This window comes from Macaca mulatta, chromosome 13, assembly GCF_049350105.2.
Source record: "Macaca mulatta isolate MMU2019108-1 chromosome 13, T2T-MMU8v2.0, whole genome shotgun sequence".
Classification (NCBI taxonomy): domain Eukaryota; kingdom Metazoa; phylum Chordata; class Mammalia; order Primates; family Cercopithecidae; genus Macaca; species Macaca mulatta.
Window position 1 is genome coordinate 119065674 of NC_133418.1, and position 71752 is coordinate 119137425.

General features: G+C 45.4%; 2 protein-coding genes across 2 annotated transcripts; both read right to left on the minus strand.

Moving 5' to 3' along the window:
- Nucleotides 1-22551: 22551 nt before the first annotated feature.
- LOC144333657 (uncharacterized) lies at nt 22552-34243 on the minus strand. The gene is made up of 4 exons (XM_077958779.1): nt 34091-34243; nt 32513-32578; nt 30391-30441; nt 22552-22593 (listed from the first exon to the last, which is right to left on the minus strand). Exons 1-4 carry the CDS (start codon nt 34241-34243, stop codon nt 22552-22554), a joined length of 312 nt encoding a protein of 103 aa, XP_077814905.1.
- Nucleotides 34244-67466: 33223 nt separating this feature from the next.
- On the minus strand, nt 67467-69388 carry SOX11 (SRY-box transcription factor 11). Its single transcript, XM_077960218.1, has one exon. It carries the CDS (start codon nt 69048-69050, stop codon nt 67725-67727), a length of 1326 nt encoding a protein of 441 aa, XP_077816344.1. The 5' UTR covers nt 69051-69388; the 3' UTR covers nt 67467-67724.
- Nucleotides 69389-71752: the final 2364 nt, after the last annotated feature.

A 71752-nucleotide genomic window follows, 5' to 3' on the forward strand; every position in this document is an offset into this window, starting at 1 on the left:
ATTGCACCATAATAGCAATGTCTGCAAAGTGCTGAGACACAGAGAGGATTCCCCCTGGAATGCACCTGTGGTAAGGAAATATTTCTGCTGTTTTTTCAAAGGTTCAGACCTATGACTCAAATATTCAGCGGGCACCTCTTATTTGCCAGGTGCTAAACTTGGAGGTAAATAAAATACAGTCTCTGGCCTCGAAGACTTGACAGTCTAGTTGGGGAGGTGAGAACTGGAAGGTAACGTGGACACTGCACGTCTCCCCAGAAGAGGCTGTGTGCAGCTGTGCCTAGCAGAGAGTTCCAGAAATGCTTCCTAGGGAAACAGCGGCCCCAGCGTCTCCAAAAATATGGAGGAGTGAGCTAGGCCATGTCTACATTTCCTCCAGGAAGAGTGAAAGAGCAAAGGGAACTGTAAGGTTTTCCGAAACTGGGGCACAAAATAAAAGGCAAGGAGCATGAGCAACCAGGCTGGTGAGGCTGGCAGGGGCTGGTAACCAGCACTTCCTGAGGACAACCCGGACGCACGGAGGTTTCAAGTAGATACGTGAGATTTATACCTGATACCCTCACAGAGGTGAATGGATGGACTTGGGGGAATGACAAGACGGCTTTTAAGACACAAAGTTGGGGGGTAAGTTGACATTGAAAAAGTTGAAGCAAGATATGGCAAACCTATGAATCTATCAACAGAGATGGGGGGGAAAAAGGCAGAGATTTTAATTTAAAACATTGGTGGTGATTGGGAGCATATGAAGGAGACAGGATTTGAGAAGCCGTGTTGGATTTCTCATTTGATGGGTTAGAAGGGTGTTGGTGTCATCAATGGAGACGGTGAAAGCAAAAGTTGGTTTGGAGCTAAGATAAAAGGTTTAGTGATTAAATCAAGCTACCGGGCAATCTTTGCAATTTAAGGCAATAAAGAAAAAAGGTTTACAACCTAAATTTCTGTTCATTTACTATAAGTAATTATGATTATCAATAGAGTAAGGTTAATGATTAATTTCAACATCTGTTAAATGATTTACTGAGCATTCTCTATAAATACCCAGTCTCATTGGACAGTGACATTATGCCAGCTCAAGAAGTGTCTTCAAAAAAAATCATTGGCAATACATTGAATGAGAAGAGTCAAAATCCTGAATTTCAAATTCTTCTCAGTGCCACACATTTTAATACTGTAAATTTCAGAATAATCTACATAGTTGTAAACTGACCACACCTGGGTGATATGAGTCTTAGAAGCCCCTTTAAAAGTGTAGCCTCACTCTCAGTTTTCACAACCCGGGTTCTCTGGAACACAGGACCAGGATTTGGGGAAAGCAGGCCCCAACCACTCCCCCAGCCTTCCAGGAATCTCTAGGCTCCAAAGGAAACGTCGTTTTGAATGACTCCTGGGAGTCACCAAGGCTGGTCTCCTACAGGCTCCCAATCCCCCAGCTCTCCCACGGTGCCTGCATCTCCTACTGTGATGATTTGTGCAGATATTCTCTGATATTTTGCAGACAAACCATTCAGCCTGATTTTACCTGTAGCCTCTTATCCCACCTCAGCCAGGAGTCACGAGGGCAGGTAAGCTCAGTGACCAATGCTGACCTGAGCAAAACTGACCCTCTACTTAGATAAAGATTACTCGCTCGGCTTCCTGTTCACATGGAATGAGCTCTTTCCCACATGCACCATCCTTCTGCAACAACAAAACAAGCAAATTCTGAACCTGCTTGGCCCAGGCTGCAACTCCAGCAGATCTTTGCTCAGACACCTCTGCGAGGCATTCACTGACTACCACGGAAGGTTATAACCTCTCTCTCCTCAGCACTGTCTCTCTTTTCTCCTTACTTTATGCCTTTTAATTTCACACAATACCCACTAACATTTCTCTATACATTTAAATTATTTATGCTGGGGGTGGTGGCTCATGGCTGTAATCCCAGCACTTTGGGAAGTTGAGGTGGGCAGATCACCTGAGGTCAGGAGTTCGAGACCAGCTTGGCCAACATGGAAAAACCCCGTCTCTACTAAAAATACAAAATTAGCCAGGTGTGGTGGGTGCCTATAATCCCAGCTATTCAGGCAGCTAAGGCATGAGAAATGCTTGAACTCAAGAGACAGAGGTTGCAGTGAGCCGAGATTGTGCCACCGCGCTCCAGCCTGGGCAACAAGAGCAAAACTCCATCTCAAAAAAAAAAAAAATTATTTATTACTTTACTGTATGTTCCTCCTCTTAGGACTAAGCCCCACGAAGACAGGGATTTGTAAATGTTTTGCTCACTACAGTATCACCAGACCTGAGAAGCGTGCCTGGAACGACAAAAGCTCAATAGACATTTGTGAGGTGAATCTGCTAACTAGCAAAGATGGACTAGTGCCCCGCAGGTGAGCTCACAGCGGCCCTTTGAGTCCATTGTCTCATGGATCTCATAAGAACTCTGTTAGGTACGGAAGCTTAACCCCACCAACTTCATGAGAATGAGAAAGGCTCGTCAACTTAGCCCAGGTTCCACAGTGCTCGATAAGTATTTTGCAAAGCCACATCTTGAATTCAGCGCTTCCGAATCCTGTTCCAGATTCACTTGGTTACAACAATCCTGCCCTAAGTGACTTGGCACATGCATGCAGCTGATTAATGGATGTCACAGCTACGGGGCCTAACTGGGCACACTGGTGTGGGCTCCTCATTCCAGGGCACCCCACAAGAAGATTCAAAGCATCTCAACCCAAAGCCATTGCGGATAAAGGATATTTTCCAGAAAACGCTTTAGCAGGATACTTAGGAAACATGAAATAAAAGGAAGTATTATTTGAAATAAAGCATCGTTTTTGATAGCACCCCCGTTGTACATTTATCACCATCTTTAATAGCATTTATTACTAATACGTAGCACAAAATTTGTGGCTGGGGAAGCTCGTGCCATAGACATTGCTAAGATGCATTTCTGTTTATGTTTTAATTTCTCCCATAAACCATCAGTAACAGGATGCGCCTTCCATGTCTGACTCTGCCTCCTACCTGGGACAGCTTTCCCTGCCAGCTCTGGCCAAATCTCTCACAACCAGAGCCAGATCCAAGGGAATATGTGTGGCAGGTTATTAAAAATAAAATCTTAACATTATGTTAATTTTTACCTTTGCCAACTTCACATAAATTGCCTCTATCCTTTGGAGGAGGAAGGTTAAACCATTTTAGCAAGTAAAAGTAAGAGTCCTTAATATAAATTATTCAGCATTTTCATTTCTAGAGTGATTGATTGGGATGAAAAGGTTTTTATTTTCTGTCTGGGCTTTCTCATCCTAGAACATCTTCAAATACAAGATGTTACATCTCAATCAGATTCTTCTCCTAAAACCCGTTAATACATTTTCTTTAAAAGTCACGGATATAGGCTTTGTATGGTCTTTTTATAGTTTGCTGTAAAAGATTTTAGTTGTCTCTTCAATCTTTTTCCTGGTCTTTCCATTTCTAATTTCAAGGCTTAAAAGTTACTTTTGAGAGCCAAAAGAAAACACAGTTAAGTCGAGGATGAAAGAAAGGAAGAGATATGGTACTGTAAATATAAATGATTGCCAGATTCAGGCTGACAGAGCTGTGTTCTCTTGTATCCACATTTTACGGCCTTGCTGAATGGAGACAGGATCCTGTGGTACATGCTGCTTAAGCTTGTGTTTTTATGGAGCCCTTTCACTGAAGGCACATAAACTTCACATGCTTTCCCAGGAAGCGCCGTCCATGCCTTTCCCACACTGTGCTAATAAGTCGGGTGGAGTCCGCCTTGAAAGAGAGCAGTGATTGATTCTGTGTGTGTGATGAGAACCGTGAGACTGACTTTCATCAAGCTGCTCCAAGCCAATTATGACTCTTTCTGCAAGGTGTACTGATGGCAACCCACAAGGCAAGAAGGAACAAACAGCCATCACTGAGAGCGGCTTCCCATGGCAGCGACACCACCGCCAATGGAGCAGGTGCCCAGAGCAGACCCGGGCCCAAGCCCAGCAGCAAGAGAAGCCCAAACAGGTAATTCAGGGAAGCGGAGACCAGAAGATCCTGCATTTTTCCGAACACATTAAACAGGCTCTGTCTGCACGTGTTGCCAGGCTAGCACTGACGTTCACTCTGGTCCTGTGCACGGAGGCTGCTGCCTCCTTTGTCTTTGATCGCCAGGGCTCCAAGGTGGCAGGCACAAGGTTGATGCTTCAAGCTGCTGTTCAACAAATGCTTCATGGATAAGTGCCCAGCCCAGTGTACAGCTGTGCGGGAGGAGCTACAGTTGTTAAACAACTAATCAAAATAAGACAGAAAAAGAACCCAGTGGTGGCTTCTGAGCAGGGTGGGTCTTTGCCAAAGCTGAGAAGCTATAATTTCTGGTGTCTGTGTATATGGACAACCCTAGAACTTTGACAAGTTCATAGTGAGGTTGAAAACGATATTCTCATTTCCTAGGTAAGGAAATTGAGTCTGAGGTTGAAGGCTCTGAGTTCACACAGCTAGTTAATGGGGAAAAGCAGTAGCTGAGCCCAGACACTGACTCCATCTCAGTTAACCTCCCTACCCTGATTTTGGAAGGCAGTTAGCCCCACCCCCCCACACCCCAACACTGATTTTGGAAAGCATCTGTCTCTCCTGTGTTGTGGTCAATGATGTCTTAGATATCCTCACTCATGCCCCAAGCAATAGCCTGCACAGAGCAGGTACCCAGTAAATGCTTGACACATAAATCCATGGTTGGGTGGATGGATGAATGGGTAGATGAATAAATTATCAATATAAATGTAAATGAAATGGAGTCCTAAAACTTGTAAAATCTTATAATTCACTAAAAATAAATCACTCAACTAAAATAAGACTTTAGCTGAAATATTTTTGTCTCCTCCCTCACAGTTCACCTGAAAAAAACTAGGCAGCCAGAATCATATCTCCTTCGTATGTGGTGCCTAGCCCCAACCCTTCCCACACCAGCCAGTTAAACACACAGTGAAACAGAAACAAGGAGTGAGGAGCCATAAAAGTTAATGGGTGGTTTGATCATGGTGCCTCTGTAGCGGGGGATAGACTCTTAGAAGGCAGCAACCACTTCTGGTTTCTTTCTCTTCTTCTGTAGGGACATACGTGGGGAACAGAACGCTATGCACTCTGCAAGGCCTCCAATTAAAACCCTTCTCAGCCATATTTCAAGTGCACTCAAAAACTCATATAAATGAATGCGATTACTTGACATCAGTACATCTCCCTCTACGGTGTAGTGATTTCTACCTTTGAAAGTTCTCATGAATGTTTTCTCCTCTCCTCTACATCCCTTCTGCCAATGTCAAGCTGACATCTTCTCTGTATCGAATCTGGCAACAACTTGCACTGTGTTTGCTAGTTCTTCCTCTCTCTGCTTTGTCCATCACACACTTGATCCTGTCACTCTCCTACTTAAAATCCTTCTGTAGCTGCCCGTTGCCTACATGAGTACCAGGCACTTTAGAACACGCAGAGTATGAATTGAAAGGAAAGGCCCAGATTTTTCTTTCCTTATTTATTTTTTGAGACTGGAGTTTACAGGTTGAACTCTGAGCCAAACTGCCTGATTTCAAATCTCAGTTCTGCTGCCTAGAAGCTATGTGGCCTTGGAAAAATAATGTGAGCTCTCCTGCAGAGTGGGACAGTAAGAGTACTTCCGTCTTGGGCTGTTGTGAGGATGGAGTGGACCAATATGCACCTCAAGTGCTTAGAAGCATATGCCCAGCACGTATTCAGCCACGTATTAGCACTGTGGGGCAGCCACTGGAGTCAGAGCAGTTCTCACTAAAGAAAAGGTTACCTGCACCATGTCCCCATCTGCCAGGCTAACAGAAATGATCATCTCACTAATTATTGGGGCTTCTGGTCACAACCCAAGATTTTGTGAAGACTCTGGGGTTAAGCACCTCGCAGAGCAGTGGGCCCCAGGATGTGGGCTTTGTGAATGTGCTCCAGCGCCAGTCCTGCTTGCCCCCCTGGAGCCAGGTTGTCCTTTCCATTGCCCGTTTGCCTGGCTGCAGCCCCTGGGCTTGCCTGACACTGGACGACTCACCCTCCACCTCCAGGGTCTCGTTTTCCTCAATTTCTCTTCCTCAGTGTCAGTTCTCTCTGCAGTCCAGCCTCCTCCTTGGGAGGTGTGAGGGGACAAGATTCTGGACACACAGAGGCCCTCCCCTGGAGTTAAAATTCTATTTTGTCCAAAGCCTTTTTGATTCAAACACTTATTTGTCTTTATGAGAAACAGGTGCAAAGTAGGGGGAGAAGAAAAAAGTTGCTCTCATTGTGTTACATGATTCTACGACAACAAAACAGAATGCAAATTGGTACTTCAAGAAATGATCCTGTCCTTTGTAGAGATGTCTGGGTTAGACCCCTGCCACTTCCTCTAACACCCTCCCCCAAAGGCAGGCCTCCTGCCCTCCCTGAGCTCCATGGATCTGTGAGTCTCTCTTCCAGTCTTGTCTCCCTTTCTCTGGCCAGTGAACTCCTGGCCATGCTTCAAAACCTTTAGCAGATGCCCCATCCTCTGGAGAATACGCAAATTTCTTCCTACAGAATAATTTCCTTCCTTTACATAGATGTACCTCCAGGATTCCTGGTAGTTAAAGAAAAATAAAGTTTCATAGGTGGCATGAGACTCGCTGCCTAAACAAAACCAGTGAGGACCCGAGAGCAACATGCCTGCTAGCCCAAACTTCTCCAGCAGCTTTGCACTCAGCACTGACCAGAGTATGAGCCAGGTGTTTACGCCCCTTTGTTCCTCGTTTGTACCTGATGAAACCAAATCCGTGGCATCCTGATGCAACCAAAATTGTTAATAAATCCTCTTTTTTGGGAGAAATGTGAATTAAAACCACAATGAGATAGCGTCTTACACTAGTCAGAATAGCTCTTATTAAAATGTCAAAAAACAACAGATGTTGACAAGAATACAGAGAAAAGAGAACACTTTTGCATTGTTGGTGGGAACGTAAAATTAGTCCAACCTCTATAGAAAATAGTATGAAGGTTTCTCAGACAACTAAACCTAGAACTACCATTCGATCCAGCCATTCTGCTACAAAGTATCTACCCAAAAGAAATAAATCATATGGAAAAGACACCCATACTTGTATATTTAACACAGCACTCTTCACAATGGCAAAAACATGGAACCAACCTAAGTATCCATCAGAGCTGATTAGATGAAGCAAATGTGGTGTACATAGACCATGGAATACTATGCAGGCATAAAAAAGAATAAAATCATCATGTCTTTTGCAGCAACGTGGATGGAACTGGAGGCCACCATCTTAAGTGAAGCAACACAGGAACAGAAAGTCAAGCACCTCTTGTTCTTGCTTATAAGTGGGAGCTGAAGAATGTGTACACCTGGACCTCGAGAGTGAAATAAAAGATGCTGGAGACACAGAACAGGAGGGTGGAGGGGTGAGAAATCAGCGAATGGTACAACACACACTATTCCAGTGATGCTTACAGTGAAAGCCCGAACTTCACCACGATGCAATATATCCATGTACCACAACTGCACCTGTACCCCCGAAATCTATAAAAAGTGTTTTCAAAATGCTCTGTTTCGTTACTGCAAACAGCAATTCCACATATTCCATTTTCACAGGGCTGAAATTTGGAGTGTAAGAAATGTGACTTCTCAGCCGGGCTTTGTTGCTGACTCCCTAACTTCCCTGCCCGCCAAGGCCTCTGCCCTTCCTCTGTGGAGCAGCCAGGGGCTCTCTGTTGGATGCTCCTACGGGGCTTCCTGGAGGCAGCATAGAGGGTTAATGTCCCTTTCCTTCCCTCTAGCCAAACAGCACAGTCAGTCTGTCACCTTCCCCGGTTACTGTGCTGTTGCTGCTGTTCAGGGATAGGGTGGTTTTGTTATTTAACAGCCCTAATAAAGAAGACTCCGTCTGGGTATGATTCACAGGGGAATTTTTGTCCTGCAAGGAGGCCCTCGTGTTCCCTCCCCAAACAGCACATTGTTCTGGCCACACATGAGCTGCCTGGGCTTGAAAGGTACTGGGTAGCTTGGTAGCTTTTCTTCACCCTGGGGCTCTCATTCCAGTTACTGAGCTGCCAGATCACAAGAAAACAATAGCAGGCGACACAGAAGAATCTTCTTTCTTTTAATATTTGTTCCACATCGCGTGGGAAATAAGTTACATTTCCACGAATTGAGTAAGAACAGTGGCCTCCGTGTTTTGGTGCGTCACATGACGATGTAGCTGGTGCTCTGACTTTATTCCCACAGTGACTCCAGGAGTCAGGTAAGGGAAGCGTGTCTGTTCCTGTTTCAGAGAGGAGGAAACTGAGGCTCCAAGGGTCTAGTTCACCTGTTCAAGGAGACACACAGGACAATGAAATAGCTGGTGAGAAAAGTAGATTGTCTAATAGTTATTGGGTTTTACTTCAATTACACCATGCTGAAATAAAAATAACTGCCTTCCCTAAGTAAACGTATTTTATCAATGCTTCGTACAAACCAGGTACATTCTTTACCTTGTTCTATTTCTCAAAACATTCTAGAAATTTATATTAGAATCTGCATTTTATAGAGCAAACGTTAAATCTCAGAGAAGTAAAGCAGCATGTTGGAAGTCACAGAACCAGCAGGGGAGAGCATCTGGGCTTATGAATGAGCCCCCACTGGTTCTGCTGCCCCACGCAGCCCCTGCTGTGTACCGGGGAGGAACTGAGACCCAGACACAAAGGTTTCATGGCCCCTTGGACACCTGCTGGCCACGTGACCCAAGCAAGCTTCTTAACTTTGCTGAGTGTTTTCTCCTCTACTAAGGACAAAATAATGCCTCCCCCAACTGCCTTACAGGATTATTTTAAGGGCGAAATCCATTTATTCAACAAATGTTCCTTCAATAAATATGTATTGAGTGCCTACTGTGTGCCAGCCACCATTCTGAGCTCTAGGAGTACAGTGGTGGGCAAAATTGTCAAACACCCGTGCCCTCCTGGACGTTCTGTTCTAGTAGATCAAACAAAGGAATTACCACAAAAATTGTGTTGAGATGGACATTATTCCATTGCCAAAAGGTGACAGAAATAGCATGAGGGCCCGTGGATGGATTAATGATTTACCAAATGTGGTCTATTCATATTATTCAGCCATGAAAATGAAAGAAATTCTAATTACCTTGAAGACATTATGTTAAGTAGAATAAGTCAGTTACAAAAAGACAAATACTGTATAAATACACATATATGAGGTACCTAGAGTAGTCAAAGTCATAAGGACAGAAAGTAGAATAGTGGTTGCCAGAGTTTCAGTTGGGGATGTTGAAGAGTTCTAGAGACAAATGGTGATGACAGTTCCACAACAATGTATTGTACTTAGTGCTACTAAGTAGTACAATTAAAAATGATTAAGACATGTAAATTACATGTTGAGTATATTTTACTGTAATAAAAAAATGTTGTTGAAACTTTAAAGCAAGTGAACGTACTAAGGTACTAACACTATCTTCACTACTGGAAATCTCTTTCCCTGTCATATCTCCCAAGTTCAGCCCTTCCTCAAGGTCCAGTTGAGATGCTACCACCTTTGTAAACCTTTCCTGATCTTCCCAGCAAATGTAATCCCTTCTTAACTTGAGTTACTGAATGCCGTATTCCTGGACCTGTTACATCCTTCTTGAGGGCAAAACCCAAGTCTGTTATGTGTCCTAACCCTGTAGCACCTAGCATGAGACTTTGCTCATAGAAGTTCCCTGATGTTTGAAGGATGAGTGAACAACTGAACAAACAGAAGTTAATTGCTATGTCTTTGATATTATTGTAGCCTCAAGAGTCCCAACAAGATTGTCAGTCTCAGTGAAGCCTTTCCACAAAACCAAGACCTGAGCTCAAGGTAGCTGCTATTTAAAACCAGACCTAAGAGTCAAAGACAATTATCCATTGAGGAAGTACTTCAAAATGGCACTAGGCAAGTTTTACTTCATTGAAGTATCACAACCACTTTATGAAGTGTGTAATGTTATTTCCATTCTCCACTGGGTAAAGGCTTGAGGATGTCACACAGCTTGCCCAAAGTTCAAGTACAAGCAAATGGAAAAGCCAGGGTTGGAATCCAGTGACCCCACTGTATGCTTACCTACTCTCCCATACTGCCAATAAAATAATGTCTATCCGACCTCGTCCCCAGTGACTTTCTTCAAATGGTAAGTTAATGTTGAGCAGAAGAACCTGTGAGCATGTTCCAGAACATTTGACTCAAAGGTTAGCAGTAGCTCTTGTGAAAGGCATGCTGGCATCTCCGCTGTGTGTGTGGGTGTGGGGAGTAGATGGGGAGAACTGCTTCTCCATTCAATTAATTTTAGGTTCCCATTTCGTCACTTTGTGAAAATGACTGCTATTTTTATCAAATTTTCTGCAATTTAAAAAAAATGATCTTAAAATGTCAAGGAGTTAAAAAAAAAAAAAAAACCTTTCTCAAAATGGCCTTTCCTTGTGGCACAAATTTCTAAATCTTAAGTGTACAGAATGTTGGGTGATAAGCCTGGCAGCCAACACTGGGAGCCTAAGCTAACATTTCATTTATAGAGCAATTTCAAACTCTGTTTGGGGGACAGGGTTGCCCCAGGCAAAAAGTGACAAATGGGTTGGGAAATTAAGAGAGTGAAAGAAGTCCCTGAGCCAGAGATGGGCAGCACTGTCCGACAAGGAGCTGGGGCGAGTGCCAACCGCCGGCTGAAAGCCAAAGGCTCTGCATTATGAATGTGGCAGCTCAGCAGGACTGATGTGCCCTGCCCTGACTCCACCTTCCAAGCGTGGGACTATTCTCAGAAAACGTCCAGGACCTGGGACAGGCCACTGCGGGGGTTTTCATTATAGAAGCCTACGGCTGAACTCAGCAAAGAAGAAAACTTCAGCCTCTCACCCAAACGAGTTACTGTGACTTCTCTTGGAGAGCAGGAAGGAGGCCGTAAGAAGACCTTTCTCCTGCCAGGAGTTCAGCTCTAGCACATTTTCCTTCTCTGAGACCAGACCAATGCTGTGATTCTATTGGAAAACCTTCAGTAAATGTAGTACCTGGACATTGTCAGTGTTTGAGACCTTTGGTCCTAGCCTCTCACCACTGAATGCTTTCAGATTCCTCGGAAATGAATTCACCCAGCAAATATTAACTGAGTAATATTCTGTGTCAGTCTCTGTTCTAGGATCTGGGGTTAGGGAATTCAAGAGAGCACATGGAAATATATACAGACATGAGTTTACAAACTCATGGAGAGAAGAGAATAAGCAAAGAAAAGATATAGTAAATGAGAGTTGGAAAGCACTGCTGAAAAGAAGGCAGGCAAAGGGAGCAAGGGATGGGCTGGCAAGTGTTTTAGCTTCATACGGTGGGTGGGGTCTCCCTCAGCAGGAAATATTTGATCAGACTGGAAGGAAAGGGGTAGGGCAACAGGGCACCTGAGGAATGAGTCCTAAGCAGAAGGGACAGAGAAGTAAAGGCCCTGAGGTATCCTGTGGCCAAAAGGTACAAAGAGCACACAGCAAAAAGGCCAGAGAATCCAGGGCAGATGGAGAAAGGGTGGCATCTTAAGATGTGATGTGAGAGATGCAAGGAGCACAGAGAGACTAGGGACTTCAGGGCATTGCATGGCTCAGATGCAACAGGGCATAGAGAGACTGGGGATTTCAGAGCATTGCATGGCTCAGATGTAACAGAGTACAGGGAGATCGGGGCTGCAGGACATCACATGGCTCAGATGCAAAAAGGTACAGAGAGATCGGGGCTACAGGGCATCACATGGCACAGATGCAACAGGGCACAGAGAAAGCGGGGATGCAGGGCATTATACAGCTCAAGCTTTAGGGAGAGGAAAGGATTGAAAAAGCAGAATGACTTAATCTGACTTGTGTTCTCACAGATCACATCAGCTACCTGATGTGTGGGGATGGGCCTATTCCTGAGGCTTCTGGGATAATTCAGGCAGGAGATCATTGATCATTGTGACTTGGACCAATAATGATGACTTCAACCAGAATGACAGTGATTGAAATTTCAAAATATATATTGGAAGTACAGCCAATAGGACTTGCCCACATATTGTATGAGAAAATGAGGATTCAAAAGTTATTGTTTGGCTTGACTCACTCGATAGATGGAGTTGTCACCAGTGAAATGGGGAAGACCACAGAAGATGAAGGCCCATGGGTGGGACACCAGAGATTTAGCTTTGCTCATGCTAAGTAGATGTTTCTTAGAAATTCAAGGGAGAATATCTACTAGGCCAATGAACATACAAAACTGGATTTGGGGGGTGAGACTGGGGCTGGAGATGGAAATTTGGGTGTTGTCAGCAGATTGAAGGTATTTAAACAAGTGGAGACAGATGAGGTCACCAGGAGAACAAGCCAAGAAGTAGAAGAGAAGATGTTCGAAGTTGAACTTTGGGTCACTCCAGTACTGAATGGTTGAGAAGATGAGAGAAGCCAACACAGGACGCTAAGAAAAGCAACCACTGACTTAGAGGCAAAACCAGAGGAACATGGTGCCCAGAAAGCCAGGTGAAGAGCTTTCCTGGGGGCAGGAGGAGCCGACTGGGCCAGGCAGTGCTGCTGAAGCTCAGGATGTAGCTGGTGAGCCGACTCTTAGACTCAGCAGTGAGAGGCCACTGTGACTTTGGAAGAGCTTCAGGCAGTTGTAGGATGATGCTCTGATGGCAGCAGGTTTAAAAGGAAACTGGAGAGATGAACTAGAGAAGGTAAATCAAGACAACTCTTTTCGTTTTAAAGGTAAAACTAAATGGGATTGTAGTTCAAGGGAAAACACGGTAAATCATGTTATTTCTATGATTTTCTTATTGTTATTGTTGTTTATTTGTTGAAGACAGCAGAAGGAACAGGATGTTTATGGGTTGATGAGAATGCCCCAATGGAGCTGAAAAAGTTTATGATCAGAAAATGAGAGAAGTGTTTGCAGTGATGTCCTGGGATGGGTACCAAGGGATGGGTGGGTCCAGAGGAGGGGTGCATCTGAGACAGGTAAAAGGTGCGCCCTTTTTCATCTGCAAGAACGGGATCCACACCCTGGCAGGGAAGAGAGATGGGCCATGGGAGCTGGTGAATGGTGAAAGGTTTTCATAGCTCTGTCACTTTTCCCGGCCAACTAGGAAATGGAATCGTTTGATGCTGATATGGAGGTTAGAGGGAGATGTTCAAATCTGCGGGAGGGGGATGAAATAGTTGTCTAGCAGAGGAGAGTGAATGGCCCTGGCAAATGCTGAGTCACTATCAGTGCCCATTTGAGGTTAAAGGTAATACATTAAAAGTGGGTCCAATTCCAATGACCATACTGCTTTGCTCCAGCACATTCCACTGCCAGGTGATGGGGTGTCTAAGAAAAGCCTTGAAACCTTTAACGTTAATAATAAAAACCAGGATATACTCAGATGAAGAAGGGTAAGCTTTTCAAAAACATTTATCTGGATGTAGGGCTTAACTGTTGATGTGAACTTGAGTGTGAGTTCATTTTAGAAATAAGTGAGTTGCTGATGCGTGTGGCCATCTCATGATAGCTGGCTCATCAATGACACTGAAAAACATCCGTGGAAAGTATAGCTGCTAGGATGGACAAAATATCAAACCAAGTGTATGGCGACTGTGTTTTTGATTCCACATCTGGCCATCTAGGGCAGTGCTGTCTCCAGCAAATCATCCCACCTCTGATTTTCAGGGCTTTATCTAAAAATGAGAAATTTGAAGGTGACCCTGTCCTGGCATCAGCACCGAGAGTCTCTGGGAAATCCTTCAGCCCAGGACATGCTGAGACAGTCATTCTGTCTTCTCCAAGAGTATTGAAGCAGAGCAGAGAGAGGAACTGGAGATGGAACTGGGGATCCCCAAACCAAGAAGCTGTTCTTAGGGTCTACTGGGCCAAGCCTGGCTGCCCTTCCAAGAATAGCTGAACGAGAAAAGCAGAGGAAAGCACTGTGGTTCCAGGCACTGTCACATATGGTGGAGGTGATATGGGGTTCAATGAAATGCAAGAAACAATCGAGTGAGTTTTTCCCAAAGTGACTGTGGCCCATTTAAATTCCAGTCCTTCAAGATTATAACCTTCTGCTTTTCAGTATTTTATGAAAAGGTGGCAGCTTGTTTCTTAATTCTCTTATTTGGCAAAAGGTGGAGTTGTCAATTTTGTGTCTGTCCTCCAGCTTCTTTGGCACATTTTTTCTGCTCTGAAATCCACAAGGCTGAGAACCTGTGCCTTAGAGCCCACGATAAGCTTTGGAATTCACACAGCTCACCTGTCTGCCTGCCCCAAACACAATTCCCCCTCCCTTCCAATCCCTGAACCACCTGAGGTGCGCTTCCCCGAGGAGTTGCGGCTGCCCAGGCATTCTGACAGCCCCTGCAATCTGTCCTCCTGACACACTTAGCTTTTGAACTTTAAATAGGCTAGGTCAGGTCACTTTCCATAAAAAATACTCATTTCTTTGAACTTCTCTCACAGATGCAACAAGAGCACATTCACTGGCATTCAGAAGATGCCTTCAAAGCTGGCCCTTTGTATTGGGTCTTTTTTTTTTTTAGGTATGTTATAAAAGTTGGTTAAGTTAATCAAAAAAATATGTTAATTTTCTGCATTTAAATAACTTTAAGGCTAGCCTTAGGTGAGGTGGGCTCAGAATTCAATTGAAACCCTTTCTGGAAAACAAAATCCTTTCTCCTGATCAATCTTCAAGGAAAGGGGAGAAGAAAGGAGAAAAGCAAAAGAAAACCCACAAGCCCTGGAGTGTTTACTAGATGGGGAGGAGGGGGACTGAACCTTCCGTTTGATCTGCAGATTGAAAGTGTAAGTGAGGGTATGTTCAGTCTTATTGTACACATGAAGGTCAGGAAGTGCAGGGTACTTGCTCAAAATCACACAGCCAGCAAATGGCTGAGATTTGAAACCAACAAAGCAAAGCCACACACATCCAAAGGGGCTTTCCTATGATCCATTAGACACATTTATCTGACAGCGTCTCCTTCCCCTAGCATGTGGGTTTATTTTGGTTATTTGTTTTCCTCTTGAAGCAAATAGGGTTGCCAAGAACATTGAGGGTGGCAAAGACTTCAAACCATTGAAGGTAGCAAAGGCATTTTTCTCTTTAAATTGTCCTTTGGATTTTGGTGTCTCCAGAATCCCACAAGACGATGTTTCAGGCCCAACCAGTACTTACCGAATGCGCATTCACATCTAGCATTCTGGTGAGAGCATAGTGAGGCTGCCCTGGGAGGAGTTCGAAAGAGCTTTTAGATAAGTTATTTTGCAGGGATTGTCTCTAACTGACTCTAGAACAGCGTTCAAAATGCAGAAACTCTCTCTGATGAAAGGCTCGTGTAGAGGTCATCCAACTCCCCAGCATACAAAGCAAATTAGCCTGAAAATACCATAATGTAAGCACCGAGGTTATGCTTTATTCCTTCCCTTAGCCGTCACTTTACTCCGCCTCTATTACAGACTGGTTTCTGAGCCCATCAAGTCGTCCAGGCAGCTCTCTGGGTCCGAAACAACCCCCTTGCTGACAACAAACAGCCCAGCCAATGTTCTGTAATGGCCTATGATGTGTTAAGGCCCAGCACTCTGCCAAGTCCCTCCCAGCATTTCCTGTTTTAATCCTCACTCTAACCTTAGAGTAGGAACAAATGTGATCTGAATATCATGGATGTGAAAACTTAGGCTTGGAAAGGTCTGTGGAAGTGCCCAGGATAGGAGGATAGCACATGCAGAAGTGGCTTCAGGCCAAGGTGCTCCTGCCCATGAAGCCCACAGCTCTGTAACCCCAGAATCCAGGCTGCTCCTCCACCTTGAAACTATGCAATGCAAACTGCATGGTCCCTCTCAGGCTTCCCTTCCCAGTGCCTCTGATGGCCACAGTCCTCCTTGGTGATTTGGTATCTCGGGTGAATCTCCTTCAGTGGCTCTCCTCACCCTGGGGCCACCATGAGAGACCCCTGGGGTAACTTCTCCCTCCGTGGCTGAGGCTTCTCTTCTCTCCAGCTCAGATTTCCTCACAGGTTTCAGAGGAGCACCTCTGCCTCTCACAAGCCCACACAGTTTCTTTTGCATCTTCCTCTTCAAGCATCATGTTTTCTTCCTCCCTTCCCTTCCCTTCCCTTCCCTTTTCTTTCTCTCCCTTCCTTCCTTCCTTCCTTCCTTCCTTCCTTCCTTCCTTCCTTCCTTCCTTCCTTCCTTCCTTCCTTCCTTCCTTCCTTCCTTCCTTCCTTCCTTCCTTCCTTCCTTCCTTCCTTCCTTCCTTCCTTCCTTTCTTTCTTTCTTTCTTTCTTTCTTTCTTTCTTTCTTTCTTTCTTTCTTTCTTTCTTTCTTTCTTTCTTTCTTTCTTTCTTTCCTTCTTTCCCCAAAACATCCATCTTCTTGGGCTCTGGCAGCAGTGATAATCCTGTCTCAGGAAATCTCCCATGGTGTCTAGGACAGAGGCTGAGAGTGGAGGCCAGAGATTTATGAGAAGAGAGGACTAGGAGTAGAGGGCAATCCTAACCCAGGTCACAAACCAGGACGCGCCTGTCTCACCTGCCTGCACGCTCTACTACTAGGGTGGCAGGGCAGGGACTGGACAGGCACCTGGGCTGCAGGTGAGGCCTAGGCCTCGCCCTGTCTTCACCAAGAAGTCTTGGTACCAGAAATCTGATTTGTAACAGCAGCCAGGTGATGCTGATGCAGGTAGGGGGCACACTGCACTTTCTGGAAGCACTCAGGCCTTGGCCACAAGAATCCTGCAAGCAACAAATCAGAATGCCCCAATGCACTGGCAATACAGTCCTATAGCCTGTTACCTTTCAATCCCCTCCTCTTACAAATCTCTGGCCTCCACCCTCAGCTTCTCTCCTGGAGACTGTGGGAGATTTCCTGAGAAAGCCTGATCGCTTCTGCCTGAGCCAAGATGAAGCTTTGAGAAAAAATATAACCTGACAGTTGAAGAGGATGCAAAAGAGACCAAGAGATCCAGTATATTGAACAGGTACCCAGGGCACGGAGCTGCTTAGGCAGGTCTCATGTGGAAGACATGGTGTGGGATGAGAGAGGATTCTGGGAGGCTGTTTTAGGAGGCTTACACTGGGAGTCAGGTCACGGAGGCCCAATTGTCTCATCTGCATCCTGCACTTAACAACACCCCCATTCCAAGTTGGCCATGAGCACAGAGAAACCCCTTAGCATGAGACCTGGCACATATTATAAAAGGAACTCCATAAACTTCCATCAAATGAAGCAAAAATATCAAGAGCTTCATGAAAGGTACCATGACAAATACAACTTAAAGTTATTTATTATTAGTTTTATTCTGAATAATGTGCCGTTACATTCGAGTATATGTTTATTTCTATTTGACAACTAAAATAGAGAAGTCTGCTAGAGAAACAAGACAACGCTTTCTGTTATACTGACAATGATAGGAGAGTGATAGAGGTGAAACGCAATATTTTGCCAAAATTGATCACATTTGAGAAGGCAGGAAAATTCACATAAATTCACATAAAGAATGGGCTTCTTTGGGTGTGGGCACATACCAAGGGTCTAACCTCCAAGGGAGTTTTGCCCTGTCAGAGAGGAAGGAGAAAAATTCCTCATCTTGTTTTGGCTTGTGCAACCAGGCTGTGTTGGGATCTGGGAAAGAAAGCCTGTATTTATGCTCCACCTTCACTTGATTTCCTGTAACTGACAAGCCAACCTAAAACGAGGAGCTCTGTCTAGCAAAGTTCCCCACCTTGCAGCTACTGCTTAGCAAAGACTAGAAAGCATTACCTGGCAGATGGATTCCAAATGCAATCTGCAGGGTCCCTCTCAGGCTTCCCTGGAGCAGGGAGGGGAGGAACCCCGGTGGTTTCATAATACTTCCCGGATGTGGGCCGGTAGCCCTCCCATGTCAACAGAGGTGGTGTGAGATGAAGCCAGATGAACCACAGATAAACTGCAATTGGGATCGTTCTCTCCTGAGAAATTAAAAAAACGTATGCGTGTTAGAGCTATCTCGGTGATGATGTATGCTTTCAAGTGACAGCCCAGTGAATGAGAGTCTCCCTGAGTGAAAGGTTCTGTGTTTTAGAGGTCCGGAGGGGAAGGAGAAACATTTTTGTTTCTTTGTCTACTCTTAGGCCTCGAGTATACTTGGCCACAGAATCATCTACTCCACCAAAAAATAGATTTGCAGCATGTTGCTTCTCCATGTCCTTAAAGCTTCATCTGTCTTCCTTCGTGGGTTCTCCAGAGAAATGAGTCCTTTAATCACTTTTCCATCCATTTAAGCAGACATTTATTTTTTCCCTCATTTGTTCATTTACATAACACATATCCTTGGAGCCAGGTTTGTGTGAGATGCACAAAATACACTGATGAGCAAGGGAAGCATCGGGTCAGTGCCTCTCAGTCCTTATTTTGTTAAAGGAGATGGACAATTGAGTGAGTGATGTAATTCAACCTGAGAAGTGAAGAGACAAAAAATCAAGTGCAGTGTTCTATAGAAAGCCCGAACAAGAGCACCAAGCCCAGTGGAATGCAGGCAGGGTGTGTGGCATGGATGGAAGCATTTTGGAGAAATGGACAAGTAAGATAAGACTTGAGGGGCAAGTTTGCAGTAGATGCTAGCCAGTCTGTAGACAAAGAGAATGGCAAATACCTATCCTCAGCTTCTGAGTAACTAGAACAAGTTCACCATGTGGCAGCAAGCCTGACCTACAGAGACAAAGCCGGGAAGCTGAATGGGAGCCACACAGAAAAGGCCTGAAGGCTCCTATAAATCTAATGAAGGAGTCTGGACTGAGGGTCGTGGGGAGTTTTTAAGGGTCTGAAGCTGGAGCATGGCTTGGTCAGATTTGCATTTGAAAGGTCACTGTACAGCACAGGCAATGTAGGTAGCAAAGCAAGAGGTGGTCTCAAAGGTCTGGAGAGAGGATCTGCCTGCAACCTGAACAAGAGGGGTGGCACAAAGATGTCGAGAAATAAAGGAAAGCAGGAGTGGGAGCCGGGAGGAGAGCCTTCACACATGCCAGAGGCTCTGCTGTCTGCGGAAGCAGAGGATGGGAGGAGGCTGGGTTGGAGAGCTTCCAACAGCAGCATTTCTCAGCCAGTCTCGGCCAGGCTGCAGGGTGTCCTGGAGCAAAAAGAAGCCCATCAGAGGAATACCACGGGGCATGGACATTGCTGGGAGCAACCAGGGATTGCTGGCAGCTACTCGGCTCCCAGCAGCAGTCACCTCCTGCGGGGGAGTGAGATGGGAGTGGTGAGCTCGCTTCCATGGCAGTCTTCATGACACCTAGGTCTCATCCCTGCCTTGGGCACCAGGGGAGGAGTGGTGCCATTTAGGGAGACAGAGGATAATAAAGAAAAGGCAGGTTTTTCAGGGGACAGAGAAGTTGCTAATGTGTTCAAATGGGGCTGTGTTGAGTTTGGGGATGCCTTTGAGAGGAGAAGGTGAGCAGGCAAGTAGAACCATGCACGTGGAACCCAGGAAGAGAGGTCCGGGCTGGGAGGATGTTGTGGGGAAACGTGCTAGGAGTAAAGCGGGATTGTGAGGGAGAAGAAAAGCCAGGGGCAGAATGGTAAGGAGATCTCCATGTAAAGACTGAGCAGAAAACAAAAAAGCAATAAAGTGATCTGAGAAGAAGGCCCTAGATAAGCAGGCCATAGTCAAAAGGAAGAGTCGAAACACCCGGCCAAATGTTCACAGCAGCCAAGAACAATAAGGATTTTGAAGTACCCTTTGGATTTGGACATGCAGAGAAAGCTCCAACACTTTGGCAAGAGCGTCTCAGGGCGGGGATAGACGTGAGATGTCAGGTGGGGAAGGAAGAGCAGAGTGTGTAAACACGTCTGGGAAGCCGACGAGAAAGAATGTGGTGACTAGAGGGGAATGTGTTCTGGGGACTTTGAGGTTTCAGTTTTTTTCTTTCATGTTTGCTGACACTTGAGATATATGCTTAATGGCAAGAAGGGACCAGTATGCAGGGAAAGGTTGAAGATTTTAGAAAAAGAAGATAAAAGTGAGTCTAGAAAGGTGTCAGGAAGGGTGGAGCTTGGACCCAGATAGAAGAATTAGCCCCAGCCGGGAGGACAGACGCTGTTTCTACTGCAAGAGCAAAGGAAGCCCTAAGGGAAAATAAGTTTTCCATCTTTGGGAAAATAGGTGGATAGAAATTGCACCTTATGCTTTCCAAGTACTGTGACATAGCCAAAAAGATCTGTTGACAATGGGGAGACAGGTGGCCAGCTCTAAAGGTGGACAGAATTAGGGATGTTTTCGCAAGGTTACCATGGACACAGAAGTGAGAGCCATCCAGGGACTCTTGGGAGATGTCCAGCACCGGTGAGGACCAGCCACCAGTCTGCACTGGAGATAGAGTCCTGCTCCCGGGATCTGGAATTCTGCAAACACTTCCTTTTGATAATAGATGATGATTTAAGAAAAGTCAAACTCTCCATAGTACCATAAAATCATGTGTTCAAACTTGCTACTTGATCCAATCTCCTACCCTTATTTCTAATGAATAGAAATGCATTTACATGCTTGAGAAATTGTAGCATGAGGTTTTGAAACTGGCTAAACTACCTCGCAAGTCTTGTAAGGAAACATCAGGGAGATGTTGGAAGCCCCTTAATAATACATATTGAAAAGTCCTGTCCCTGAATCACCTCAGCTGCTAAGACACCAACTGGGTAACTCTCTTTATGTACTGTACATTGCAAGTCTTCGGCATTCATTCGTTTTGCATTAATTAATCGACCTAACACATATTTATCACATCTAGGCATTGAGGTGACAGGAGTGGGAGAGAAGTGGGGAGGCAAGAATACAAAGTCACAACTCAACACTTAACCTAAAGGAGAAGCACCTGGGCCACTGTTGAAGATAACTAAGCGACAAGGTCACCAGTAGCAGCCACCACCCGTTGGTGCTGAGACCTAGAGAGGATTCTCTGGCACGTGGAGACTCTGAAAGTCTCAGTTTGCAAACGCCGATTTGTACCAGCCCCCGTATTATGCTCTAGCATGTGCTTCTGGGAGAGGAAAGGTACAGTTGCTTGAGAAGCCATACTCCAAAATAAGGGTTGGACGCTTGTATCAGCAGAAAGATTTTCAACTGCCAAGGCCTCTGAGCCACACTCTGAGGGCATGAGACTTAGAGAGAACTTCCATGGGAGAATATACTATAGACTAAGAGATATGCATTTAAAAGAATACAGCCAAAAACATTCTTCATATTTACATTTGTGAACCACAGGGATGGGCATGGTGGCTCACACATGTAATCCCAGCACTTTGGGACGATGAGGCAGGTGGGTCACTAGAGGCCAGGAGTTCAAGACCAGCGTGGCCAACATGGTGAATCCCTGTCTCCACTAAAAAATACAAAAATTAGCTGGGTGTGGTGGTGCACATCTGTAATCCCAGCTACTCAGGAGGCTGAGGCATGAGAATCACTTGAATCCAGGAGGCAGAGGTTGCAGTGAGCCAAGATCACACCACTGCACTCCACCCTGGGCAACAGAGTGAGAGTTTCTCATAAAAAAGATTTTAAAAACTAATAAATTTGTAAACAATTCCATGTGATGTATCAGGCTCTGAACACTCATAATTGATCCTTTACTCTGATGTAACATGCTCTTAAACACAGATTTTCTGAGTTTTTAAAAATTTAACACAAATTCTTAATATTTGTCCTTAAATATTGAATACTAAATTATGTTGGAATATTACTCAAGAACACCTCAGTGTCAAAAATGTTTTAAAATGTGATAGTAATGCATATTTGAAAGGTAGCTAGCACTAACATTCAGCATTCTGCCTTCAAGGAGCGTGAAAGCTGCATGTTTTAAGGGAAAGGTGGAGCCTCACCACTGCAAATGGCCATTCCCTCTAATGTGGTTGTAATATTTACCTTCCCACCCCTACTCATTTTTTTTCATCCCCAAAGGCATCCAAGTGCATAGTCAGTGTAACAGGTGAGGTTTAGACGTTAACTTTTTATTTTCAAAGTTCAGGAAGTATTAGGAAGATTGGAGAAATGAATGGAAAGACAAGAAAAGCAAGACTATGGATTTATATGGCACATCCCACAGAAAGTCAGTTGCTACGCTTTGATAATTGCATGTGGCACTAAACAGGCCCTTCTATACTCACTTCCATTTCCTCCTCTGCCACGCCCTGTGATTTGGGGATGTTATTCCCTGTTTGACAGATAAGAAGAGCAGACTCACTCGGCCAGACCGAGCAGCACCTTGCTGCAGAACGTACATTTGTTTGACGGCATCGATCACGATTCTTCTGCAACAGCGTGCTGTCTCTTTTATCTCAGACTATTGATTTCTCCAAATACGCTTGCCGATTATGAATAGCTCTCCTTCTTTCTTCAGCGATGACCTGAACACATTCATTCTCAACCTTTAATACTCGGTTTAATCATGGCCTTCCCTGGAAGCCTTCCTGGGTTGCTCCTGCCCTCCCAGGCTGATTGAATCTCTCCCAGCTGCTTTGCATCCACCTCGGTTGCGGCTTTATCCACACTGTGGTGAAATTAATTAGTTTCTGTGTCCATCTATCTTCTACTTCATGCTGCTTGCAAGTCTTTTGTGGACATTTGCAGACTGAAAGATTGATGAAAACAATGAATGAATGAATATATTTATTTTGAAATAAAATGCACATAATTCAATAAGTATAAAAATTTGAGAAAAATTTCTTTACAAGTGAATTACTAGAGGCCACTGCAGAAACAGCTTGCCTAATTATGGTTGCAAAGCACCATGAGAAAGGACTCTTGGGGTGTGATTTATTTATAAATGGATCCTCAAGCAAATTCTGAAGTACCGTGGCCTCTTCAATATTAAGCCCGTGCTTACGATTATCACTTTAGGGGCCTGCCTGGTTTTATAATGTAAAACTGAGAAAGCAATGAGCCGGGTTCTCATCCCTAAATCCAGCTGATAATTTTATCCAGACGTTGCTCTCCCCTCTTGTCCAGATTCCGTATTGTTTGATGAATGTTTGGTGAATGTTGCCTAATTGTGTAATGCAAGTGAATGCTGTGAGTAGAAGTGGGTCATTAGCTTGAGTCAATCTTAAAACCCCCAAAGTATCTAAAGAAGGCAAAAAAAAAAAAAAAAAAAAAGGCATGCCCATATTTAAGACAACATTTCAAAGTCTGCATTTCCTGTAAAAGTCAAAATTGGCAATCGGGATAACAAAATACCCCTTCTACCAACTTTGTATTAAACTGATGAGGTCATCTCTAAGGAAGTACCAGGCAAATTTATTTTATTTTATTTTATTTTATTTTATTTTTGAGATGGAGTCTCGCTCTGTTGCCCAGGCTGGAGTGAGTGGCGCGATCTTGGCTCACTGCAAGCTCCGCCTCCCGGGTTTACGCCATTCTCCTGCCTCAACCTCCTGAGTAGCTGGGACCACAGGCGCCGCCACCACGCCCGGCTAGTTTTTTTTTTTGTATTTTTATGGTATCGATCTCCTGACCTCGTGATCCGCCCGCCTCCGCCTCCCAAAGTGCTGTGATGACAGGTGTGAGCCACCGCGCCCGGCCAGTACCAGGTAAATTTTTAGCTAATCTTAGTTTGATAACAGTGATCCAATATTGAGCCTTTAGAAGTCTGAGTAATGGGCCCTGGATTCTTCTGTGCGAGGCTAATGGGCACTTATGCGCTAATGTTTCTGTAGCACTTACTGTACGCTGTGCATGCGCCGTGGAACCATAAAAGCCTGCTGCTAGGTTTTCCTGCTCCTGGAAATAAATGTTCCTTTTAGGGAAAACTGTTATATTTTTAATGTCTAGCACCACACAGTTATACCTTATAAGTGCGTAATAATGGCTAGTCATTCTAACATGAATATTTCTTCAACAAAAATTGTTATAGGAGCTGGGAGTTTCTCTCTTTTAAAAAAAAATCACAATATTGTTTCTCAGTTTCTACAAAAAGTGAACAGATGCCTGGCTTGTTTTTGCAAAGTTGCCACTTTCTCATGCACAAAAGGAAAAAAAAAAGAAAAGCAAATTTACATTTCCTAGAAGTTCACCACAGACACAAGGCAATCATGCAGAGTAAGGGAGATAGCTTTTTAAGTAGCCTTGTTAAACACACACACACACACACACGCACGCACACGCACACGCACATGTGACCATGCCAGAAATTCAAAGGATCCATACTAAGCAGTCTACATTTTGCCCTAAAATCTACGAAGAAAATGAGTCCTCTGGTTGTCGCAGGGAAGCCTTTGGAGAACTCCGACTTACTTTAATTCCTCTCTCTCCAGTAAGCCTCAGGAGGTATTTGAGGCACAGGCCTGGATTTTCATGAAGAAAGTGGAGGGTCTGCTCTGACTATCGCCATATCCAGGAAGGGAGCACATTGACCTGATAATAATATTTCAGCTGTTCCAACTTCCGAGGACAACCGCCTCTCTTTTCCCGGCATCAATATCTAAACTATCCACCCCAGTTACGAAATACTCCAGGACTTTCACTGAACGGAGAGTCTCTTGTTTTATGGCACTCCTCAATTGCCAGTAGAGAAGACATGGAAAAACAAACAAAACAAACAAACAAACAAAAAGGGTTAAAAAAAAATCTGACACTAAACAGAAAGGAGGAGAAGAATCCACTGCCGTAAGACAAGTGCCTCTAGGTTTTCAGTCCAATGGGCTCCCAGGGGCTTCCTTTCCCAGTCACTTGGTGGGAGCACTGAGGAGCTTGGTGAATGTCCCCTGTGGGTACTAAGTGCTCAGTTTCCTCATCTGCCCTTTCTCGTTCACCTACAAGCTAGTGTTGGCAGTAATCGGGGGTGTATTTACAACTGGGCCAAGTGACTGCAATGAAATGAACATCCAAGTAAGGACTATTGCAGAGTCTGATAAATGCCACTGCATCAACATGCATCCCGGTGTCCTTCCTGAGGAAAAACCACGCTAGCAGCACAGTGATGGAGCCACCCAGGACTGCTGGGGGTGCAGGCCATCAGGACAAAGCACACTTCCAAGGCAGGTGCCACAGATCCCCAGTGAAACCTGGGCTGGATCACCTCCAGCCAGACCCTGGCTAACAGGGAACAGTGAGTCCCACAGCCTGGGACCCGCAGAAGACACCAGGCCACACTGGACTTTGTAAGGGTCAAGTGGCAGCAGGGTCCTTCTCCCACCCAACACCCCCATGGCTGGCAGAAAGAACAGACCCAGCTGGGTCCCCAAGCCAATGGCAGGGCACTGTGCGGACCCAAGGGCAGGCCAGGTGCCTCAAGCTGGGAGTGGGAAGATCCAGATAAAGCCACTTGGATTATTACACAAGCAGCATTGATGTGGAAGGGCTTGTTTTCTGGGCTTACAGCACTCACGACCTGCCCTACACCTGCCCGCCACATTCTTGAACATTACAAGTCCCTGCACCTGCCCTCCACATTCGTGGCTGCTCTAAGAGCTTGAAGAGGGTTCTCCATCCTTGCCGGATGAGATATCCGGCTTTCCCTTTCATCTTCTCTAGTCCCTGCTTACAAACCCAGGCAGGCCCCCCATTGCCTCCTAGACTCATCCGACGCAGAATGTGCTGTCACTTCTGGCCACCTTTCCGGACTTAGCTGCTGCTCTCCCTTGTCTGAGCGCTGCTGAGCCAGCGACGTTCACAAAGCCTGTCTGACCTCTCATGCACCTGCACAGGGGTCAAGGAAGCCCCTCTGTAAGTGGAGAAGGCCCTTCCCTCCCATCCTGCTGGATGTCTTCCCTGGACAGAATCCAAGACTCCCTGTATCGGTTTGCTAGGATTCCACATCACAGTCACATAGACTAGGGGCTTAAACAACAGAAACGTGTTGTCTAGCAGTTCTGGAGGCTGGAAGTCCGAGACAGAGGTGTTGGCAGTGTTGATTCCTTCTGAGGCTGTGAGGGGGACTCTGTTTCCAGCCTCTCTTCCGCCTTCTGGTGGTTTGCTGGCAACCTTTGGTGGTCTTCGATGTGTGGAAGGACCACCCTGGTCTCTGCTGTCACCTTCACATGGCGTCCTCCCTGTGTCTGTGTCCAGATTTCCTCTTTCCGTAAAGACACCAGTCATATTGGTTTAGGGGCTAAATCTTAACGACTTCATCTTAACTTGATCACTTCAAAGCCCCTGTTTTCAGATAAGGCCACATTTACTGAGAGTAAGAATTTATTACTCTTTTAAGGGGGACATATTGCAGCCCATAAATTCTACCTTTTATTCTTTTTTTTTAACTACATTTTAAGTTCTGGGATACATGTGCAGAACGTACAGGTTTGTTACATAGGTATACATGTGTCATGGTGGTTTGTTGCACCCATCAACCCATCATCTACATTAGGCATTTCTCCTAATGCTATCCCTCCCCTAGCCCCCCACCCCCTAACAGACCCCAGTGTGTGATGTTCCCCTCCATGTGTCCATGTGTTCTCATTGTTCAACTCCCACTTATAAGTGAGATCATGTGGTGTTTGGTTTTCTGTTCCTGTGTTAGTTTGCTGAGAATTATGTTTCCAACTTCATCCATGCCCTTGCAAAGGACACGAAGTCATCCTTTTTTGTGGCTGCATAGTATTCCACAATATATATGTGCCACATTTTCTTTATCCAGTCTATCATTGATGGGCATTTGGGTTGGTTCCAAGTCTTTGCTATTGTGAATAGTAGTACAATAAACATATGTGTGCATGTATCTTCATAGTAGAATGATTTATAATCCTTTGGGTATATACCCAGTAATGGGATGGCTGGGTCAAATGGTATTTCTGGTTCTAGATCCTTGAGGAATCGCCGCACTGTCTTCCACAATGGTTGAACTAATTTACACTCCCACCAACAGTGTAAAAGCGTTCCTATTTCTCCACATCCTCTCCAGCAATTGTTGTTTCCTGATTTTTTAATGATTGCCATTCTAACAAGGTTAAATATGGTATCTCATTGTGGTTTTGATTTGCATTTCTCTAATGACCAGTGATGATTAGCTTTTTTTCATGTTTGTTGGTCACATAAATGTCTTCTTTTGAGAAGTGTCTGTTCATATCCTTTGTCCACTTTTTGATGGGGTTGTTTGTTTTTTTTCTTGTGAATTTGTCTAAGTTCCTTGTAGATTCTGGATAATAGCCCTTTGTTAGATGGAAAGACTGCAAAACTTTTCTCCCATTCTGTAGGTTGCCTGTTCACACTGATGATAGTTTCTTTTGCTCTGCAGAAGCTCTTTAGTTTAATTAGATCCCATTTGTCAATTTTGGCTTTTGTTGCAATTGCTTTCAGTACTTTAGTCATGAAGACTTTGCCCATGACTAGATCCTGAATGGTATTGCCTAGGTTTTCTTCTAGTGTTTTTATGGTTTTAGGTCTTATGTTTAACTCTTTAATCCATCTTGAGTTAATTTTTGTATAAGGTGTAAGGAAGGGGTCCAGTTTCCATTTTCTGCATATGGCTAGCCAGCTTTCCCAACATCATTTATTAAATAGGGAATCCTTTCTGCATTGTTCGTTTTGGTCAGGTTTGTCCAACATTAGATGGTTGTAGATGTGTGGCATTATTTCTGAGGCATCTGTTCTGTTCCATTGGTCTACATATCTGTTTTGTTACAAGTATCATGCTCTTTGGGTTACTGTAGCCTAGTAGTATAGTTTGAAGTCAGTTTACCTTTTATTATTTCAGGCACTATCACTCATCCTACCCGGGCATCCCCACGTCCTCCCTCCTCGTGACTCAGATTGTCATGTTTAATCTGCTACTTCCAGGCTCACAGAACATGGAGTTGTTTCATTTTGTGATTCCTGCCCCACTTCTCCATGCACTCTCTGAGGGCTGGTACAGCCAAGACACGTGTTCCCTACACAGGGGCTACAGGTAGGCATGCAAAAGAAAAAATAATTGTTGGCTGGGCGCGGTGGCTCAAGCCTGTAATCCCAGCACTTTGGGAGGCCGAGACGGGTGGATCATGAGGTCAGGAGATCGAGACCATCCTGGCTAACACGGTGAAACCCCGTCTCTACTAAAAAATACAAAAAAAACTAGCCGGGCGAGGTGGCGGGCGCCTGTAGTCCCAGCTACTCCGGAGGCTGAGGCAGGAGAATGGCGTGGACCCAGGAGGCGGAGCTTGCAGTGAGCTGAGATCCGGCCACTGCACTCCAGCCTGGGAGACAGAGCGAGACTCCGTCTCAAAAAAAAAAAAAAAAAAAAAATTGTTAAATCCACCTATTGTTTTCAGTTCTTCTGATCTTCAACTCAATGTTATCTCCCTTATGGGATTGTAAACGCCTTCAGGGAGGGGTCCTCATCCTTGGCTTTTCTCCCATTTCCCACAGTACTGAGCTAGACATGGGCACTGGAGGAAGCCAGGAAAACAAGATTTTTCCCATAAACAGACCCAAGAGGATGCTGGATCTACCTTTACGCTCATTCTGCCAAAGTTTACCAAGGAAACAGGGTGCATTATTTCAGGACCATGACTGCTTCTTTCATAGAAATGAGGCAGAGAAGCCTCAGCGACTCACCTGATTTCTCCTAAACTTTACTGGCCTCTGAGAATAGAATTTTCCTTTCTGGGACTTTTCAGGAAGCACCCTGCATCCAAGAGCACAGAGTAGGTATTTTTCTAACGATATTTGGCTTGCTAATCCTTTGACCCTTCAAGCGAATCTTCAGTAAACATTTTTTAGCATTTAAACAAAAGTAGCCAGTGTCACTAAGTAATTTTAGGCCAACTATCCAAGACAGAGCATTTGACTCTGGGAGAAAAAGGCTTTTCCTGGCTTTAATGAGTAAGTTGTCTGTTTTCAACAACCTTTCATCTCAAGTTTCAAGGTGTGCTTGAGATTGAAACGACAAACATCCTGTACTTTGTCCTATGGCTACATCTTCTAATGGAGACAGACACAACACAACATAAGCAGATGCTTTCTTTATCTGGCCCAGGGAGATTTCACAAATGGGCACTTCCTGCTGTTGCCATGCATGTGGAATTGTTAGTTAGAAGTAATCACTCCTGGCTGGGGACAGTGGCTCATGCTTGTAATTCCAGCACTTTGGGAGGCCTAGGTTGATGGATTACCTGAGGTTGGGAGTTCGAGACCAGCGTGACCAATATGGAGAAATATCATCTCTACTTAAAAAAAAAGAAAAAAAATTACAAAATTCACCAGGCGAGGTGGTGCATGCCTGTAATCCCAGCTACTTGGGAGGCTGAGGCAGAGGCAGAGGAATTGCTTGAACCCAGGAGGTGGAGGTTGCGGTGAGCCGAGATTATGCCATTGCACTCCAGCCTGGGCAACAAGAGCGAAACTCCATCTCAAAAAAAAGAAAAGAAAGTAAAAAGAAATTATTACCCCTGGTCCCTGGTCACCACGGCTGTGGCTTTCACATCCAATGTGCATCCTTCCTCGGACTTACACCTCCTAGGAGAGGAGGAAACAGGGAACCAGGAAATGGAAACATGGTTCCATAATTGTTATTTTTAAATTAAAATGATATTGCTATATCATTCAGACCATAACATTCACCCTTTTAAAGTATACAAGTCAGTGATTCTCAGTATATTTCAGTAAATATAGTGCACAAGAACAGTTTTAGAACACTTTAGAACATTTTAATTCCCCAAAAGAAGCCCTGAACCCATTAGCAGTCCCTCCCTGTCTCTGTCCCTGGCAACTGCTAATCTACTTTCTGTTTCTGTGGATAAAGAAGAAAATTAGCTTGAAAGATCAGCTTGTATATTTAATGCTATGCTCAGTAAACAAGGACAAAATACAAAAACCCGGCACTAATTCAGTTTAATTTTCTAGGAAACTCATTCTGTGTTATTTTAAAAAAATGTGATTTTCATTAGGACTGATGAATTTAAAGTCCTGATACTGATGGACAGGCCATTGGGCAGAAGTGAAAGAAAACTTTGAAACCTTCTGCTTAGCCCTTGGGGTGTGATCTGGCCCCACACAACTGGGAGCTGTTACCACTCAGTTCATCTGTAACAGACTAGAGGATGGTCCTTAGGAAAGATCATCAATGGAGCACTGTCAAATCAACAGCAGATTCTGTTTGTTAGGTGGTGTTGGGTTCACAAGGCTCTCTCTTCCATCAGCTTTCCTAAGGGAGCTGCATCCTGACTGATTAATCTTTCCAGTGATAACAGAGTTTGGGTGGGCCAGCCCCTTAAGAGGTGAGCTAGAGGGCAGGACCCGAATTTCCAGTTTCTTTGAGCATTCACTGCCCTGCATTGTGCTGACTTAGGTAAGTAACACATAAATATTTTCAAACGATGGCCTTGGCATGTAAAAATCACAGTTCAAAATGACTTGGGGATACTGCAGCCACTCACATACCCATTGTTTTATTCAATACATATTGATGATTGTCATGAAATTACACTGGCAACAGATGCTCAGGAGAGAAACATACCAAATAGACATGGATCCCATCCACAATTACTTCACAGTTACTTCTGAATATCTGTAGAGTGGGGGAGAGAGAAGGCACTCTTAACCGCCAGCAATATTACACATCAAAAGTGAGACAGGCCAGATACTCAGTCCTGGGAGGAACGATAGAATAAGACTAAAAAGAAATTATTTCCACCAACCTGAGCAGCTATATGAATATCTGCCCTTCACCAGACACATGTGTGAGCATGCATGACACTCATGTACACACATTCTCTCTCACACACTCATATGCACTCACAGACTCACTCAGACACAGTCAAGAATTACCTCATTATTACTGAGCACTTGCTACTCATCAAATCTCTACAAATAACTTTCTGTTTCTATTTTCCTAATGTCTGCAATAGCCTTAAAAGGTAGGAATATCATTATCCCATTTTTCCCAAGGAAACTGAGAAGCTCCAACCATTGTCTAGCTAGGAAAAGGACGGGGTGAACCCAGAGTTGTCTGATTTTAAATCCATGTTCTCGTCCTATAAGCGAAGTGGGCTTTCTGACTCATGGAAAAAGAATCAGCAGAGCAAGCTTTCAGAACAAGCAGTGTTCTGCTGTGTGAAGATGAGAAGGGCATCTATCCAGGTGGAAGGAAGAGAGAGCCCTAGGGGATGAGAGGATGGGGAAGGGGAGTGAACCTGTTAAGCCCTATGCTGCAGAACTGGAATTTCAGCTCAAATCTGCAGACACAAAAGCCACCGTGCTTAACTCCCTCGATGCCTCTCATAAGTAGCAGAAACTATATACACTTTGCATTTATTACAAGGGTTTGTAGCATTCGGGGCACATGAAAGGTTTCGAAAGCCAAGCAAACCCCTAGCAGGGGCACAAACAGAACATCCCTGTGGTAACCGTGAGTTTATCTTCTTGCTTAATGAACACAATTCAGGCCTTGCCCTGTCCAGCCCGCACTCCAGGCCCAGGAACCACAGGGAGGAAGAACAGAAGAGCCGTGGGCTCCATCGGAGAGCCAGGTATGAGGCTTCTGAGGAGGCCTCCAGGACAGGCAGTCACTCAGCCTGCAGAGAACAAGTTGAAGGAAAGTGTAATGAGTCTTCAAGAAAAGAAAGCTCATGTGCTCAGAAGATTACAGTTGGATCAACTAATTCCTGAAGACTTAGTAAATCGTAGCACGCTGAAACAACTCAACCTCTGGAGGCAGCAGTGAATGACTTCCAGCCCATGTTCTTAGGCCTGGATGATTAAGAGCAAGAACGCTGGACCCAGAAGACCTGGGTTTCAATCCCATCTGCAGAAAGTGGAGAACACGACTAGAGCTGTGAGGATTAGGAACATGGATCCATGGGAGATGAGGAGAGCAGAGCAGGCACACATGGAGCCTGGCCACAATCAGTTCTTCTCTTCCTGGGACCGTGGCTCAGTTCTTCTCTTCCTGGGACCTCCCAGAGCACCAAGCTTAGAAGCCGAAGCCTGTGCTCCCCATGGGCTGCTCAGATAATGGGGGTTCTCACAATAGGACGTGACTCTCCAAAGGGCATGTGAAAGCTTATTTGTAAATGTCCAAAAACAGGGTAAGTTTTCAACAGTTGGTAAGTTTTAGTCTATAACATGGCCCAGGGATAGGTTAATAGATTCTGCAGACACCTTCCAAATCACTAATTCTCTTAAGTGCCATTTCAAATGAGCTGAAAGCAAATTGTACTGCTGGTTATAGTCTAATATTGGGAGGAAAGAGTGCTTAGATGCACCAATTACACCATTTTCCCTAAAAAAAATCAATCATCTCATTATTCTCTGTCCATCCATCATCCATTCATTGATTTAATAAATAATGCTGAGGACAATATTCACATCTCCTACACAGCATAGATTATAAAAAGGATAATTATGATGGCATTTTGAGACCACAAGCAATTTTATAAGGGACATTTTATATAATTATTAATGTAAAGAGACTTAAAAAAGTCATTTACAAAAGAATAAAATTATAACGTATAGTTTATTTTTTCCTAAGATGGTGAACTTGAATCTAGTCAAGCTTTTAGTTAAGTCAATTTCAGTTTATAGGTGTTACAGTTTGTAGGATATACGGGGGACAAAGGAACAAGGTAAGCAACACTGACCTGGAACATTCTATGGGACTGCTGGCCTGCTGTCTTCCACAAATCAGTGGCCTGAGAAGAACCGTTCTAGATGAAAGGAGATGAAGGGACATGACCAAGTTTGACTCATGATTCTGGAGGGGAGGCTGCTTTCACAGACTGTGCAGAATATTACAGTGACAAATGGGTCCCTGAGGGATGCTGCTATGAAAGTTTAGATTACTTCCTTTTTAAACTATGTGCATGCACTTAAATAAAATAAAAAGTAAATTTTAAATTGCGAGTGAAGCAGTGTCTGTGGTGGTATATGCTAAGAATTCAGAGGAGAAAGAGTTAATGGCAGATAAAACTATCAGAGAAGGCAAAATAGAGCACAAAAGGCATAAACTGGGCCTGCAGAAAGGAGAATTGGTTGTACCTGAGGAAGACCTCTTAGTGTGCTGTGGGTCTTTCCTGGGTGAGAGGTGTAATTTAACTTGAATGCAGCTCAATCAATATTTACCGAACCACGTATTTTGTGCACAATGTTGGGTGTGTGTGAAATATTCAGTATGATGCCTGCCCAATGAGAACATCTAAATGTTGATAGACACTCATTATCAACTCTGCAATTTCCCTTTAATAAAAACATTTTTACAAGAGAAACTTACCACCTCCTCTTCCAAGAAATGAAGCCAAATGGTTACTAGCCTAATGATTCCTAGCACATATTCTGGTTCCAGAATGCCTGGTTTTGAATCTCTCCTCTTTACCCACTGGCTTAGTAATCTTGGATGAGCTACTTAAAGTTTCTGTGCCTCAGTTTATTCATGCCATGGTAACAGCAGTGCTCACATCATAGGGCTGCAGTGAGTATGACATGACTTACTCTATGAAAAGTACTTAGAACAGTGCCTGGCACATGGAAAGTTCTAAAGCAACTGTGAATGCCACGAATTTAAAATAATAAAAAGGGTAGAGGGTGGGAGGAAGGAGAGGATCAGGAAGAATAACTAAAGGGTACTAGGCTTAATACCTGGGTAATAAGATAATCTGTACAAACCTCCATGACACAAGTTTACCTACATACAAACTTGCACAAGTATCCCTGAACTTTAAATAAATGTTAAATTAAAAATAAAATAAAATAATGAAAAATAACTAGTACTATCTAACTTCAAATTCACTTAAATACTATAAGGGGGATAAACAATGTATTTACAATGGTTAACTCTGGATTGCAGAATTACCTGTGAATTTCATTTTTTCTGTAAACTTGTTGATATTTTCTTAATGTACTGAAGTTAATAAGCAACACTTCTACAAGGAGAACAGGGTAATTCAAATTATATTAGACCTTTAGCTATAAGGAATCTGTTATTTGTTAATATAATATTTAAAGGTTTAGAACAATTAGCATACATTTGTCTATATGAATCACAAAACACCCTGCCATTATTCCCATTATGACAGTGAAAATAATGAGTGAGGGGCTGGACGGGTTAAATTTATTTTCCAAGGCCCTCAGAGACGGTATTGGAGTTGGTCTTTGGAGTGGCCAAAGCTTTTTCCCTTTGCTTCTAATTTGCTATGAAAGATATAGAAAATCAATGTACAGACCTTCTCAGTGATATTCAAAGCCCCTTTAGATATTTGTAGTATGCTAATATGTCCATGAGCGCTCAGAATTCTCAAGTCTCGCACAGGAGCGGTCAGTGTTTGGGAAGGAGGCAGCCCTAGCTCCCTGCCCATGCCCTCTGCTTTCTTATGCATGCTTCCCCTCTAATTCTGAAAACCATGACAAAGCCAGGAGGGCTTAGGCGGTGCAGGGGTCCTCTGGGCCAATTCAAATGCCTGCGACCCAGTTTTCAGTTGTAGGACGCCTGCAAAATGTGGAGAAAATGCCCAAGGCTGGGTGGCAACGGCTTTAAGCTGAGCTCCGCCAGATCCTACATGTAAGATCTGTAGTCACTCTTTTCTTTCTCCTTCATGAGGTCCTTCCCACCTCGAAAGCCACGCTATTGTCTAAGCGTGGGTCTCTTTGAGGAGAAAAGTAAGAGGAGGACTTGTGTCATGACTGGTAGCTGATCCATTAGGGGCTGTGACACACACCTTCCCTTCCTGTGAAACCGGAGCCAGGGTCTCCATGGATCCCACAGGGCCAGCAGAGCTCTGCAGGGAGGAGGGCGGGGTGTCCGGGTCCCTCCCCCAGACGTTCGCAGGTCGCTCTGCTGCCCCCAGTTTCCCTTGCAGTTTCGCTAACTTGATATTCCCTTTCGCCTCCTAAATTGTTGTTTTACATGTCTACATTCCCTAACTGACTTGATTGTTCCCTGAGACTCAAGTGGGAATTCTCTGGATGCTGACGGAGGGAAAACGAAAGGATTGAGGACTCCTAGGGGAAAGAGACTTAAGTCAGTACCACATAGAAGACATTGTTTAAAAGGGGATGGAGGTAAAAATATGACCAAGAATTTGTTTGTTTCCTTAAATCACTGGAATACTCTATTACTCATTACTAGATGGACAAGTCACATTGACGGCTTTACTCTTTTAGGATGGAAAATATGTGTACTCTCTCTAACACTGTAGGATCACACAAAAATGGAGGCCAGGAGTAAGATTCTTTACACATATATTGATACCTTTTCCTTCAGTAGTACTCCTTTTAAAAATTGTTCACACCTAGCAGGGCGCAGCGACTAAAGCCTGCAATTCCAGCATTTTGGGAGGCTGAGTCAGGAGGATCACTTGAGCCCAGGAGTTTGAGACCAACCTGGGCAATGTAGTAAAACCCCATCTCTACAAAAAGATTTTTAAAAGTTAGCCAGGCATGGTGGTGCGGGCCTGTAGTTCCAGCTATTAGGGAGGCTGAGCGGGGAGGATTGCTTGAGCCAGGAAGGTCAGCTGCAGTGAGCTGTGTTTGCACCAGTACGCCCCAGCCTGGGCAACAGAGCGAGACCCTGTCTCAAAAACACCCATCGTGTACACCTATATTATCTTGTTCAGGTGCCACAGAATGTCCTGAGGTTAGAGTAGTGAGAAGCCTAACACTGGGAAATCCTTACTCTGTGCCAGACATCAGGCTTAGCTCTTTGTATTTTTTATCTTCTCTAATCCTCACAAGAACCTGCTGGGAGACAGACTGTTCTTCACTTTTCACAGATGAGGAAACCGAGGCAGAGGGAGGCTTAGTAACTTGCCCAAGGGCCAAGTAGTGTCAGCAGGATTCCAACCTGGACTTCTCTTTCTAGGCCTAGAGCCTTAGCTCTTAATCACTCCACCACAAACAACTGCACATAGGGAGATTGAGGCCCAGAATAGCTTAAATGATTAGCCAAGGACCACAGAGCAGGACCCAGGCCTTCCAAACTTCAAGGTAATGCATTTCCCACAGGCACACACGCTTGTACATACACACCTGCGCACACACACAATCCATCCCTTCTCTGACTTACCGGATCCACTACACCACTTTATAAAATAGTTGCTGCAGTTTGTTATTCACTTTTTGGGCTGGAATCTCCACGGCTGCACGCAGTGTAGATGGGCGGACTGGAGACGGCTAACACAGAAGGTGCGATGCACCAACTTCAGGCAGCAAACATTCGCTGAGTGCCAATCGTCTAGTAGGCCTAACGTGAGGTGCTAGGGACACCGAGATTAATGAGACAGGGCCACAGCCTCCAAAAAAATAGTTTAAACAGAAGGGACATGAACCCTGTAATCAGTGTAAGCAGTTGTACAAACACATAAACACAAGTGATGAATGCAGTTGCAGAGGCCCAAAGTCCAAGGGTTAAGACTGCCAGAAGGTAGCCAGGTTGCCCATAGATGGTCAGCAGCAAGGCTGCCTGCTGTTCTCTTGATTTAGGGTCGAGCTGTCTCTGAAGGAATCCCCTTGTGGTTAGGTGGCTTGCAGAAAACCTTCTGTGGAGCACTGAGTACCAAGAGCCTTTAGGCGTGGGCCACCCATCTTGCCCACATACCAGTACACTCCAGGCAGAGCAGCCCGGAGCTCCGATTAACTCCCGGGCAGCACAGCTTTCTGCACCCAGGCCTGGCAGCTTAAAAATCAGCACTCAGACCAGCCAGACAGCACACTTCCCCATCACAAACAGCTCCTAAATCTGATTCTAAGACGTTATTCTCAGCTTTGACCGAATTGGATGATCTCATTCATAGATTTATATTTAAGGACGTCTTCTAAATGGCTAATGAACAGCTGTGTTGGCCAAATCGGAATGGAGAGGGCTTGGGCCAAAGAGAACTGGGCACAACGTCATTTACTGAGTGTCCTCAAGCTACTCACTTAGCTGTTCTGTTCCTTGGTTCTCTTACTGGAATATCAGAATATTCCCATTGTAATGGCAAAAGTGCATGGTGGGGTGACATGAGACCATGTACATAAAGAATCTTACAGTATGACTAGCCTCTAATGCTATTGAAGCTAAGTTTTAACAAAATATGTCAGATATTTTATCATAAATATGTATGTCTAATATATCTCATACCGAGTTATATGTCATCTCTCTAATAAACAGATATCTAATAAATATAATAATATATATAATTGTAGTATCCATTAGACTTAAGAAATATGTATTTTAAAATGAATGTTGCCCTGAATGTTATCTAACAAAGTCACCTTTAATATATCTATATTTCTTGTTAAGTTGTCCAAATGCTAGGTAAATTCTGTGAGAAGAGACCACGTGGGGAGGGTGGAATTAAAGAGGTGATATTTTACAAAAGTAATTCTATTCAATATACTCATGAATATAAAACACCTTGACTATTTGGCTTCAAATATGGCATGTGGACCAGGGATTTAAAACATTTATCATAGAAATTTTCAAACATACACAAAAATAGAGTCCAGTGAAACCATGTTTCCATCATCCAGCTTCAACAATCAATAATTCCCAGCCATTCTGGTCTCAGTAATAGCTCAGCACCTGGATCATTTTGAAGCAAACCCCAGATGTCACATCATGTCAGTGATTTTTAAATTGTCCTGTGTATTTATTTACACCAATACAGAAGAACTTCTCAGCCAATGATTTTTAATGATTAATTTCTGTTACATTTCCTTTGTAAAGTACAGATTTGATACCACCAAATTTCCTATCATACTACAGAGATGGATCACTGCTCTTCAGTGAATATCCGTTCTGTGCCAGTGCTAGCCTACACCGAATATTTTCAAGGAAAATAAGTCTCAGGTGAAGTATTTTGACCAATCTTAAGTAGTAGCTAAATGGCTAAATAGAGATTGGATCTTAGGCCTATAGGAATCCCAAGATTTTGCAGTTGTCACATAGGAAAAACTCCTACTTAGATTACACATTTCCTGGGACATGTCTACATGTTTGTGTGGACAATATTTTCAAGGATTAATCCATGCAGTGGTATAATATCTTTTAACCTCGCCGACTTTTCCATTAAAATTATACATTGACTTTTACTGTCTTCAGAGTAGAGTTGTTATTAAAGAAATGTCAAAATAGAAACACAAGTAGTTTATTTTCGGCTTCTCATAATGCCTAGATTTGCAGAAATACTTGCAGATTGAGTGTGCAACCACCTCCAGGAGCCCAAGCCACTCACTCCTGATCCCCATCCCTGCCGCCCCTCCAAGCCCCACCCCTCTGCCCCACAGCCCAGCCCCATCAACCAGGCCGAAGCTAGCAAGGGGCCAAGGTTCTCTCATGACCACCAGCCAGCTATGAGCACTGTGAAGGAGAAGTGATGCTGGGCGGGGTTGATCTCATCTCCAGCATTCTGAAAGCATCCTCAGTTTATCAAAAATGAAGTCAACTGTTTTTCCTTTCAAAGGCACTGAGAACAAGGCATGATCTGGATGAGATGAGGGCTCCCACACTCCAGTGACTGCCAGCAGTGTGATGGATGGGTGCCTCCAGTCCACAGTGCAATGAACACTTCAGAAAACACCCTCCCGGTCTTAGGTCGATTCCTGGGGAATTTGTATCCCTTACCACTAAATCCAATTCGTCACTGCGATATATATAAAACCCTGAGCAAAATAAATATCTATTTGACCACACCGACCCTAATTTCCAATATTAAGTGCTACCAAAAGGCAAAACAAGAGCTTAATAGAGAAATTGTGTTCAGCGATAGAAAACAAAGAAAATGATGATGTTTGCATAAAACCAACTTGCCTATAGAATCTTACCTGCTTATTAGTATTACATAATGCATTTGTGTTTTTTTGTTTGTTTTTTTTTTTTTGAGACAGAGTTTCACTCTTGTTGCCAAGGCTGGAGTGCAATGGCATGATCTCAGCCCACTGCAACCTCTGCCTCCCAGGTTCAAGCAATTCTCCTGCCTCTGCCTCCCGAGTAGCTGAGACTACAGGCATGCGCCACCACAGCTGGCTAATTTTGTATTTTTAGTAGAGATGGGGTTTCTCCATGTTGGTCAGGCTGCTCTCAAACTCCTGACCTCGGGTGATCCGCCCACCTCAGCCTCCCAAAGTGCTGGGATTACAGGTGTGAGCCACTGCGCCCGGCCATAATGCATTTGTTAATTGCAATTTTTCACTTTATAGAATAGACATTACCTAAATAATGTATTAATCCTGAATGCTTTTCTGTAAATATATGCAGCTTTTCACTTTCTGCCCATAAAGTCGTACTTCCTCGACAACTGCGGCTGTAGGGGGCCACGTAACAGGTTTGAGCCCATGGCTGTGAGAAGACATGACATAATTTCTGAGCCAGTAGCCTTGTTGCCGATTCCAGACTTTCTACCACTCTTTCCCTCTGCCTCTTCAAAGAGTAGTCTGGGCCTTAGAGAGATGTGTGGAATCGTGTCCCCGACTGATGACAGACGGGAGATGTGAGCAAGAAATCAACCTTTGTTGTTTTCGGCCACTGAGAATTCAGGGGTGGTGTTTGTTTCTTGGAGTTTGCTTCTCCGTCATCAAGAACGACCTAGTGCTTCCTAACTGGTTCAGGTAACTTTCCCGTGTGGAAGACACTTAGAAAGCCCCAGCTTCATGGACCTTTTTCTTGCAAACTCTGTGCTGCAAATTAAAAAACTAACATCCAAAAGAAACTGACAGCTTTTTGTTTCACTTGATATTTTATAAAAAAAAGTTTAAAGTACATTTACTTTAGAATACTTTAGAATACCTTTTTCTTTTTAAGGGGGGCTGTCATGATTTTCACAAGGGAAGAAGAAACTCTGGCATGTTGATACAGGTAAGAAGGTAAATATTGTATCATAAGGCATGCTGCTCCTGTGATCGCTTCTTCACTTCATGAAATAATTTATTTATGGTGCAGCTCCTGCTTCTCCTGTGGATGTTGTCAAGTTTTTTCACGTACTCCCTGTGCCAGGCTGCTGAGGTGAAGGCAGCCACACGATCCCCCACCCAGCCACCTCCACTTCCCTGCACTGTGCCTTCCATCTCCGCTGTGTATACAAATCGCTCCCTCAGACACTCCAGCTGTCAATGCCCATAGACATCGTCTTGGGGGAAACTGCACTGGGAGTGGCAGAAAGGGTATATTTCTGACACCGGTTTGAGTTGTCGCTCAGTCTCTATGTCTTAAATCAGTTTCTGGATATGACAAGCCCAACTGTTTGATATCATTTGCGCATGACTCATCACTGCCTAGCAGACTTTTTAAACTTTTCCAAGCCGAGAAGCTGTTCTCAGGAAAATATCCATGCTGTGCTTGATGAGGCAGCACTTGTACAGCAGCCTTCTTTCCTGAGGTTCTGGGGTGAGCTCCCCCTAAGCGACTTAGGCTCTCAGTAGTTCCTTTTTGGTTGTCTAAAAATGTGACAAAGTCTCCAACCCACTAGTGCTTTGTATCTCAGTGTTCCACACTTATGGATGGATATCCTAAATACGTGCTGTCATTTCTGTCGGATTTTGCAGAAAAAGGAGGTGTGCAGTTGGAGATACTCAATTGGGAGCGTGCCTTTATGTCTGCAAATGAACTGTGAGCTGGTAAACATGCTGTATGCATTCTCTTCGGCTGCTGTAATAAGTACTCCAAAAGGCGTGGCTTAACCAACAGAAATGTATTGTTTTGAAGATCTGGAGGCTGGGAATTTGAGATCAAGGTGTTGGCAGGATTGACTCCTTCTGAGACTGTGACAGAGACTCTGTTCCAGGCTTCACTCCTGGCTTACAACCTTTGGGGTTCCCTGGCTTGTAGATAGATGCTTCAAGCCCATCTCTGCCTCATCTTCACATGGTGCTCCTCCTGGGTAGTGCCTCTATGTCTAAATGTCTCCTTTTATTATATAAGGACACCAGCCATATTGGGTTAGGGCCCATCTTACTCCTGTATGACCTCATGTTAAACAGTCACATCTGTAATGACCCTATTTCCAGATAAGGTCATGTTCTAAGGTACTTTGGGTTAGGATTTCAACATGAATTTGATCAGTTTGGAGCTATTGTTCAGACGTGATTTAAATGTCACATTTAGCAGTTTATGCATAGAACTGTAGGTATGTATATACAAGTTGTTGTTTTTTTCTTCTGGCGTAGTTGAGTCTGAAGATTTCCATGTCAGTGAATTTTCAGCAACTTGAGATTCCCCCTTTAGTATTAAGTTCTTTAAATGTAAGTGAAATCATTTTAGATAGAGAGCTTTTTAAATACACGAAGCATTTTCTTGTTTTCATAATCAGGGTACATAGCTATGCATATTTCTCTCTAGCTAGATTATGAACTCTGGAAGATTGATGATGCTAAATTCTTCATCTTTCCATTCCCACTGTCTGACATAAGGTTTCCCATGTACTAAGGGCTCAATAAAGGTGTTTGGAATTAAAATAAATGGAATGCTGAATATGAACATAAACTCATGCTAACAACTTGGGGTGATCGTATAAGCATCAACTATCATGTGTGTAGTGAAATCCCTTCAGATGGCCCTGAGAAGTGAGAGACAGTTCGGGCTTACACCCAAGTATCCTAAAATGACTATCTTTGCTTTGTGCTCATGTCCATGTTTGTTTTTCTAGCTCCTTGCTCAACCTCCTCTTTCACTGTTCTTTTTCTCCCCCAGCAGCCACATCCCATGTCCTGTCTTGCTACGTCCATGTGGCAGCATCGCCCTTGCTGCTGCTCATCTGTGCCATGTGCACCCCCACCCCAGGACCTTTGCACCTGCTCTTCTTCTTCCTGGTTCTGGCAACTATCTCCATGGCTTGGACCCATCCTTCACTCCTGCTCTGCCCACATGACATCTGGGCAAAGGGACCTTCTCTGCTCATTCTATGTGAGTTTATCCTTCCCACACAAACCTTCTCTCTACCCCATCCAAACTTACAGTTTTTACACCAGTAGATACACATTTCCTTGTTCACTGAGTGTCTCTTTAGCTAGTTCCATAAGAAGGGTTTTGTCCCTTGTGCTTACTGTTGCTTCCCCAGCATCTTGTGACGATCTTGTCACAAAGAGGTGCACAGTAAAAATGTGCTGCCTGAAGGACACGGGGAGGATGGGGAGGCTTCTTCTAAGATCAGAGTAAATATGTCTTTTGGGAGACATGGAGGAGGTCTCCTACAGGTCGTGTTAATGAGGTTGTGAGGGACAGACTGCTTTATCGGTTTCAAGTAGCCAGCGGCTTGTGCAAGTGAGGAAGGCAGGAAAGCAGCATCCTCTTCCAAGGTCTAGGTTGTGCTTCCCCAGTTGAGGTCTCAGAAGGAACTTCCCGAGAAGGGCCACGTTGGTGGGAGCACTTGTCAATACAAACCCGCCTTCCAGCTTGCTTGCTGCTTGTAAGCGCTTCGCTCCCTGGAAACACTGAAAACACATGCTTTCCACTAAAAGGTGTCCAGCCAATTATTTCTTGTGTCTGCAAGGGTCAAATTCACGGTTTGTGACTCCTCACACACTGATGTGCCCTGACAAAGCAGCGTGAAGTCCTTGGCGGCAGTGGCCCGAGCTGGCTCCCAGGAGGGAGCTCTGGTGGCCCTCCTGCCCCAGCGGCTCTGCTCCTGGAAATCACAGACCCAGAGACGGTGGTCTTCCTCAGCACCTGCTTTTTAAAGTCTTTCGCAAAGACTCGGAGTCACGTAGGGTCTTATCAGGGGGCTATCGGGCAGAACTAGGGTTTGAAACAAGTTTGTACAAACTTGGGGTCCAGCCTCAAGGATCGCGTCCCAGACCCCTGGGTGGAGTCTCGCCCTCCCGTGGTGTGCTTGGGTCACACCAGTGCTCTCCTCTGGCGTTCTTATAAATGCAATGCTCACACCTGTAATCTCAGCACTGGAGGCAAGTGGATCACCTGAGGTCAGGAGTTCAAGACCAGCATGGCCAACATGGCGAGCCCCTGTCTCTACTGAAAATACAAAAATTAGCCTAGTGTAGTGACACGTGCCTGTAGTTCCAGCTACTCGGGAGGCTGAGGCAGGAGAATCACGTGAACCCGGGAGACGGAGATTGCAGTGAATCGAGATCATGCTGCTGCACTCCAACCTGGGTGAAAGAGCAAGACTCCATCTCAAAAAAAAAAAAAGAAAAAAAAAGAAGAAGAAGAAGAAAAACATAATGTGTACATTATTTTTGGAGCCACAGAGTGAACATTTGTCTTCCTCAAATTAACTATAAACTGTATTCATCTTGTTTTATTTCTGTATTCCTCCTGATTGTGTTAACAGGCAAAAAAATGATTTGATCAATTTACGTTGAACTAAATGCCTGTGGTTCAAGCACAAAAGTATAAGATCTAGCAAAAGTAGGCTGACTGCAGCGGCTCACACCTGTAATCCCAGCACTTTGGAAGGCCAAGGTTAGTGGATCACCTTAAGTCAGGAGTTTGAGACCAGCTTGGCCAACACGATGAAACCCCATCTCTACTAAAAATACAAAGATTAGCTGGACATGGTGGCAGGCACCTGCAATCCCAGCTATTTGGGAGGTTGAGGCAGGACAATTGTTTAAACCAGGGAGATGGAGGTTGCAGTGAGCCAAGATCACGCCATTGCGCTCCAGCATGGGCAACAGAGGAAGACTCTCTCAAAAAAAAAAAAAAAAAAAAAAAACGCTGAAGCAAGTCCTGCTGTCATTGGCCGGGAATACAGGGGGAATACAGGTACTTTCTAGGGCTGGTAGGTACAGATTTCTATGCTTAACAACACAAAGACATTGTGGCTGAATTCCATTTAAAAATGCCCATCTGCAAAAGCTATGTTACATGCCTAGTAGCAGGGGAAAGATTAATTACATGATAGTGTAAACATATTACATTAATCTTTTGAGATTATTTTTGAGACGGAGTCTCGCTCTGTCGCCCAGGATGGGGTGCAGTGGTGCCATCTTGGCTCACTGCAAGCTCTGCCTCCCGGGTTCACGCCATTCTCCTACCTCAGCCTCCCGCGTAGCTGGGACTACAGGCACCCGCCACCACGCCTTGCTAATTTTTTTGTATTTTTAGTAGAGACAGGATTTCACTGTGTTAGCCAGGATGGTCTTGATCTCCTGACCTCATGATCCTCCCGCCTCGGCCTTCCAAAATGCTGGGATTACAGGCAAGAGCCACTGTGCCTGGTCCTTGAGATTATTTTTGAAGAAAAAATAGTAATATCAAAAGCCTACTGTATAACTGTGAGTGACTAAAGGCAAGGGATGCCAAAGCATATTTAGCATGCTACAAATTTTTAAAAATACTACTTATATAGGTGTGTGTGTTTGTGTGTGTTTAGAGAAAGAACAAGAACTATAATCAATCTTTAACCGTGATTGATAGAGGATGTAATTGTGTGAACATTTTATTTTCTGTATTATTATTTCCCATATCCTGAAATACTCTATAATATATGGATATAAAAAATACCAACATAAATTTTCTTTAGTTATATTTTCTTCCTTCAAAGGTACCTCAAAAAATACAAGAGTTTCATAAGAGATTTCTTGTGTTAAACTTGACTAGACCATCCAGAAAGCAGAGCTTCCAAGTTTTTTACAGATACAAAATAAAACTGATCCAGAAGCCTAGGAAATATATATATACACACACATAATATATATATTTTACATATATATAAAATATACATATGGTATGTATAACATATAAAATATATAATGATAGCATAAATTATATATAAATAATTCTATGTAAATATGTATTATGATAGCATAAATTATATATGTGTGATCACGTGAATGTGTGAGTTCATATATGTGCACATACACACAGGCACAAACATACAACATTTGTCTATTTGTTTTTTATTTCTCCCAGCATTAAAATCCTCTTGCATTAAAATCCTCTTCCTATCTTCAGGAAATTCCCTACCTTGTAAGTATTAGGTGGGGGTAGTGTTGAAAGAGGGGAAAAGCCTGACTATCACTATTAGAAGCTGAAAAAAAGACCAGGTTCCCAGCCAATCGGTTGCACTTATTCTGAATGTGGATCAGACCTGTGGAAGAATTCCATGATGGTGGGTGGTGCAGTGACACATTCCCAAGGTAGTGACAGCTGCAAGGACTAGGTAAGGGTCTGTATCTAGTCCTGACACAGAGGGTTCCAGCTGCGGCACTGGTGACTGTCACAGTAGCCAGGCTAGCCCATAGAATTGCTTTTGTGGCAAGATTTTCTGGAGTGGTGCTGGCTGTATCTGGACTCCTCCTTGTTTTCATACCAGGGTCTGCAGGCTTCCTAAAGTTTCTATTGTTCGATAACTTTATTTTCTGGCTTTTTGTTTGTTTGTTTGTTTTGTTTTGTTTTGTTTTGTTTTGTTTGAGATGGAGTGTCGTTGTTGCCCAGGCTGGAATGCAAGGGTGTGATCTCAGTTCAGTGTAACCTCTGCCACTTGGGTTCCAGTGATTCTGCTGCCTCAACCTCCCAAGTAGCTGGGATTACAGGCACCTGCCACCACATCTGGCTAATTTTTTAATATTTTTACTAGAGACGGGGTTTCACCATGTTGGCCAGGCTGGTCTCGAACTCCTGACCTCAAGTGATCCACACGTCTCAAATAAGTTTTGTTTTCCATTCGTTAACCAGAATTGATTCCTACTTCTTGCCACTAGAGAGACGAGGTGAGTGTGCTTCATGACAGCATTCAGTTCAGTACCAAATGTGACCTGGAAACTCACATGAACTTATAGTTCAGAAAATATTGCGGACACCCCATGCACGAGCAGTACTGGCTTAGATGCTAGAGAGATATACAGCTCTCCAATTAGGAAGCCTGAGTCCATTAGTGAACTCCACTAATAGGTCAGGAAAAGTAATAGCTAATAAATATTTTATTAGCATTTGTTGAATCTTGCTAATGGGAAAGCCAAATATTTCAAAAGTAGCAAGAGTCACATTCAGTATCCAGCCATTACTCAATGCTGTGTCTGCTGTTTCCTATGACTTCTTTGTGGAATAATTAGGGAAGTTCCAATAGAATTATGTGCATAACCATTAGTATTTTTACTTTCCTATTGTAAGCCATCGTATTGTCTTACTTTATTATTTACCTACATCGTGTATTCAATACTAGTTTTCTATCTATTGTACAGTAAATTTATAGCTACATTAATATATTAATAGTTATCTATCTAGGAAATAAAATAAATGGGTTTTTTGCATATTTTTAAAAAAATTAACCACTAAAATCCATTACATATAATATTAGAAGCCTTTACAAACTAAAAGAAAAATCACCATGACCACCAACAAAACCCCAAAGCTAATAGAACTACAATCCATCACTGCAATAGGGCTATAATTGTTTTCTTTTCTTAGCCTATTTGAAACCTTACCTTTCAAGGGAAAAAATATATATATATAAAATATATTTTAATATATATGATACTATATATATAAATCTTAAACTACTATTAAAAAAAGCTGCCAAACTTTTTTTCTGTTTGGGGTTTTCAAGGGTAGACCAGTTGGAAATGGGGGAGCTGTCATCTAGGTATTTAGTGCTTGAAAATAGAAATGGGGGTCCAATCTGGATTTCCCAATATTTCTCTAAAAGTTCTTGGTTATTCCTTCCTGGAAAATGAAGTGCTCAAGTAGACAGCTGTCAGCATCATACACACATTCTGGAAGGCAGGCATCTTTTAGCAGTTAGGTAAATCTTGCAATAGCAGCTTCTCTCCGAAGAAAAACAAACCTTAAAATCTCTTTTTTGGTGGGATTTACTTTCATGAACATGAAAGGCAGAATATGGTATTTCTCAGCTCATCCATTCATGCCATAAATACTTAAGAACTTACTCCCCAAATCACAGCCATAGAAAGTTTTAAAGAAGGAAGTAATATCGTAACAGGCAGATTATCATTTAGGGCATGTGCAGTGCTGGTGCGGTCTAGCAGATGAAACACATGCTGTAGAACTGAGAGGATGTAGGTTTGGGTATTGGTTCTGCCATCTAATTATCTGTACTGCCGTAGGCAAGTCAGGCTATGCAACGTGTTCATAAAAGTAAGTAATACAGTTTTACGAAGGTAGGAAATAGCTACAGAGATAATATATACATATATATGCATATGTTTGGTACATCGTATTTGTATATGTATATGTTTGGTACATTGAAGATATTTATTATGTTGTAGCTTTTATTGTTATTGGCATAACTGACCCAAATAACTCAGGTCCGAGCTTGAGACTATTGTCTAATTGGAAGATTCTGTTTTAACAATCGATGACATTTCTATCCCCATCCAGTCCTTAAGGTTGGATAGAATTACCTGAATTTTAAAATCGTACACATTAAAAGCAATGCTACCCCATTGCTCTTACCTGCTACCCTGGATTTCTTTAGGAAAAGATGGTTTGATTATATTAAGTGGTCTCCAAAACTCACTCTTGCCGTAATTAATAAGTAACTACTATTATAGATTCTTGGAAGAAATAAAGAATCTTAGTTTACAATTTACATGGCAGAATAAGGCATGATTCTGATATGAAACACCTGGTGGTAAATACCACTATCCATGGTAAATGACGGTATACAATTATACTAAATTACTGATGGGTTAAATAGCTAATAAGGCTCTAAGAAAAAATACGGATTACCACAGGTTGAGTGATTAGGATTTATTGGAATTCTCTCAATAGCAAGCCCAACTCAAACTGACTGAACCAAGGACTGGGACATACAGGCTTACCCAAGAAGTTTAGAAGTAGGTGGCTTCAGGTTCCTTTGCCCCGGAGGCCTAAAGATGTCAACACTCATCTGGTTTTTCTTCTTTGCCATTTAGGGCATTAGATTCACTTCAGTCTGGCTTTCCCTCTGATGGCCAAATGGATGCAGCCACTCCAGGCTTCAAAAATTCCCAGTTTACCATCCGGAAGGGGTGAGCAAGCTTCCCTCCTTGGCCTGAATCAGGCTGCCTGCCTAGCTCTGACCAATGCTGTAGACAGTCGATGGTGTTATACTAATAATTCTGGCAAAGGCCAAATACCACAGCCTCGAAAGGTGTGTGGAAGGAGGTTGGAGAGATCAGTGGTTGGAATTACTTAGTTGAGGGGAGTACATGTTCAGCTTGTGATCACAATATCCACCACAGATAGCTTCACGAAAAATATGGGATTTAGAATCTTCTACAGTCCAACTCTCCATACTATAGAATCACATAATTAATTATCTCCAAAGTCATGGAATAGCATTAGTTCATGTTAGGGAGAAAGCTGGATTCTGAGTAAGTGTGCAGAAGCCAGACTGCCTGGGTCCAATCCCCAGCTCTGCCACTGACTAGCTGTGGGATATTGTCTGATCTGTGTCCCCACCCAAATCTCACGTTGAATTATAATCCTCAGTGTTGGAGGTGAGGCCAGGTGGGAGGTGACTGGCTCATGGAGGCAAATTTCCCCATTGATACTGTTCTTGTGATAGTAAGTGAGTGCTCGGGAGATCTGGTCATTTTAAAGGCGTGTGCCCCCTCCTCTCTCTCTCGTCCTCTTGCTTTGGCCATGTGAAGACACCTGAAGCTCCCTGCGGCCTCCCCAGAAGCTGATGCTGCCATGCTTCCTGTACAAGCTGCAGAATCATGAGTCAATTAAACCGCTCTTCTTTACAAATTACCCAGTCTCAGGTATTTAGTAATAGCAGTGAGAGAATGGACTTACACAATGTGGGACCTCCAGCAAATTAATGAGTCCTTCTCTTCGAAATTGGAAGATAACAAGCCCTTCTTCGCTGGATTGCAGCATAGACTAAACAAGCTATTTAATGTGAACACACAAAGCGTGGTGCCTGACACCCAGTCAGTGCCATCGTGATTGTTTCCTTGTCAGGCTTATTTCTACAACAGCATCCTACCTGCCCAGGCCCTGAAGAGATGCGTAAAGAAAAAGGGACAAAAAAGAAGCCAGGAGTTATATTGTAAGGGGCAATAAATAGAGACAGATGTCACAGAATGAGTGCTTTCCCAAAATTAAAGTAAAAACAAGTTGACTTTGGGGAAATTATTTGGTACCAGGTAGTTGAAGCTTGAATGTCAGGTTAGGGAGCATCATATATAGTACTCTTTAAGTGGCCACAGCAGGTCCAAAAAGATTTGGAAATATTTATATCACATCACCTCCTCTTTTAGGCAGAATTCCAAATTTTCCAGGGATAGATCCCTTTCACATTTATATCCTTCTTTTTTTAATTTAGACTTTACTTGGGGCTGGTTTCTTTTTTTTTTTTTTTGCATGTTTGCTTGTTTTGAAGAGGAAGATTCAGCAAAGTGTCTCTCTCTCTCTCTCTCTCTCTCTCTCTCTCTCTCTCTCTCTCTCCCCCTCCCCCCTTTATGATAGGATCTTGGTTCTCACTCTGTCACCCAGGCTGGAGTGCAGTGGCATGATGGGGGCTCACTGCAGCCTCAACCTCCTGGCCTCAAACAATCCTTCTGCTTCAGCTTCCTGAGTAGCTGGGATTACAGGCACAGGCCACCAACCTCAGCTAATTTTTAAATTATTTGTAGAGATGAGGTCTCGTTATGTTGCCCAGGCTGGTCCTGAACTCCTGGGCTCAAGCAATTCTCCTATCTCAGCCTCCAAAAGTGTGCCTGAACTGTATCTTTCTTTTAATAACAGATATCTCACCTCCCGTGATGGTTTATTTTATGCATCACCTTGGCTGGTCAAACATTATTCTGGATGTGTCTGTGATGGTGTTGGAGATGAAACCCACATTTAAACAGGTGGACTTTGAGTAAATCTGATTGGACTGGCTCCCCTAAGGAAGAGGAGATCCTGTGAGCAGCCTGTATTTGAACTTCATCTGCAAGCTCAGCTCCTCCCAGTCCCACAGCAAATGGTGTTCAGACTCAAACGGCTGCTCTTTCTCCTGTATCCACCCTGGCATTCTTGCCCATCCAGTTTTGGACTTGCTTACCAAGTCTGCACAACCACGTGAACCAATTCCTTAAAATCAATATCTTTCTACATGCATGCACATCCCATGGGTTCTGTTTTTTCGGAGAACCCTGATGAGTACACCTTCTAATGGAGCTGCCCTAAGGAGTAATTGTGTCAGTGGAATTTGATTGGGGGAATGATGGCTCCTATCAGCAAGAAGATACTTCTGTGGCCTCCTGTACTTCTTTGTGGTGTCCTGTGTGTTACCCTCCCAAGCTACTGTCTGCACCAGCTGAGCGACATCTGCCATCCAAGTATCCATGTGGGACCACCCCTGGGAATGGAGCCATACAGAAAGGGCCTTGATGACGTCACTCATTTGGGTTCCTGTGTGACAGGGTTAACTCTGTTCTCTGTGCCTGGCCAATTCCTTGCATGTTTTTCCATTTTACATAATGTCTCATTGACCTTGGCCTTCAACATGCATGACCTGGGCTTTGGTTCTTCTGAAGCCACCTTCTGTTCTTGTTTGAGTGTACTCCAAGTCAATGGGTGACAGTCTCATATGGGAAGTGCACTTGTGTTTTTCATTCTTCTTTTTGTCTGAAGTGTATAAACACCACTGTCACTGACAAATTGTATCTCATTAGCATGATAAATCATTTTGATGAACAATATCACCTCCTCCTGTTCTTCCTATCTCTTCGATGTGCCTGTATTGACATTCCAATTCTGAGAAGCCTTCCATCAACGATCTCCTGAAGAAATAATTCCCCAGAATTAATATAATTACAGAGGGACTAGTTTTTTTTTGTTTTTAATCTGCTCCCTACAACTGTGTGGCAAATGTCCTTTTCATTGTCTTCTTTGTCATCTCTTGTAGAAGCATCTTCAGCTTCTGCTTCACTTTGCATGTTAAAGCATGAAACACGTTGTCTGTCCCAAAATGAATGGCTCCATTTCTCCTCTTTCCTTTAGTCGTTAGTTCTAGGGCTTCATATCATGCTTCACCAGTTTTAATAGAGTTAATGTAAGTCAGGAGGTCTCAAAAAGCTTTACAAATGTTAATTAATTAAGTGACAGAACAGCCTTATGAGACAAGGATGATGATCCCTATTTCACAGATGGGTAAAATTTCAAACACACAAAGCTTGAGTGACATAAATAGTTGGCCATTATTAAGAAACCGCAATCATGTTTATGGCTGTACCTTACGGTGTCAGCGCCTGGCGTGTGTTGCGTGATTGCCCCACTTTGCAGATGAGAAAATGGACTGAGAGGTCCATTTCTGTATCAGAGGTTTATTCAATCTTCAGGATTGCTCAGATTATTCACGGGCCTCTGGGGTTTCCCATTTTTCTTTATTTTCTCAACTTTTCCCCCACTACAGCACTGTTAGTCAGTGAGCCAGCAATGGAAAAATCCAGGTGTGCATTTAATATGACTTGGTTTACCCCAACTCTCAGACCACATCTGTAAAACATAGGTCTCAGGTCTGATCACAGGGGCCAGTTAAAAGAAGAGACTTAAAAAACAGGATCCAACTCTACGCACAAGTGTCCTGTGTCAGAACAAGACCAAGGCTGCAGCCAGCCCATGTGTCCTGGCTATCTGCATTGTGCCTTGCTAACCTCCCACTCTGTATAGCTCCAGGGCCACATTCACTGTCTCCAACTCCTTGCCAGTTGCTGGCTGGAGAGCCTACCTCTGTCCTTTTCCTTCCATGTACCTTCAAGACTCAGGCATTTTTCCTGCCTCCCTAGCCGGGGCTGCCTGCCTGGGCTGGGGCCTTGTTCACCTCAGTCCCAGCTCTCAGTGTGCAGGTGAGCATTGCAGATGTGCCTCTCAGACTCGGCTCTCACCCATCTGGCTACTACAAGCCCCTGGAGACAGGAACCATCTTTCATCTGTGTGTGCTCAACAACACCCAAAGCTTCACGCACAACAAAATTTTATAGAAAGAGGCATGACCAAAGCTATAGAGGGGGTGAGGCAGATTGTGGTATTAATAGAAAACTTCCTTTTTGGCTCAAAGAAACTGATTTTTGACAAAATAATTGTGTGTGTGTCATTCCTTCACTGACTTAAGAGCCATGAGTGGCAGCCACTGGTCTGTGGCTGAACAGCTTTTGAGTTAGTTGAATGCACTGATTAAAGATATAGACTCCAGGCTTTTTTCAAACACATGGAATCTGTATTCTGGGAAGTAGACCCAGAAATCTGTACTTTTGATTGTGTGATTTTGATGTTTGTTTGGTACGTTTAGAAACCAGATTTATGTTTTATGAAACATTACAGTATCTTATTAATGCTGTAATATTGGCATGCTTTCTCGGTTAAAGAAGTTTGTCAACTGAAATAACGATAAAAAAGAAACATTTTTTTTCCATCACATCAAACTTGAGTTTGAAAATTTGCTGTTCTGGAAGACAACTGCTTCTCTTCTCCCCATTGTAAAGTTCACAATAGCTCTGTCCCAGAGCAGAGTAACCAGTGCCTTCAAAACCACTGACCATCCCCAAAACAACAAGATAAGGGGGCCAATGGCCATTCAGTTTGACCCACTGGGTATTTTAAATGTTTTGAACGTGAATATCCTTAGTTGAAACTTGCCTTCCCCTGTTTCCACAGACCCCAGTCTCACTGTCTTGCCCTATCTGTTCATTCGCTCTCCCTCCCAGATGTGGAAGCAGAGTTTATACTGGTGCCTCCAAGCCGGCACTCTGAGTACAAATAAACAGCAACTATTGCATTATTTATTGGACCTAAAAGAAACCTCCAATATGATCTAGTTTAGCCACCAATTTATGCATGAGAAAACAGAGGACCAGAAAGGTAAATCAAGTTACCTAATACTGCACAGCTGACCTGGCAGCTCGCCAGAATTGAAAGGCATTCTTTGGATTCTTCATCCACTGTCCCTTCCAGTATAGCACAGAATCTGTTCTCTATTCTGGAACAGAGGCTTAGAATCTAGTCTCATCTGGTGATTCTATCCATTAAGTCTTTTACGCAGGTATCCCTAATGTATGTATTATTTTAAAAATCATGTCCATGTACAACTGTGAATGTAGTCATTAAATGTTAACGAAGTATAATCTCTTCATTTTTTTTGTAAGCTAGAAAAGAAGTACAAATAAAGCACTCCAATTTGTGTTTTTCTTCATCCCTGTACATGATCCTGCACAGTTTCTGAGGATGGTAGCAATTGCTTTTAAAGACCACTGCACTAGAAAACAATTTCTCAATGCATCGTGGTGTGGGCAGTCTTCTATGAGGCCTTTCACAAGCCATTTCTAACTAATGATTGAAGCAGACCACAGTTTGGAGATGATTGACTGACTTTAGCAATCACAGTCTATTTAAAATCACTTCTAACTCTTCCTCTCACTGTTTCGCCTGTGTGTTTCTTGGTGGGTGGGAGGCTGAACACCCTTTAACCCTTAGCCTATCTTATCTACTGAACAGTCCAAAGTGACCCACCATTCTTGATACAATGTTAATAGAGCAATTGCGAATTATCGAAGTAATTGCGAGAAGCTGTTGCAGTATTCTTTCCACTGGATTTGTCCAAATTCGTATCTATTACACATGTGGATGACATCCCTCGAGTGTGTCAGAGCCGAAAACGATGGCTACACTCTGCCCTAGCCGGGATCTCCCGCCCCTCAAGAAACTATTAAATCCCATTTTCTGCTCTGAAGAGGAAGGAAATACAGAGCAGAGGTCACGGCTGCCATCTCTTTTCGTTGCAGTTTCTTTTCCAGAACGGAACTGGTGCCAGCGCCGACACAGTGCGCATTCCCCACGGGGCCTTTTCTTCCCCTTGAGGGTTCGCGGCTCGGAGTCCTGACGCACGTTTTCGCGGATCCCGGCGGGAAGGAAAGCCAGTCGGCTCCTCCCGGCTCCTTCATCTGAAGCACCTGCCGGGGTCCCAGGCTCTGGAGAGCGGGGTCCACTAGGCAGAAGGAACCCCGTTCTCACAGGTTAGAGCCAGAGGGCGACGTCTCCACGGACTTAGATTTCCTCCCGTCCACACCCTCTCCTAGACCTAGAGGAGACCCAAGCACGGGGCAGATTAGCAAGGCTGCAGAGTCCCGTGGTCAAAAGCAGCGGAAAGAATTCCGGAAACCAAGTCATTCAGACCTCAGAGCTCAGGCTCCTCCAGGCACGAGAGGCCTTTGCCGCGTGAGAACACCCTTGACCGCCCATGAGCCTCCAAGACCTCCCGCGACCGCCAACGCCCTGGCACCGACAGGACGCACGGAGAGAGGAGGGCCCCGTCCACGGGAGCCGTGCGGGCGGGGAGCGGCGCTGCCCAGGGTAGTCCCAGGCACAACCGGCACGTTCAGTGCCCAGCGAGTGGCTCCTGGCTCCCTCCGGAGCGCCCTGCCCCACCTGCCCACCCTTCCAGGTCACACCCGCCCAGCTCGCCATCAGACTCACAGACACCAGTTCTTCCCTTACTCCAAACGCAACCAAATTCCATGTTTTACTCATGTTGAATTCATCCTCCCGTCATCACCTCCACCCAGTGTGCCCTACCCGGTGTGGCTGCCCCAGCTGCCGTCCCCAGGAAAGGCTGACCCTGCTCCTCCACCCCTGCCTCCCTGTTTCTCTACCCCAGCCCCCCAACTCCTCCACCCCAGTCTCCTCAATTCCTCCATCCCGGCCTCCCCAACTCCTCCACCCCGGTCTCCTCTATTCCACCCTAGCCTCCCTAGCTCCTCTACCTCGGCCTCCTCAGCTCCTCCACCCCAGTCTCCTCAATTCCTCCAACCCTGCCTGCCCTGCTCCTCCACCGTGGTCTCCTCAAGTCCTCCACACTGGACTCCCCAGCTCCTCTACTCCGGTCCCTCCAGCTCCACCCCTGCCTCCTCTGCTCCTCCACCCCTTCTTCCCCTGTTCCTCCACCCCTTTCTCCCCAACTCCTCCACTCTAGCCTCCCGAACTCCTCCACCCCGGCCTCCTAAACTCCTCCACCCTGGCCTCCCAACTCCTCCACCCCTGCCTCCCCAACTCCACCACTTCTCAGCTCCTCCACCTCTGCCTCCCCAACTCCACCGCTTCTCAGCTCCTCCACCCCTGCCTCCCCTGCTCCTCCACCCCATTTTCATGAATTTCTCCACCCTGGCCTCCCCTATTCCTCCACCCCAGCCTCCCTGCTCCTCCACCCCTGCCACCCCCACTCCTCCACCCGGGTCTTCTCAGCTTCTCCACCTGAGTCTTCCGAGCTTCTCCACCCCTGCCTCCCTTGTTCTTCCACCCTGGTACTCCTAGCTCCTCCACCCCAGCCTCCCAGCTCCTTTATCCCAGCCTCCCCAGCTCCTCCACTTAGGTCTCAACTCTTTCACCCTGGTCTCCCCGGCTCCTCCACCCCGGTTCCCCCAGCTCCACCCCTGTCTCCCCTGTTCCTCCACCCCTTCTTCCCCTGCTCCTCCACCTTAGTCTCCACAACTCCTCCACCCGGCCTCCCCAGTTCCTCCACCCCGGTCTCTTCAACTCCTCCACCCTGGCCGATTCAACTCCTTCACCCCGGCCTCCTAGCTCCTCCTCCCCAGCCTCCCCAACTCCACCCCTTCTCACGTCCTCCACCCAAGCCTCCCCAGTTCCTCCACCCCAGCCTCCCCTGCTCCTCCACCCCTGCCTCCCTTGCTCCTCCATCCAAGTCCCCCCAGCTCTTCCACCCCAGTCTCCCCTGCTCCTCCACCCCTGCCTTCCCTGCTCCTCCACCCCTGCCTCCCCTGCTCCTCCATCCAAGTCCCCCCAACTCCTCCACCCCAGCCTCCCCAGTTCCTCCACCCCAGCCTCCCCTGCTCCTTCACCCCTGCCTCCCTTGCTCCTCCATCCAAGTCCCCCCAGCTCTTCCACCCCAGTCTCCCCTGCTCCTCCACCCCTGCCTTCCCTGCTCCTCCACCCCTGCCTCCCCTGCTCCTCCATCCAAGTCCCCCCAACTCCTCCACCCCAGCCTCCCCAGTTCCTCCACCCCAGCCTCCCCAGGTCCTCCACTCTAACCTTCCCTATTCGTCCACCCTGACGCTCCCCCCAGCTCCTCCAACCCGGACCCCCCAGCTCCTCCACCTCGGCCTCCCCTACTCCACTCCTTTTCAACTCCTCCACCCCGGCCTCCCCGGCTCCTCCACCCTTGCCCCCTCTGCTCCTCCACCCCATTCTCCTCAACTTCTCCACCCTGGCATCCCCTATTCCTTCACCCCTTTCTCCCCTGCTCCTCCACCCCTGCCTTCCTGCTCCTCCACCTCTGCCCCCCAGCTCCTCCACCCCAGCCTCCCAACTCCTTCACCCCAGCCTCCCCAGCTCCTCTACCTAGGTCTCAACTCTTCTACCCTGGCCTCCCCAGTTCCTCCACCCCTGCATCCCAGCTCATGCACCCCTTCTCAGCTCCTCCACCCCGGCCGCCCCAGCTCCTCCACCCCTGCATCCCAGCTCATGCACCCCTTCTCAGCTCCACCACCCCAGCCTCCCAGCTCCTCCAACCCAGCCTCCCAGCTCCTCCAACCCAGCCTCCCAGCTCCACCATCCCAGCCTCCCAGCTCCTCCATCCCAGCCACCCAGCTCCACCATCCCAGCCTCCCAGCTCCTCCATCCCAGCCACCCAGCTCCTCCACCCCAGCCACCCAGCTCCACCACCCCTTCTCAGCTCCTCCACCCCTTCTTAGCTCCTCCACCCCAGCCTCCCTGGATCCTCCACCCCGGCCTCCCTTCTTGGGGCTGGGCTGGCACTCCTCCTTCCCACCAGTTTTGTAGCCATCTCATCTGCTTCTGCTCCATCTTCTGGATTGTGCAGACTCGGACTGAACTGTAGGATCTCGGTCACATGGGGTGACTTCACTGGAGTATTCTGTTCCACCTCTTTAGTGCCCACAAAGCATAGGCTTCTTCCCTGTGTTATCTTCTACTAGCTCTTGGACCAAAAATACTTTCATTTAGAGACTACTCTCAAGTGAGAGGGTTTTGCAAAAGCAATTCTTCCTAAACTTCTTGTTCCATTTAAAATGTCCAGTAGAATACTTAAGCAAGATTTCATACTTCCCTGCCTCTGTAAATAGCCATAATGAACATGGTGCAAGAGTCTTCTGAGAAGTTAGTGTCAATATGATAAACACCGATCTTTGTAACATCATCTGACACAGTGTTGCACTCAGGGGTCATTTGAGTAGACTTGTTTATCTTTAAACTAAATTATCCCAGACTTTTTAGCTTTTTGTTTGCTTTTTATAGCCACCTTGCTAATCATTTTTTCTTTTTCTTTTTTTTCTGGCTGTTTCTTCAGGTTCTCAATTCACCACTCTAAATATATTACTTGTGATACTTCCTTCTTTTTTCGAGAAAGCGTGCTTATATTGGCCTTTCATTTCTTATTTATTTTGTACAAATTTAAGGGGTACCAGTGCAGTTTTGTTACATAGAAATATTGTGTAGTTGTAACGACTGGGCTTTTATTGTAACCATCATCCAAATAATGTACCTTGTGCCCAATAAGTAATTTCTCACCCCTCACCCCTCTCTTGCCCTCTCATCCTTCCTGGTGTTCAATGTCTATTGCTTGCAATATTCTATGAGTTGGAAAACCAAAATTTTTAAATGTTAGGAAAAAAATGGGAGTAAATAGTATCTGAGGGCCCCTTCATTTTGAAGATGCCATCTACCAAATCAAGTGAAGCTTAGTTTAATCTGGCAGGATTGGATTAGTGAGAAACTATGCACCCAGAAGAGTACATGCTGGCAATGGAATCAGGAAATGCTTGACATGTGAAGACGAAGAGTGATCTTGTATCATCATCAAGCTGAGAAGCCCTGCAAATGTATAGGCAATTCTCAAACAAATCTTAATGGACATATTTATATAAAATAAACATGAAATGTAAGTGGAAACCTGGTGTCCTATTTGTGATTGTAAAAATTCTTGACATCTCTTTCTTTTTCTCTTTACCTGTTTTAAAAATATTTTCATCAACTTTTATGAGTTTTACTAAAGTCTCTCCATGTATTAACATTTTCCAGTGTTTAAAACATCCTCCTCCCTCGTCAGCTATTTAAACTCTTTGTAGTTTTACTCAGTGGGGGAAGAGAAACACAAATCCACTCAAATAATCCCAGGAAAATAGAAGCTTTTTAGAGTTTTGGTTTGGCTACATTTAAATCCAAGTAACTGTAGCTTACTCAAACACAGTGCCGCAGTTGGCAGTGATTCAGTGGCTCAAGTTTGTCGTGGCTGCTCGAGGAATCTGAAATTGCTTTTTCCTCTTTCTCGATCACAAGATCACACCTGCAACTCAAGCCATTACACCTACACCCCAGATGGAAGGAAGCAGCAAATGCAGAAAGGTGCATACCCACTATGTATGCCTACCTGTGGAGGGGTTTTCCTGGAGGGCTCAGTGAAAAACTTTCACTAAAGCCTCATTGACCGGAACTATGTCACATGGTCATCTCTCTCTGCAAGGGAGCAAAGGGAATGTAATTTTTTGTCTGGCTTTGTTGCCATTCAAACAAAAAATTACGTTTTTGTTAGTAACAAGGAATAGCCAAATACCTCCCAGTCTGCCAGCAGCCTGGCCACAGACTTGCTGCAGGAAATCCCACAGAGCTGGGGCAGAGGGCTGCCAAAGCCCGCCTCTCCCAGATACCCCAGATTTCTCCTCTCAGGGCTCCTGTGGTTCTCCCTTATGATTTCTCTGCTTTCTAGGTTTTCCTCCTGTTTCCAACCTCCTCGTTTCAGCTTGTGGTGGTGGCTACCTCAGGCTTCAGAGCTCCTCTTGGCCTCCCAACTCCACTCTCACCAAGAACTAGACCTGTGTGTGTGTTTTTTAACTGCAAATCTGGGACTGAGAAGCCTGGTTATTAGTGCAGTTCAAATCTTAGGACAGACTGAGTGAGTCCCGGTTCTGAGCAAGCCTACAGTCCATGCGCTGCTCTCTGGTTAGTAGCCAAGGGGCACTGAGCGGAACATGGTCATTTAGTCCAGCTGGAAATGTGAGTTTGCAAAATCCTTCAGAACAGAATAAGGATGGCAGAAATGATTGGCACCTGTGGTATTTAAACACAAGCTAAATACACCTTGGTGATGATTTAACAGAAAGAAATCTTTAAAGGGTCAAAAATTTTCTCTCTCCTAACTTTTCCTCATGTACTGCCTTTGATGGTTAGATCCAGTTGTCTGTTTGATCATAGGTCACAGAATGTGTAGCTCTGCCGTTCAGTGCTATCAAAAGACTGAATATAAAGTGGCACGAAGAGCTGCTCGGCTAGGACCTCCTTCCACTCTCCATGTTCTCCAAACACCGAAAGAATGGCATTTTTAATGAAATAGGATGTGCTCTGACCAATGTGATAATCAGGATTCAATTTTGTCAAGTTCACCAAGCTATTCGTTTTATGAAAGAAATGACTTTTGTGGAGAACCGACATATTCTCTGATAAGGCTATTACTATCCGTATTTGGATCATGACATTGTATGAGAGGAGACTATATTTAGGACATTTATAGATGAGCTATCACTGAAGGAAAGATCCCATCAACTCTTCCCCTCACTCCTAGATTTACTGGGAGAAGATCAATGTTTCAACATTTTGTTTTCTTAAAAATTATAACAGTGACATTTTAACCAAAGGTGTCAATAAATTTATTACATTTTAGAAAAAAAATCTCTTTAAGAAAAACACCACATCACTGAAAGGTAAATTGTATAGCAAATAGTACAAGGAGTCCCAATGGGGGAATTTGACACATATTGAGGATCTATTAGTGTTCACTGCAAGGACCTTCTTTGCTAGATAAAAATTCTACAGGGTCTATGTTTTGTTTCCTTCAAAAGGTATAAAAAGAAAATCCTACCAAGATGAAAGACATTCAAAAATATTCTGAAATGAGGTCAAAACATTGAATAAATGATATAACTATTAGAAAAAGTTGCCATAGACAGGTCTGATATTTGTTCTTTGGTTTGTAGTGGAAATTGACATAACCAAGAACCTAAGAGTGGTTGTGTTAATTGCGCACTTTGAGATTTTTTTTAGAATACAACACAAACATTTCTACAAAACCAAATTTAATATGCAACACACACTCACCATGTAAACACATCTTTTAAAAAATCTGATAATTATTCCAAGGATCACTTACAGGCTTTCATAAAAGCATTTTATATCAAGAATCTCAATACAGAATGATTTCTATGTCAAAATACATTTACACTGTAAATTGTTTATAGGAAAAAAAGGACACCAAGGAATGGAGTTTGCTGGCATTGAATACAATAGCAGCAACTGCCCCTGATATTTTCCCTTCGTTTTCTACTTCAAACGTTTCTGACAAAACATGTTAATCTACCCCTCTACACTTTGTCTGTGGTTTTATTGGCTCTATCGGCCAGTTTAATATATCGAGATGTGATCACCATACGCATTCCCACTGTCAGCAGCTCTCCAACCTGCCCAGAAAACTCACTTTCCGTGGGCTTCCTCCTGCCGAGGCTGACAGCCGCGCTGGGTGCTGAGACATCAGGAATCTTCAAGCCTGTCCCTAACATCTGGTTTGAGACAACATTTTCAGAATTAAACAGCAGTTATCAAATGCAAAACTAGAAAAAAGTCACATAAAAACCACAAGTGAAGATTGATCACACAATTTTATTAGAGTCTTTTGAACAAATGTAATCCTCTGTGAAAAACTCTTGCAAAAGAGACATTGGAGTGTACTATTTTCAACCCTGAGCATTAACACTGCATACCAAGGGGGGGTGGGTCAAGAAGCTGGTTCGATTGAAGCACAAGCACAAGCCACTGATATTCTCTATGTGATCAGGTTTTTACAAAAAAATACATAGTTTTCAATAAATAATGCTTAATTTTACAACTTTGATACAGCAATGTCATACACCGTTTCAACACACTACACTCTGCATGCTAGATAGTCTACGAGAAGACGAAACTTTGCCATGCATTTTCTTTCCCCCCTAGTGCTATCAAACACTTCATCCTCCAGCGCACTGCCTCAGGTAGCTTTACCTTCTCTCTGTTTCACAGCAACAGGTCGTGCGCTGGCATGCAAACTCTAAAAAAGGTCCCCCCCACAAACCACTCAGACTTCTACACAAAAGGGTTTTTCAGCTTTTCTGCTCCCAAACCTGGAGTGGCTAAGAAAGTAAGTTTCATGTGGCCTTGGAAAATACACACTTGTTAACAGTGTCATGCTGAAAACTGCTCTAAAACATCAGGTGGTTCTGTCCTGGTGGCCGTCACGAAGCATTATGGGATGCCATAACCACTAGGAGTCCCAAACCGGAAAAAATAGGCCTCCGTTTTAAAACAGTCAATTCAAAAAAAGGTGTCACAGAACAAATGCAAAAGACTCTTAAACCCACAACATATGTACAAGAGTAAAAGTAGACAAAATGGGAAATTAATGAGAATGGCGTATAACGGTTCTCCCCATGTGATTCAAGGGAGGAGGCATACTGTTTTTGAACAAAAGCTGGATGAAGAAAAATGTGACAGAGGGCCCTTTGTCAATATCTATTTGATCAAAATTCTTTATATGATAAATTACTTCCAATTGTTCTGCTTTTTTTTCTGGAAGGGGAAATGTAATGTGTCTAAGAAAGTAAGACAAGTATTGTATTAAAGAAATCTCTTCGAGGAGCCTAGAGGAAATCCTATTTTTTATGCCTTTTTAAAGTTTTTGTCATATTGCTTTATTTAGTCATTTTCACAGCAGAGAAAATCGAGTCTATGTGACTACATAAAAGAAGTTTGATCAAACAGTGAGACGGGAGCCTCCACATATGCACATCCAGGTTGCTTAAATTCACCAATTGCTCGTTGGAAACCACATCTCAACTCGATCATATTGCTTTTAGTGGTTTGTTTCTCTGTAGAGAAGTTCTCTGTTTGCAACTGCAGGCAACTAGAAGTTCCCAAATCATTTAAAACAGTCCTATCTGTGCACTGGCAGAGGTGCTAGATCTTGTACGAATATCTCTACCCAATAGAGTTATTACTTTTATACACGGAACATTATGAACTTGTGTCTCCCTTTGTAAGCCGTTTTATACTTTCTGCACTTTTGTGCTTTTATTGAGTATAAAAATAGGTCTCCTTTAAAATTCTGTTTATTTTAAGTTCACTAAAAAACTACTTGTTTGTGAAATTCTCTTATAAACTCACTGCATCCACATGGAACAGATAAAACTAATTAGGCAGCTAATGGATATAGGTAGTGTTAAATAAATACAATGAAAAAAATGAAGATACGGTAGGAATCAAGGGGAAAAAAAAGCCAGCAGTAAGTAAAATGGAAGAGAGCTCAGTTTCATGAATTTCGTTTCATCTTTATTGTGGTTAAAAACGTAGGCTCCACAAGAAGGGGCAAAAAACAAAACTGAACAAAAAAAATCCTGAGTTGTTATCAAAGAGCAGAATTTTCCAGATCATCAAATAAAAGGGGATGTTGTAGAATAAATCAAATAGAATGAACAGTGAGAAAGAACCAATAATAAAAATAAGCCAAATCTCAGAAAAGTATGTCAAGAGTTACATGGAGACGGTAACTTTGGGAACTTGTAAATTCCTGTGTTAGGATAGGTAAGGCTCATTCTCGTTATCCTCACAGGCTTAGGCTATACAAAGGGTATTTGAAACTGACATTCCTAATGGAAATTTTATAAAATTTGGCCCTTAGAATAACTGAGAAATATCCTGAAAAAATCTTCCCTGAAACTGTAATAAAGAAAGTTTCTTATCTACTGATAAAATTGACAACTCAGTAAACTATTTTCGCTGGTCTTCCTACATAAGAAAAAAGCACAAATATATTTGCCTCAGAAATCTGTTAAAAGCAGGGAACCACACAGTAAAAGAGTATAAAGATTCTATAAATGGGAGAGTCCAAGAAAACCTCTCTCAAAGTGTCCACAAGGATACATATGCCCATTAGAAGAAAAGTAAGAATATACACATTATTAACCATATCAGAGAATAAGAAAGTTAAGATTGATATAATATATTTATATTGAATGACTACTTTAAAATAGAGCAACTTATTTGCCTTATTTCTCAAATTCCTTGGGCAAAAGTCACTTAAATTCTGAAGTAAAAAACAAATGTAAATTTCTTGTACTGTACTAGTATCAGATGATTATGATTTCAACTCCCAGAGAAGAGAAAAATAAGTGTTGTCTTTTGAGTCTTTTTCTTTCACGAAAAAAACAACTAAATCACCCTGACTGCTACATTTATGCATATTTAAATCACTTCCCCTTGATTAACATTAAAAAGAAACATCTCTGCCCAAAAGAGTTGTAATGATTTCTTTCTCTAGCTAAAGGATAATCATTCTACAAATAATTTGCCCAGTGTCTGTAGTCATTCATAACATACATAATATTTGCAAAGCACAGTTTAAGTACACTGCCTTTTATTAGCATTTTTTTTAAATAAAAGGGATGCATATCAGAGTGTAAGAACTGGAAATTACTTCCACAGTTTAAAGAATTAGTAAGAGAATGCTGGTTCAATTTCTTAAAGATGGAAAGCTTACCAAAATGCCATCAGAGTCTGTGAACTACTTATAATAAACAGCAGGATCCCCACTGGCTAGGCTGCCGTGCACACAGCGCCCACCCCCCACCCCCAGATTACCATTTTAAGATATTCTGTCAATGCCTAGTTAAAAATAAGACTTACTTAAGAGACCAACAAAAAAAAAATCAATTAAACTTTTATTGAAGACTATCCAGTGGCAAGAATACCTTGTATATTATATTATGTTTTAGACATTCAAAAAAGAATTCATTAAGATGATTTTCACAATGCACTCATCAAAACAGCCTTAAATATTGTTAAAAAGCGCATTGAAGCGCCTGTCCTGAGTTCTAACAGGTTTTAAATTTAGGTTGCCAACCAATTACTTTTATTTTTCTATCAAGTTAGGCCACATGGCTTTAAAAAAAAAATCTTGACTATCTCTTCCCATTCTGAGGCCAAATTATTACTTTACTAATTTACTTAAAGTTTCCACTTCACCACAGAAAATGTCCAAGATTCATCCATGATTAAAACATAAAATACATGCCAAGTTTTCAGGTTTTCAAAATACATAGATCAGCCTATCAATGGGTTTACGTTGTCAACAAGTTTCGGAACTGCAGCAGAGGGCTGCCACGTAAAATCACCAGCACGGAGCAAGTGTCAATTGTAAACCGCTGGTTTAATTATTCGTGGCTAAAATAAATGTACCACCAAAGGCTGCATTAGTCTACATGTTGAGGGGGTGAGGGGTAAGGTAAACAACTCCAGAAATCCAGTTCTATATTGAGAACCTGGTTAACGCCATCAGCCCCTTCTTTTCCCAAGTGTACTACTGAAATCTGATGGTTTATCGAAAGGAAAAAGCCACAGAAAAGAAACCTGTCCATCCGCAGCAAAAGCTTGCTGGCTTCGCATCCCAGGGGTGGGGGCTGGGGAGGAGGCTCGCCCAGAGCGGGAGGCTGGGGGCGGGTGAGAGGCCCGAGTTCGCAGTCGGGGGGCCGGGGGTGAGGAGGTGGTAAGATCTAGTAAGGCAAAAGCAAGCGGGAGGGGAGGAGGGAAGGGCGCTGGGGCCCCTTTGGCCTAGCAGCTGCAGTTACTGTGCGGACGCTTCCATTCGGTCTCGCCAAATCTCAGTAAAAATGGAAGGCCAAACCTCGGTCAATCATTTCAGTAGGTGAAAGAGTCGTGGTGATTTTGCAGCGAGTTTCAATTAGCCACTGCAAACCTCCCCCGCTGCAGGCGCCGCAGCTCAAGAGGCTGAACTCCGGGGCTGGCACGCTGGGCCCCGAGCAGCCTCCCAGCCTCCCTCCTCCCAGCCCCAGCGGAAAGAGGCGGCGGAGGCTCAGAAGGGGGGCGGGAGCCCGGGGCGCGCGTGCCCGGCCGCGATCGCCTGCCCTGGCCTGCCGCGAGGGCTTGGGGACACAGGCCGGTCAGGAAAAATGGTGGGGAGCGAGGGGGTGTGGACAGGCAAAAGGTGCTCAGCGAGCAGGGAGAGCCAGCGGGATGGGTCGCGCCCGCGCCGCCGCCCGAGCCCCCAAGAGGCTCCTGGAGAACAATCGAGATGGGGATCCACCTTTGTTGCGGCGGCCCCCGGGGAGCTGATTCCTGGGCAGCCCCTGAGCCGGCGCGCGGGGAGGGCGTGGTGAGGGCCCGGGGTGCGCGGGTGCGGCGGCCGCCTGCTTCCCGGGTTTGCTTTCTTCCTCTCACCCCGCAGCCCCGAGGCTTCCCTCCCCGGCCCGCGGGCCCGGGACGCCAGCGCTGGAGTCTCCACGCGCCTCCAGGGCCCGCGGCGGGGCGCGCCCAGGAGCACGCGGTGGCGAGGCAAGAAGAGCCAGGCACCGGGACGCGGAGCGGCAGGGCTCTCTGCCTTTTGCGTCCCGGGTGACCGCCCAGGCGCCCTCTGCCACCCCCTGCTCCCCGCGCCCTCACCAGTGGTTCGGCCCTCCCCGGCACCCCGGAGGCCGCGACTCGGATCGCACAGAGGCCATGCCATGTTCCTCGGGGTGCCCTTGGCCAGCCTGCCGCGTCCTCCCCCCACTCCCACCTCCCTCCCGCTCCCAGCCTGGGTCCCGCCGCGCCCCGCGCTCCCTGCCTCCCCGCACCGTCCTCCTTCCCTCCGACAGCTCCACGGCCCCGGGGGACAGAAGGAAACAGACACCGACCACTTCTCTTCCCCTTCCCCCTTCACCGCTAGAGGTCAAAAACTGCGCCGCGTTCTCCGCCAACAACCAGCTCTGAGCACACGCGAAGATGCAGCGTTAAAAATAAAGAACAGAAAAAATTCAAATCTGGAAACGGCTGTCCCCACCCTTTGAGAGGCGGGGATAGAAGTGCCCCGAGCGCTCGCTGCCCAGGGCGGCTGTCACCGCGAGGTTCAGCGGGGACGCGGCCCGCCGCAGAGAATACACAAGCCCCAGCTAACAGGACCCCGACCAAGCGAGCTGGCAATCCAGGCCCCTCCATCCGCCCCTCCCCGGCCAGCTCCGAGCCTCCGCGCTGCCCGCCCGCCAGGGTGGGTGGGGAGAAGAGGCAGGGAGTGGAGGAGGTGAGAAAGGAAATGGGGAGCTGGAGATGGAAAGGGAGGGCAGAGAGAAAGAACACCTTTCCCCTGTCTTTCACAGCCAGCGGAAGAGGTAAAAGAAATCAGCCTGCCAATTGAACACTTTTCAGCCTAACCCGCTAAATGTAGAATTATCTCCTGCCACCTCCCCCCATCCGCGCACACAACAGCCTCACCACCGAATGCTCTGCGACAACGGGACCTCCAGTTTGACTTCCATAGAGACTATTGGCGATGCGAGTTTCTATCAGTTCCAGCTGATTTATTAAAATTGTCAAGATACAGACTTCCAGCACAAAAAAAAAAAAAAAAAAAAAAACAGGCAATGATGTCGACAGTGCATTGAGTCTGCTTTGCCACCATTTGCTACAAAATATGCAGATGGTCTGTACTTTATTTAGATTATATTGCACAAAATGAGAAACTTTTTAAACTATGTGCCTTTTTTTTCTTTTTTGCTAAAAATCGAGAATCCAGTTTCAAACCTTCCATCTGGGGCCCCATCCACATCACAGCGTATGAGATACATAAAGTCCTACTATAGTACAGTACATATACAATCTTTAAACTAACAGCTCTGAGGTCTATATCACCATTTTCAATAAATCTTTACCTACAAATATTGAACAAATCTCTACTATAGCTGTACAAAAAAAAAGTTTGCTTTTTTTTTTAAACCACAAGGCCTTTAGATGCAAGGATTATTTTAAAATTTTAATCCTTTTTAAACCAGGACATAACGTACCAACATACTTGCATGCTAAAAAACAGAGGAAAAAAAAAAGAAATCAAAAGGGAAGAAGTGCCTGAAAGTCTTACTGAAAAAACACAGCAAGAATGTTCCCTTTTCACTGTACAAAAATACGCCTGAAAATATATTAATTTTTAAAAAAGACTGAGGTCTGTTATGTATCAAAAATGTTTCAATACCTTTTGTACTGAGGTCTAGGCTGTCTGGTATTCAATCAAGGAGGTATAAGGGAACAAGTTACAAAAAAAAAGTTGGCAAGTAGAAATCACATTTGTAAAACCATAAACAATTTGATCTGAAAAGTAAACTCTGATCTTAAGTCAGTTCACAGTTTTTTTTTTTTTGTAAGCGTTTGTACAGTCTGCATTTTTTCAAGCTCCCTGCAGTTTTGTTAAGAATCGGATGCATAGAAGACATCAGTTTTCTCCCTCCAAAAAAAAAAAAAAAAAAAAAAAAAAAAAAATTAAATTAACAAAAGTTGCAATGGTCCCTTTTTTTTTTTGTTAAAAAAAATCACCAGTTCCTTAAGTTCTCTTAAGAAAAAAAAAAAAAAAAAAATCTCCACCAACTCCCTAGAGTAACAGTTGTGCTGCCAAAAGGGTCCTCTGCAGACGTCTTCCAGACTTCAAAGACCGACAAGCTTCAAACAGCGCCTTCCGGAGCGGGTCCTACCTCCCCTCCCCCGCCCCGCCCCCTCTGCCTTTGTTGTAATCACGAATTTCAGGAAAAAGAAATAGTAATTACAAAAACACATTTTTTGGGAAAAAAATCACAACTCCAGACTAGGTATGCAACTACCTTGAGACACGATAAAGGAAGGGAGGGGGGACAAATAAAGGACAGGAAAAATGTTTAAAAACTACTCATTTCACTTTAACTCCACCAAAATTTTCATCATGTTTTCCAATTTCTTTGCGTCACGACATCTTATCAATATCATCAGCATCTTCTCTCCCCTCCACCCTACCACCGCCACCATCAACACCACCATCATCATCATCATTATCATCATCATCATCATCATCATCATCATCACCACTACAACTTCCTCCCAAGGAACCCAGCTCTGCACCCGCCGAGAGAAAGAGCGAGCAGCGGGCGCCCCTTTCAATACGTGAACACCAGGTCGGAGAAGTTCGCCTCCAGCCAGTCCCCCGCGATCATCTCGCTCAGCTCCGGCGTGCAGTAGTCGGGGAACTCGAAGTGGGAGCCTAGGCTGCCCTCGCTGAACGAATCCAAATCCTTATCCACCAGCGACAGGGACAGGTTCCCGGCCGCCGCGCCGCCCCCCAGCTGCTGCTCGCTGGCGCTGTGCGCGCTTTGGGAGAAATTCAAGCTCAGGTCGAACATCAGGTCGTCGGCGTCCTCGCCGCTGCTGCCGCTGCTGCTGCCGCTGCTGCTGGACGAGGAGGTGGACACGGAGCGCGAGGACCCGGGCGACAGCGCGGGCTGCGCGAGCGGCGGCGGGTGCTGCTTGGTGATGTTCTTGAAGCTGTAGTAGAGGCGGCTGCCGCCCCCGGCGCCCGAGGTCGCGCCGGCCCGCACCTCGTCGTAGAGGCTTGCGCCCTCGGGAGACTCCGCGGAGCTGCTCAGCGTGGGGCTGGCGGGCACTTTGGCGACGTTGTAGCGTCTCAGCAGCTGCGACGGCTGCTGCCCCGGCGGCTGCAGGAGCTGCTGGTGCGGCGGCTCCTCGTCCTCCTCGTCCGGCTCCTGCTTGATCTGCAGCTGCAGCTCGTCGTCGTCGTCGTCGTCGTCGTCGTCCTCATCCAGAAACACGCACTTGACCGTCTTGCCCGCGCCGCCGCCGCCCGCGCCGCTCACGCGCAGGCTGCCCAGCACGTAGTCGTCGCCCGCGCCCCCGTAGTCCCCGGCCTGGGCCGCCTTGCCCGCGCCAGCCTTGGCGCCGGCGGCCGCGGGGGCCTTGAGCTTGCCGCATTTCTTGCTGGAGCCCTTGGAGGTCTTGGCACCGCCCGCGCCGCCGCTCGCGCTCCCGCCGCCGCCGCCGGCCGCGCTCTTCTCCGGGCTCTGGCTGGCGCTGGGCTTGGCCGAGGGGTCCATTTTGGGCTTTTTCCGGGGCCGGTACTTGTAGTCGGGGTAGTCGGCCATGTGCTTGAGTCGCAGCCGCTCCGCCTCCCGGATGAACGGGATCTTCTCGCTGTCCTTCAGCATTTTCCAGCGCTTGCCCAGCCTCTTGGAGATCTCGGCGTTGTGCATGTCTGGAGACTGCTCCATGATCTTCCTGCGTTCGATCTTGGACCACACCATGAAAGCGTTCATCGGCCGCTTGATGTGGCCCGACGCCGTCTTGCACCAGTCTGGGTCGCTCTCGTCCAGGGCCACCGGGCTGCAAGCCATGAATTCGCCCTCCTCCGTGTCCAGCGCCTCCCGGGGCAGGTTGCTCTCCGCTTCCAAGCTCTCCGCCTGCTGCACCATGATCCGCTGCGGGGCTGGACGCTCCAACCCGGGCCACTGGGTCTCGTGCGGAGGTCCCCCTCCCCCTCCCACCCCTCCACCTTCCTGGGCAAGTTGCAAAGTCCTCGGCACCCTGCTTTCGCGGCTCCCCCCCTCCCCCCCGCCCCCCCTTCCAGGCTGCACACAGCGGCTGCGGTGGCTTCGGCGGCGACGGCCGCCGGCGCGCTGGGAGCTGCGGTCGCGACAGGAGAGGCGGTGGCGACGGCGGTCGAGGCAGCCCGGGACCCCTCTCTCCGGCTCGTGGCTCCCACCGCAAGAGCCGGACCCCGAGCTCTCCCAGGCGCGCGCGCTCCTTCTGCAAAAAGTTGAGGTCTCTCTCTCAACTAGTTATCACGGTGTCATATGGGTGACATCACTCCCCCGGCTAGCCAATGGCTGGGGGCCGGCTCCGCCCATCTCCCTTTATTAACTCGGAGGCCCCGCCCCTCCACCCCGCCCTCCGGGCTGCTTTTGCAAAGATGGGGGTGGGGGGGAGAGGAGGCATGTCTAGAAATATGTTATTTTTAAAAAATCCGCGTGTGTGCACAGATGCGCCTCTCCCCGGGATGCTCGGAAGCGGCGCGCGGCACCACGGGGAGCGTGCGGCCAGGGGCGAACCGGGCTGGTCCGGGCGCCGGCGCGAACCGAGGACTGGGTCCCGGGAGAGGCCCCGCGCGCCTTTGTGCCCAGTCCCCGGGAGGCCCGACGGCGACAGCGGACGGCGCGCGCTCACTCCCCGTGTGCACACACTCGGGAACGCGCCCAGCCTGAGACTGCGGCCTCTGCCCGGCTCGGAGTCCGCCGCGCCCGGCCTGCCCCGGGGTGGGCGCAGCTGCTCCCCGGCGAGTCCCCCGCGGGGCTCGGCCGCTCCCCGGCGTCCCGGCCCCGAGCCCGCCCGGTAGCCCCGCGGCGGCCCTGGCCGACGGAAGGTGGCGCTTGAAGACAACAACCTTCCCGGCACGTGGGTTCTGCTCTCCTTTTCCCTTTCTCCCTTTTTGTAAGGCAAAGAAATCAATTTAAAGCTCGAGAGGCGGTGAGCTCCCTCCCCCGTTTGCATTTTTCTGTTTTGTCCTTTTTCTCCGTCTGTTTTCCCTCCTCGGTGGTGTTTGGGGACGCGGCTGTGCGGGTTGGGTTGCGCCGCGCCCCCGCGAGCCCCGCCCCGGGCGGGGGCCGGAGTAACGGTCTGCGGGGCCCTCGGGTTCAAGCTGGCCACTCCCAGGGCTGGCTCCGGAGCGGGGTCTGGGTCCCGCAGGCTCCGGCACGCCCGCGCCCCGCCCGGCGTCCCCGCGAGGGGCCCGGCGCCCTCCTTCCCTTCTCCCTCTGCTCCCCGCTCCTCCTCTCCCCGCCCCCTCCTCCCCTCCTCTCCCCGCCCCTCCGCCGCTCCTTTCTCCTTCCCAGGCCTCCTCTTCCTCTTTGTCCTTCCCCCATCCTCGGTCGCCAGCGCTTCTCCGGCAGCCTCGTCCTGAAATCGTGCGATTGTGAGCTAGAAGCCGTCTGGGTCACTCACAAACCAAAGAGAAAAATAAGGTGCACTCGAGTTTCCAGTCTAAATATCTCCCCTGGAGGTGGAAAGGTGCGCTGGCGGCCGGGGAGCCGCGACCGGGGGCGCGCTGGGCCCCACAGAGCAGCCGCGGACCCCGGCGATCGCGCCGTGTTCGTCTCCTTTGTGTTTCTTTATTGAGTCCCTGCTACCTCTACGGATATTCGGGGGGCAATTAAAGAAAACCGCCGCTTCCTAGGTATTGTCTGTCGCCATCCTCGCCTTCTCCACACCCCCCAGCGCTGGGTATCTGGGAACTTTGAGCAGTTCTTAAGACACTGCCCGGATCCCTTCACCAGATAAATCAGCCGTGTAGGACTGGGAAAACTATCCAAATTTTCTTCCTTTCAGGTGCCCTCCTGCAAGTAATACTACATTCCTTAAGTATTGGATCTTCTCTGAGGACCCTAATATCATAAAATAATACCATGTTTTCATTATTTGAAAAAATTACCGCCATCGCGATAACTCATTCCCGCCCCCGTCCCCCACTTCCCCTACTCTTTATCCTAAAGAAAGACACTGCATTCAATACTTGGAATATTCAGACCAATTTAAATCTTGGTAATGCTGGCAATTTATTCTTTTCAGGGCCATAGGAATCAAAAGAATTTACAGTCATTCATACTGGGTGACTTAAAGTCTGGAGATGTCTAAAATCCAAGGCAGTGTGTGAAAATTCATCTTCACTCCCGCACGGCGAGCACTAGGTCTTGTTTTTCTCTTACCTCACACGTTTTTCAGCTATTGGGAACACCACGGGAGGGAGGGTGGGGTGGAGCACAAGGTGAATCTACACCCACCTCCCCACAACTGCGGGGCAAATCCACACTCTAAAAGGGATTGAAATGTTTCAGCTCAGCTTCATTATTTGCTTGCAAAGTGTGAGGGCACCTACCATTTTGGCCTCGGAAAGAGAATGCATTCGAAAATCTTTGGCAAATTCCATATTTATTTGCTATCTTTATGCTATAGCAAAAATCATGCTTAGCTTTAAAATGAGAATGATCTGAATAGAGTGGGAGTGAAAATAAAAGATTTTATTCTCATAGTGCTGCGATCTTTTTAGAGGAAATAAAAGTTAAAATCTGCTCTTTCGAACAAGAAACGTAATTTCTGTTCAAGGCAACATGAGCCATTTGTT

Bases quoted from the DNA above. Each gene is read 5' to 3' on its own strand.
- SOX11 (XM_077960218.1), bottom strand. From the start codon at position 69,050: ATGGTGCAGCAGGCGGAGAGCTTGGAAGCGGAGAGCAACCTGCCCCGG.
- LOC144333657 (XM_077958779.1), bottom strand. From the start codon at position 34,243: ATGCATAAGAAAGCAGAGGGCATGGGCAGGGAGCTAGGGCTGCCTCCT. The intron at 32,579-34,090 runs GTCTGTACATTG...CCTTTCATCTAG, and splicing joins CTTTGAATATCACTGAGAAG to AACGGTTCTTCTCAGGCCAC. The intron at 30,442-32,512 runs GTCAGTGTTGCT...CCCACTCTACAG, and splicing joins AGTCCCATAGAATGTTCCAG to ATATTCAGAAGTAACTGTGA.